Source organism: Lytechinus pictus, chromosome 15, assembly GCF_037042905.1.
Source record: "Lytechinus pictus isolate F3 Inbred chromosome 15, Lp3.0, whole genome shotgun sequence".
NCBI classification, from domain to species: Eukaryota; Metazoa; Echinodermata; class Echinoidea; order Temnopleuroida; family Toxopneustidae; genus Lytechinus; species Lytechinus pictus.
Window position 1 is genome coordinate 273,715 of NC_087259.1, and position 63,338 is coordinate 337,052.

General features: G+C 38.0%; 3 protein-coding genes and 1 long non-coding RNA gene across 4 annotated transcripts; all 4 read left to right on the top strand.

Moving 5' to 3' along the window:
• Positions 1–19,453: 19,453 nt before the first annotated feature.
• Positions 19,454–21,613, top strand: LOC135156862 (uncharacterized). The gene has a single exon (XM_064110604.1). The coding sequence runs from the start codon at positions 19,454–19,456 to the stop codon at positions 21,611–21,613; it is 2,160 nt and encodes a 719-aa protein (XP_063966674.1).
• A 1,354-nt stretch (positions 21,614–22,967) lies between these two features.
• Positions 22,968–28,175, top strand: LOC129267762 (uncharacterized). The gene has a single exon (XM_054905389.2). The coding sequence runs from the start codon at positions 22,968–22,970 to the stop codon at positions 28,173–28,175; it is 5,208 nt and encodes a 1,735-aa protein (XP_054761364.2).
• Positions 28,176–35,202: 7,027 nt separating this feature from the next.
• Positions 35,203–39,343, top strand: LOC129278117 (centriolin-like). Its single transcript, XM_054914335.2, has 3 exons — positions 35,203–35,214; positions 35,297–35,569; positions 38,865–39,343. The coding sequence occupies exons 1-3, from the start codon at positions 35,203–35,205 to the stop codon at positions 39,069–39,071; spliced, it is 492 nt and encodes a 163-aa protein (XP_054770310.1). The 3' UTR covers positions 39,072–39,343.
• An 11,638-nt stretch (positions 39,344–50,981) lies between these two features.
• Positions 50,982–60,110, top strand: LOC129270027 (uncharacterized). The gene is made up of 3 exons (XR_010295871.1): positions 50,982–51,150; positions 56,772–56,884; positions 58,580–60,110. It is a non-coding gene; the product is annotated as an uncharacterized LOC129270027 (long non-coding RNA).
• The last annotated feature ends 3,228 nt before the right edge of the window (positions 60,111–63,338 follow it).

The following is a 63,338-nucleotide window of genomic DNA, read 5'->3' on the forward strand; positions in this document are numbered from 1 at the left end:
TATCCCTTCAAAGAAAGAGAGTCCACATTACTCCAATTCTGCGTGACCTACATTGGCTGCCTGTCAACCAGAGAATATCCTATAAACTTGGGGTCCTCGTATTTAAAGCGCTTAACGATAAATCTCCACCCTACATATCAGAGCTCTTATCTCAGCATAGACCAACACGCAGTCTCAGATCAGCAGATCAAGCATTGCTGACAGAATCTCTCAGCCACACAACTTGGGGTGACAGAGCCTTCTACATCTCTGGACCAAAGCTGTGGAATAGCCTTCCTCAATTTATCAGGAGAGCAGAGACCCAATCAACTTTTGAGTCTTACCTGAAGACTTTTCTGTTCCCCACTCCAACATTATTGCAAGAATAACTCAATTGTAGCATTACTAGGACAGTACTTGAACTGAATGATGATCCTAAGCACTGTTTAAAGACATTGAAATTTGTGAGATATTTCCTATTTTTGAGCAAGCGCCATGAGCGCCCAGCTGAGGCGGATACCGGCGCTATACAAGAACCCATCATCATCATCATTGAATGTTACTATCATTACCAAAGTTTCCATGAAAAAAAATATGATGATAACCTGTTTGTGTTACTGTAGAGTATAATATAAGCAAGTCGTTTACATTGCACCTACGTTACATGGACAAGAAGTCCATGTAACGTAATTACAAATATTATTCCACATCATAGAAGAAAGTACATGTACATGAGGATTATAAGTTTTTCCATCCTGTCCAGAGATGCCAACCGTTACGGATTCGCCGTATTTGTTCCGATTTTATTCCTCCAATTACGGTGTTACGGCAACAACAAGAAAACAGGCGTGCATAAACGTATTTTTTACGTACATCGCAAACAGCCGCACATGAAATGCATTGACATCACCTTGCAGATCCGTATATCTACGGCAAAAGAGCAGTTGAAATGCGGAAAAACGTTAAAAATGCATCTTTTTCGGACAGTATTGCTGTCGATGGTAGCGCTTACCTTCGGTCAGAAGTTGATTTTCATTTGGGCATAAAATTCTACAGGATTGATGAAATTTAACGGGATTTTTTTATGGTCAGACGACAATCGCACATTATAGACAGCCTAAAATAATGAACTGAAAAACCGGATATGAATTGCGCATTGCATTCTAGGTAATGTAGGGACTTTCCCTATTGGCAATCGGGGCTAAAACATGACCGTCTTTGGTCGAAAGAGGGCCAGTGATCGATCGGTGACGATCAATGGCCGAAAGGAGCTTGTGTAAACAATCGCCCCGGGCGGTCGTCGTAAAAACCGCGTAAAGAGAAAGTTAAGGGTTAGACAGCAATTTTGACAGCTGGAAACAGGTGGTGGTCATAAATGCTCTCGTTGAATGTCCATTCGTAATAGGTCCATGATGATATGTAGACATACTGTCAGACTAGGTGTAATCAAGTGTCACTGACAAGTCTTAGGTCACATGATCAAGGTAAAATGTAATTTATGGTCAATGAACGTAGTATTGTATCATTATATGAATGGTGTTTTTGTGAATGATTATTTTATAGTAGTTTTCAAAGTCAGCCCCGCCCCCTAATAAAATCGTGTAAATGCAGGCAAGACTGCCAGAGGCGCCCCACTTGTCATTTGATTTAAGTATTATTTTCATCCTTACAGAAATATAGAAATCACATTTTCTGTTTGACACTTATTATATTGAAAATTGAAATGGAGAATAATTGTGAAGAATTTATTAGTCAATTCGGAAGTAATGTCCCTATATTAAAGAGGAAAAATCCTTTTTCTTTTTTTATAGTGTTTTTGACCTTGCATTTTATATTTACATGTTAATGACATTTCCAAGCTTATATTTCAATCATTAGACAGTATAAAAGAAGCATGTACATGTACTAGTTTCATTTGATACCAAATAAATTGGAGGTCAAGTTTTGACAAAATATCAATGTTTTACCCCAAATTGACTTTGTACAGGTGGCACCACTTCATGCACCACCCCTGGTACTCTGTCTTGGAGGGCGCAACTCAAGTTCTATTAGTATTGACCCTACACCCAAAAGCCATGAAACTTCCTTGATCAAATCAAATAATAAAGTCACCTTTAAAATAATATTAAAACTGTTGGAAAAGCCCCAATGGTTTTGAAAATAATCAAGAATTAATAACATGAACAAACAAAAATTTGTCACACACCACCCTTTTTTCTGGTGTGTGACCTCATGGCACACTGCCATGTTTAAAATAAAATAATTCTGAAAGTTAGTATGTATTTTTTTGCCAATCAAGTATTTATTGTAAAGAATAAGGATTGGAGTGTTTTCCTTCAATATATATACATGAACTAGATTGGGATAAAAATGCATTAAATTTTTAAATTATTAATTTTTATATGAAATTATCAACATGGCTGTGAATCCGTGATCATTGTAGCCTTATCTGATAAAAAACAATGGGGAAATAGTTCGGAAACAGTATTTGTTGTAAAACTACATTCATACCATTCATGGAGGGGGACGGGGGGGGGGGGGGGGGGTTAGATGTCAAAGAAAAAAGTCTGCCAAAAAAAATGTTGCAAAGATTTAAAAAATAGAAATGAGGGCAGCATCAGGTCAGGATTGTGGTAGGGTTTTAGGTTCAGAATAAAGTGACAATTGGGGTTAGGATCAAGTTTTTTTTTCCCATCAGAGTAGTTGTCGTAACAGCAGATATGATTTGGTTCTAATTATGTAACATTAACCATATTTTACATTCAACTGTAGCATCCTCATCAAAATGCCCAGTTCGCTACATCACAGAAGGTCTGATAAAGAAGACTACAGGGAAGGAGAGTCTGTCTGATGTGCTTTCTCTTCGCCTCTCAGTTAGGAAAGATGATGGCAAGAAAATTAGGGTGAGAAATTATTTTTTTCCTACCAATTTGGATTATTCCACAAAATGTTTTCAACCATATTAAGATCCCAATCATCTAAATAATGTCTCGCCTGCATAACAGAGCAAGACTGGGGTTCCCAGTCCATCAGGGAAATCAGGGAAAATTATTTTACTTTTTTCCACTCAGGAAAAAATAAGGGAATTTGATGAAAAATACCTCAAATCAGTGAAAATTGACGCAAATGAGGGAAAAATCAGGAAATTTTGATCGGTCCCAAAATCGAAAGCACGGTAGTCAGTCAGACTCTGTTATATATGAAAACAATCATGGCAATATCCATTGTCATTGAATGACTGGTTATGGTGTTTTTTGTGTAGCTTATTTGACTGCAGTACAGTTTTTATACTGAAAATAGATCTACATGTGATTCACTGCAACAACTGAGAAAATGTGCGAAACTGTGAATGGGTTCAAATAACTATCAGGGAATTTTTGAACTTCATCAGGGAGAAAGCAGGGATTTTTGTTTCCTTGAAAATGAAAAGCTGGGAACCCTGAAGACTATACAGTCAGTAGGCAGGTCCTCAAAAAGTAGCATCTTTCATCCAAGTGATATTCATGACTAGAGAGGTTTTGCATATTTAAATGAGCTTGATGCAGACCAAAAAACCTCTTTTAATTTGGGTATTGCTGCTCAAAATATAAATCATATTTGAATTGACGCCTACAGGCGACAATGCTCTGTTGTTGTTCCGTATTCCTATTCCGTCTTCTTCTGTCTTCCACAAAATCCCATTTGTTTAACATGTGGTTCTTGTTAGCTCTACCCAGGCTCCGTCCCTCATCCAAACTTGGTAGACATGTTATCCAGCATCCCTAGTTGTGCACCTCCTATTTCATTGTCCAAAAATCACTCATGCATGACCATCCAGGCGCCATTTTGTAAATTTGAAGTCCATTTGCATACCATTCCTCATCCAGTCCTAACTCTCCTATCCTGCATGCTACAGACTTCTAACAAATTGCTGTAAATTGTTTAGGAGTTAGGAGTTGCTCTTTCATATAAAAATAACGACTTGCCCTAAATTCAAATCCGAAATAGTCTACATTAAAAAACTTCATGTTTATTGAAATGCAAAGTAGGAAAATTGTAAAATAGCCATAACTTCCTTGTTTTTATTCATTTCCGTCTCATATTTTCATGGTTTACTAATGTCATCCTTCACAATTCAACATTTTTTCACGCATCAGTGACCAGTAAGTTTAGAAATAGCGCGCTTTATTGCAAAGTCAACAAATAGTAAAATGACAATAACTTTGTTGTTATCATTCATTTCGGTCTTACATTTTCAGGGCTAGCTTATGATATCATCCCTCATAATTCATATGCTTTTTACGCATCAGTGATTGTACAACGCCTACTTGTACGCGAGCAAATGGGAGGCTGAATGTCAAACATTCGTAACTTTGCACAAAAGATGTACCATCCAAAATGTACCGTTGCACGGCTTTAGGAGGTGACGTCACAATACAATTCAATTCATTTCGCTCAGTAAAAATGAACATTACGCGTATAAGCCAGCTGGCTAAATGCGCAAGGCTGCACAGGTCATGTGCGCTTGTGGGATTTTGCTTTCTGCTTTCGGTATTTTTGCTCCCTTTTAATAGATTACTATAGGGATAAACTCTTTGTTTTTTCATATTTTCGCTAAATTCCGAGGCGTCGTACAACACAAATAGCGAATATTCTTATTCGTGCAATAGTGCGAGATTTCGCATGAGGTGAAAGAAACGCTCTATTCAACTCGGCTAACGCCTCGTTGAATAGAGCATCTTTAATTTAAAAAAATTCGCGCGAAAGCAGTAACAAAACGCTTGCCTATTAACGGCAGGGCTCTTATAAAAGAACAAATATTTGATGAATTCGAAAACTTGCCTGGTAAGTAAGGAGAAATCAAAAAGCTCTGAGTAAAGCAGTAAATATTTTAGAAAAGGGAGAAAAAAAACTTCAGTGGATTTTATTTTGACAATCATTGGCAAATACTCTATCATGAGCATGATGAGTGAAGTCTGTGAAGAACATTTTCAAACAAAAGAAACTGATGAAAAGTGGGATTGCATTTTCTTTTGGTATACAGAATTCCATCGTAATATCATGATAGGCTAATTTTCTTGATCTTTTTAAAGCTTATTCGATATCTTTTTTAATTTAAATTAGTAATATATATTTACTACTTGCTGTCAATTCATGTTTAAAATGTAATAATAAGGAAATTTTTGTAGGCCTATATAATAATGAATTACATTCCTTTACCCTTTCCTAGACAAGATTTTAAACTTGTAGGATGTGCAAATAATCATAACTAATTCTTAAGTTAAATCTAGATCACTACGCACAAATTATAGATTTTGCCTGACTCAAATCCCCAAACAACACTCACAGTTCTTTCTGCGCCTTCTGTGCGATCATTCCACCCATTTTGTTAGTAGCTGATTTGTTAAAGAATAATGATATACAGATAGTGATGTCAAGCATTGATCCCAGATAAATAATGCATTAATAGCTCCATGCTTTGACATTAGCCATCGCGGCGAGATTACCGGTTGTAACAGGTCTCTTTGTTAGCGCAGTGTTAGCGCAATGATAAGCTAACAGCCTTTCTGTGCGGCCGATAGAGAGCTCTGATTGGCTGAATAATGTTATGTAATTTGAAAAGATTACCACATGGTGAGTGTGACCTTGGAGATGCCTCGTGTGGAAACTGTTGGAATTTGAGTGGATGTGTGGTCTCTATAACCAATCAGAGCTCAGTATTCTTGTTTTTTAAACTGGTAAATGTACTTAGACTATGAAAGGCTGGATGCTGACCCATCTAAACCTGTATCATATGAAAGCTTAGATCTTCAGCCTTATCTAAAAATCATTTGGGCTCAAACAGAAATTGTGTGTAAAAGCAACAACTTTTGTCACATGAAAATAATTTTTTGTATCATGTTTTAGATCAAAAGATTCACTTATATTACAAAGTCTTTTTAAAAATCCAGAAACGTGACCTGAAAGAATGAGTTTTCTTCCTTATAAAGATACCAAAATCATGAAATTTGGTCAATATTTATAGCAGCAATGGCCGAATAAAAAGAGGTGTTTTCATCCGCACCAAGTTCATAAAATATGCAAAATCCTTTTCGTCATGAACATCACTTGAATAAAAAAGATACTTTTTGAGGACCTGCCGACTGACTGGGTGGGAAAAGTGTGATCTTGATTCAATTCAAAGGTGCCACACATCAAGTGTGACATTGTGAGAAAGTACAGGAATTATGCTTTGTGGTGATATAGGTATTATTGAGGCTCAATATAAAAAGTTTTGCACAATTTGCAATAGAAAACAGAGGAGGGAAATTCAGTTTTTAGGCATTTTTTCAGTTCAGAAATTCAATTATAATTTATCAAAATATTTAATACAAAATAAATGACCAATATGATAGAGAAACATTTAGTCAGGCAGCATATGTAATTTACTTTGACAAATTCATACCTGCCAACCATTCCGATTTTGGCGGAATTATACCGATTTTTCGACCTCCATTCCGATTTCTGAATTTTAAAACCAAAATTCCGATTTTTGGGTTAATCAATGTAGTGTTGAAATTATTGAAACGGCTGTATAATGCGACTAACGCATGCACGGCTGTAAGATGCGACTAACGCATAAACGACTGGAGCGCACGGCTACGCAAATGCGCTAGCTACACGATATACACAGAGAGCGACTTTAAACGGCGCGCGAACACTGCTAAGTGCGCAGTTCCATTGCAAATACATGTGAAAATTAACGAGCATACACGCAACGGCAGCACTTAGGGCGCTACATTTTGAGGTGTTGTCGTTAGCGTTGACTTCCGGAAAAAAATGGTGGCTGACATTGGCTAGCGAAAGAGCCAGTTTTTAGTGAGGACATGTTTTCATAATCCACGAACATCGGAAAAACCGTGAAAGAGTAACCTTTTTTAGACCCCTTGTTTCCTAACTACGATGTTAAGAATCACCGATGGTGATATTTTTGACGCGAAACAAGGTGATTTAGGTAAGAAAATTTCACTTTTTATTTGAGGTTTTTGCCCATGTCGCTGGATGATTTTGTAGTGTGGGAGTGAGTTAGTGATGTATCGTACATATCTAGAGTGTGTTGGTGATTACAGTGGTATATCGCTGAGTCTGCTGATGATATGAACGGCAGGTCGTTGAACACCGGCCCCCGCCCGGCCGCGTACCGACGCAATTAAGTTAGATCTATCCCTACGCAATTTTAACATTGATCTGTACTTTATTTTTCGAATAATTGTCAATTTTTTGAGGAAGAAAGATGATCAACTTTCGATCTCGGGTTGAGCCTTCGGAGCCGAACGCCAAATCTACTTTACTTGCTTCGCTTGCCTAAACCATGCCTGAACTCCCGGCGCCCGCCCAGTGGCTGCGCCTCAGCCTCCCCGTCTTTTACCGGCGCACCGCAAGTGCAGTGGTGGGTGCGGGTCGGGCGCATGCAGCCGTTAGTTTCGGCTCCGTTTTTGTCATGGTTGAAAATCTGCTTTCTTCTACCAACAAGCACTCATCAAATGTAGGTTATGATATAACCTGTCCTCAGTCAGTAACCCCTGTGTGGTGAAATAACATGAATAAGACAATGTCAATGTTTGGCTTATTTTCTCTTGATGCATGATTGATAGGCTGGATAATAAATGTTTGATTTTTTGGCTTGTCAGTTTTTAAAACAGTAGGGATAACTTAAATCTAACTTCATCATAAAATCTTGAATTTTTTTTTTGGTCTAATTGAAAATAGAATGTGTGGAGATGAAGATCTGTATCAATCTCACTTTCCACCAATAGAGGGCCTCACAAAATATGCTCAAAATGAAAGTTTTTAGAGAGCTCTGATGAACAAGAAAAATTATCCCTAAGTCTATATAGATATATCACACCTGAATGAAACTGGGTGGTTTATGTCACCAAAGTGATATTTTAAAGACCTTTTTTTTAATTTTTAATTGATAAATAAAGGTAGACTCTACATGTAGGTCATCCTCTGGTGTGGTAATGAGGGTAAATTTGCTTTTAAAAGTGTAGGGAAATGCTACTTTTACATGCTGAAAATGCAAAGAGTCCCTATTAGACAGGTCAATATATGGTTTGACCCGGAACAAATTGCAACAAATGATTTTTCAGCTGTATTTTGTACTATTTGACCTCAGGAATAACATACTAAAAATCTACCAAAATCCGCATCCGGGAAAGTGGTTATTTTCAAGATGGCGTCCAAGATGGCCGCCATTCACTAATAATGGATATAACTCACTCATTATCCACCCTAGAATCCTATTTGGGTTTATATTCCATGGTCCAATGGGTAAAATAATTTATTTATACAAGTTAGAGTGAATATTAGCACTCCAGGGTACCAGGAAAATCCAAGATGGCGCCCAAAATGGCTGCCGTAATCTAAAAAATCTTCAATTCATCTATCACTTAAGTGGCTTTAATTTGGTTTCCATTCGATTGTTTTAATGATGAAGTAGAACGTCGGGACAAGTTACAAGGACAGCCAGTGGTCTGGTGTGTCCAAAAATTGAGTTTAAAATGGCTGTTAATCCTTAAAATGGACATAGCTCATATCAAATCCACCTGAGAGATATGATTTTGGTGTCTAGTCCATGGTTTCAATGGTCAAATAATACATTGAGACAAGTTACAAGGACAGTCAGTGGTCCGGTATGTTCAAAAATCCAAGATGGCTTCAAAAAATGGAGTAAAAAATGCTGTTGCTACTTAAAAAAAACCCAACATAGTTTGTTCAATATCCGCGGGAATATGATTTTTTGTCTCTATACCATGGTTAAATGGGTCAAATAATAAATTGGGATAAATTACAAGGACGATTGGTGGTCAAGTATGTCCAAAAGTCCACGGTGGCTTAAAAAATAGTATCAATTAGCCGCGATGGTATTTAAAAATGGACATAGTTCATGTTTTATTCGTCAAGGGCATATTATTTTTTTGCCTATATCATGGTTTCAAAAGCAGAAAATTAGTTACAAGGACAGTCAGTGGTCCAGTATGTCGAACATCTAAGAAAGCTTCCAAAAATCGGAGTCTAAAATGACTGCTGTTACTTTAAAAATGGACATAGTTCATTTAAAATCCACCTAGGAGATATGATTTCGGTGTCCACACTATGGTTTCATGGTTAAAGTAATACGTTTGGACTGGTTACATTGATATGCAGTTGTTCAATTCGCCTTAAACACAAGAGGGTTTTTAAAAAAGGAATTTAAAACGATTCATATCATTCAATAGTGGTCAGAGTTCTACAATATTCATCTGCAAGAAATAATGTTGGTGTCCAAATTGTGGTATGAAGGGTCAAATAATACATTCGGACAAGTAACAAGGACGGTTAGTACTCCATTTTGTCAAAGAATCCATGATGGATTCTAAAATTTCATCAAAATGGGTGCTGTTACCAACTCATGAAACAATATGATTACTTGTCCCCATGCATTTAAGTGTAGGCACCAAGATTATTTCTAACAGGTATATATTTTATGTAACAGTAGTCACTTTAGAACCCATTTTTAAGCCAACTTGGATTTTAAGGCAAAATGGATAGCTGCATATCATGTTAACCAGTCCCGAAGTATTGTTTGGCCCTTGAAACCCTAGTGTAGACACCAAAATAATATCCTCAAGGTGTATTCATAATGTTCTACATCCACTTTTAAGTAACAGCAGTCATTTAAGACCCCATTCTTAAAGCCATCTTTGATTTTTGGACATACCTGACACCTTACTGTCCTTTCAATTTAACCCAATGTATTACTTGACCCTGTCAACTCTAGTATAGACAGCAAAATCATACCTCCAAGGTGTATTTATAATAAACTATGCATACTTTTAAGTAGCAACAGTCAATTTACACCCCAATTTTTTGAAGTAATCTTGGATTTTTTTTAACATACAGACAACTGACTGGTCTTGTAACTTACCCTAGTGTATTACTTGACCCTTTTAAACCATGCTTTTAACACATCAGACATTTTTTTACTCCATTTTTGGAAGCCATCTTGTAATTTTGGACATACTAGACCACTGACTGCCATTGTCTTGTCCTAATATATAATTTGACCATTGAAACCATAGTTAAGACACCGAAATCATATCTCACAGGCGGATTTAAATGAGCTATGCCACTTTTATGTATCAACAGCCATTTTAGAATCAAGTTTTGGAAGACATATTAGATTTTTGGTCATACCAGACCACTGACTGGCCTTAAAACCTGTCCTAATGTATTATTTTGGCCCTTAAACCAGTAGTTTAGACACCAAAATCGCATCTCCCATGCTGATATGAAATAAGCTATGTCCGCTTTAAGTAGCAGCAGTCAATTTAGAATCAATTTTTGGGAGCCAACTTAGATTTTTTGACCGACCAGGCCACTGACTGTCCTTATAACTTGCCCAAATGTATTAATTGATCCTTGAAACTAGTGGTTTAGACACCAAAATCACATTTCCAGGCCGATATGAAAGGAGCTTTGTCCGCTTTAAGTATCAGCAGCATATTCTAAGACCAATTTATGGACGACATCTTCGATTTTTGGACATACCAGACAACTGACTTTCCTTGTAACTTGTCCCAATGTATTATTTGAACCATTTAACCATGGTATATACACAAAAATCATATTTCTGGACATTGAGCAAACTATGGGTTTTTTTAAAGGAGCAACAGCAATTTTTGACTCCATTTTTGGAAGCCATCTTGGATTTTTGAACATACTGGACCACTGACTGTCCTTGTAACTTGTCCCAATGTCTTATTTGACCATTGAAATCATGGTCTAGACACCAAAATCATTATGTCCCAGGCGGATATGAAATGAACTATGTCCATTTTAATTATCAACAGCCATTTTAAACTCCATTTTTGGAAGCTATCTTGGATTTTTGGACACACCAGACCACTGGCTGTCCTTGTAACTTGTTTCAATGTACTATTTCACCCTCAAAACCATTGAATAAAAAAACAAATTTAGATGAATTGTGGATTTTCAGCCTACGGCAGCCATTTTGGGCGCCATCTTGGATTTGCCTGGTACACTGGAGGACTTATAATGCATTCTAGCCTAAATTAATTTTTGGACCCCCAGACCATGGAATATGAACCGAAATAGGATTCTAGGGTGGATAATGTGTCAGTTGTATCCATTTTCAGTGAATGGCGGCCATCTTGGACGCCATCTTAAAAATAACCACTTTCCCGGATGCGGATTTTGGTAGATTTTTAGTATGTGATTCCTGAGGTCAAATAGTACAAAATACCGTTGAAAAATCATTTGTTGCAATTTGTTCCGGGTAAGGCTATTTTTGGTCGTATATTGACCCGTCTATATACCGTTGGAGCGGACCGGACACCCGCTCGGCGCCCTCGGAACTTTGATACTGATTTTTTATTATCAAAGGTTGGCAGGTATGCAAATTGGCTAAGTCTGATTTTTTCACTTTTATGTGATTGGTGACATCACAAGGAACAACTTTCAACTTGGTGACAAAATTCTAATGGTCATCTTGACCATGTTAGTGGTAAAAAAGGGGTCAATTTTTTTAATTGCCCCGATTCTGTCGAAAGATACATCAAATTGTTTGTCTTGTTATACTGAACAAAAAAGTGTACACAAGCATATACTCTTGACCTCCCGTTAAAAAGTTATGACCGGAAATGTCAAAAGGTCAACGAACTTTCGTTATATGGCAAATTACACTGAAGGTGTGAAGAAAGCTCATTTTTCTGTGTATTTATGCATGTGTGTACATTTTTATTTTCGATTTTGACAAGTTCATCGTCAGAAGTCCTTATCCAGAAGATATAAAGGGTCAAGACAAGGTCAGGGAAAGGTCAAAAGGTCAACAAACTTTCATTGGAAGCCAAAATACACGTCTAAAAGCGGTAAGAAGTTTAGAAGTCTTATTTTTCGTGGGTTCCTTATTTTGAAAAGTATATCTAAGAAGAAATTATATACAGTGCATCCCAATAAAAACGAAACTGAGATTTATCGATGATTTATCATAACTTAATCACCAAATCAATAGACAAATGACCTACCATTGTAAAGCTTAGAATCTCCTCTTTCATCAGAAATTACTTAGATTATTTCCCATTCACGCATGAGTGAGCAAAAACAATTTGAAGAGGGGATGCCAAAAAGTCATTTGGCGGGCTGTATCTGGGTTTAAAAAAAAAACCACATTTTTAAAAAGTTCAATATCTGCTCTTTAATTTGATACCTCAATTTTAGAAAATGGTCTAGAAATAACAAAGTTCTGGTTGTTTGAAATAAGGCTTGAATTTCAATAATTTCATAAAAATTAAAATGAAGAGGTTTTACAGGCTAGCGTTCAAACTCACTCGCCACTCCGTTTTGTTGATGATCATCCATGCATGAAGTCTTTTGTTAACCGTGCGATAGCATCTGTGGGAAACCGGTGAAAACACATTTATTTAATGAAATTATGGAAATACAAGTATTGTTTCGAGGGACCATATTTTTCTTACTTCTTGACCATTTTTTGTGATTAAGGTATCAAATAAAAGAGCAGATATTGAACTTTTTAGGCATGTGATTTTCTTTTTGAAATTCAGATACCCCCCGCCAAATTTTCGGTATCCTATCTTCAAATTGTTTTTGCTCACTCATGCGTGAATAAGGAATAATCTAAGTAATATCAGATAAAAGAGGAGATTCTAAGCTTTACATTGGTAGGTCATTTGTCTATTGTATTTATGATTAAGTTATGATAAATCATCGCTAAATCTCGGTTTCGTTTTTTGTGGGATGCACTGTACAAAGGGGTCAAATGTGCTTATTTAGGAACAAAATAGATAAACAGTGATTGACGTCGAATACATTCAGTGTGGTATCATGGTATTGCAGGAATGCCTTGAAACGACTTGACAAACCCTAATGCCCTTAAAAGTCGTATATTATAAGTGCAACCAGCTCTTTTCGAGTCTCTTGATTTAGAAATTCAATTCAAGTTCAATTCATTTTCAATTTACTAGTCTTTGATTTGTAAAGATACATTTCATCCATTTGCTTTGTACATAATATTTCAATCAACAGAAAGTATTGTAATGTATTGGGGTATATATGTGCACTATGTTACCAGAATAAACACAACGATTGATCAGTGCTCCCAGCTCCTAAGAAAGATGCCTAACATCTTATTTGGATTAACTCGATCTATGGAGCCAAGAAGGACTACACATTCCTGATTATGTGCTGACATTAACACGGCTTGTACTATTTTATCCAGAGCATACAATGTGAAACTAAACTTAATACCAGTTCTCACGATAGTGATGTGCATAGATGCTAGATGCAGATTTGGTTTTTGTTCTTTTGTCGTTCTTGTTTTTTTCCTTCTTGCTGAACTACCTGGATGTTACTAGAAAGAATAATCACATATGTCATTGAAGTAACCACGGCCATACCGCAGCGGGAAGGGGGGGCGGGCAGCTGCCCCCAGAAATTGTGAAGACTTGCATTTTTACTGAAAAATTAATAAAATTGACCAAAATTATGCACGAAATCCTTAAATTTCACTTTACAAAATGCAAAAGGGCCCCAATGGTAAGCTCAGAACAGCACATGCACCAGAAATGTGTAGTCCTTCTTGGCTCCAGAGATCGAGCATCTTGTTCGCAAGATAATCCAAATAAGCTGTTAGGCAACTTTCTTAGGAGCTGGGAGCACTGATCAATCGATGTGTTTATTCTGGTAACATATTGTACTTATACCCCAATACATTACAATAATTTTTGTTAATTAGAATAGTCTGTTCAAAGCAAATGAAGGAAATACTTCTTTACATATCAAAGACTAGTAAATTGAAAATGAATTGAACTTGAATTCCTAAACAAAAAAAAAACTCCCTGGTTGCGCTTAATTATCACACCCACACCATGAAGATGATAAGATTTTAAGGGCATAAGGGTTTGTCAAGTCGTTTCAAGGTATTCCTGCAATACCATGATACCACACTGAATGTATTCGACGTCTATCTCTGTTTATCTATTTTGTTCCTAAATAAGCACATTTGACCCCTTTATATATAATGTCTTCTTAGATATAGACTTTTCAAAATAAAGAACCCACGAAAAATAAGACTTCTAAACTTTTAACCGCTTTCAGAGGTGTATTTTGGCTTCCGATGAAAGTTTGTTGACCTTTTGACCTTTCCCTGACCTTGTCTTGACCCTTTATATCTTCTGGATAAGGACTTTTGACAATGGACTTATCGAAATCGAAAATAAAGAAGTACACACATGCATAAAAATACGGAAAAATGAGCTTTCTTAACACCTTCAGTGTACTAGTAATTTGCCATTTAACGAAAGTTTGTTGACCTTTGACATTTCCGGTCATAACTTTTTAACGGGAGGTCAAGAGTATATGCTTTACACTTTTTTGTTCAGTATAACAAGACAAATGATGTGTCACTCGACAAAATTTAAAAAATTGACCCCTATTGACCTTATATTGACCTCTAACATGGTCAAGATGACCATTAGAAATTTGTCACCAAGTTGAAAGTTGTTCCTTGTGATGTCACCAATCACATAAAAGTGAAAAATCAGACTTAACCAATTTGTCGAAGTAGCCGGTAAATCATGACATATGCTGCCTGACTATTTACTCTGTCCAATGGTGCAAAGGTATTTAATTTGACTTCAGGATAAAATAGGTAAAATCTCTTGATTCACAAGATTTTTACAGCTGGAGGAGGATTCAGCCTCGAGAGGATTTGGATGAATCTGGCCTATTTGCTCATTAGCATAGGGACCTGCAGTCTGACTGTATAGACACCGCTTTTCTGACGGCGGTTTTGTCAACATTGAAGTTTGAAATGTCATCATAGCTTAGAAAGCATATTGACCTAGTTCATGAAACTTCGACGTAATGGTAATCAAGTGTTACTGAACATTCTGCATTAGATTGGGATCACTGGACCGAGGTCAAAGGTCATTTTGGCTCAATGACCTTTAATAGACAATGTTAGGGGAAATCAACATCAATATCTTAACCAAGGTTTAGTTTTTGAGATGTTATCATAATTTTGAAAGTGCATGTATATGGATCTAGTTCATGAAACATGGGCACAAGGGTAATGGTGTATCACTGAACATCTTGCCTGATTTTCAGGTCACATGATCAAGGTCAAAGGTCATTTAATGATCTTAGGCCATGTTTGGGATATTTCTTGAATTGCCATCATAACTGAAAGTTTATGGATCTAGTTCATGAAACATGGACATAGGGCTAACCAATTCACTGATTGTCTTGCACTAGTCTTTGGTCACATGATCAAGGTCAAAGGTCATTTAGGCTTAATGAGCATATTTTAATGTATGAATTGTGTTTTTGACAATAATTATTCAATAGTTGTTTTTAAAGTCAGCACTGCTGCTATATTGAATCTTGTAATGCAGGCAAGACTGCGCCCAAGGCATTCCACTTGTTCAAAATCTTTGTAGCCTTTTAGTCTGTCTTTATTCAAGTATTTTAAATGTTCAATGTTTATTGGAATTTTATTCTAACATGCAAATCTTTGCTGGCAACCATCCGATCATCGGATTACTTTCTTACTTGCGATCAATGTACAGTGTAGAAAAGTTTGTTGACAACAAAATTTGCATATCAAATGTGGGCATGCAGTCGTACAATTTTGCAATGTACAGGAGGCCTAATGGGGGAAAGTTTAGGATGTTTAGTGTTATTGCCTTGCAAACATTTCAAAACTTCTGAGAGTAAACAAATCACAATGCACAACAATAAAACAATTTCACTTTGATTTTCTGGAAAGTCTAGACTTGATTCTCCCCGGCTGAAATACTATGCTGATTGGCAAACTGGCTGAAATGTTCTGTTTATTGCCGGTGTTTGTGATCCTATAATGATTGGACCAATATTATGTAAACAAATCAGGGATAGAATAATAAAAAGGAGAGGAAGAAGGGGGAGAAGGAGAGGAGAAGAAAAGGGGCGGGAGTAGGATATATAATTTGTATTATACTATAAAGAATATTATTACTACTGCAAGAGTGTATAAAACCAATTGATAATAATATCATGAAAGAGATAAATGCAAACTTAATAAACTTATCAAAATTATGAAAAATGTTGCAAAATTGTGAGTACTAAACCCAAACATAATTATGAAACAATAATATTGCAAAACTGACAAATACTTGGAATAAGATATTACAAATTGTCCGCTGTGGAGTGATCATCCTAATTTAATCTCAAGTTTGATACCTGCCTTGAAATTGTGTTATTTAACCTTGTCTGTGTCCCTTGAAAAAATTGACTTTATGGCAAATATTTTTAAACACTGGCACCGGCCTATACATAATTATAAACAGAATAAACACACGTTTTGCATATCCAGTTTTTTTTTTCATTTTAGAAGTATAAACTGAATTTGATTTTCTAGTGTTCTTCGTTTAATGTCATTGGCTGGCCTATGGACCTGAGTTTGATTATTTCTAGGGGATTATTCTTTTTTTTAATAAGATTTCCATGGATGAGCAACATTATTATATCATGTTATACAGGGTCGCGGAATGATTTTGAAAGTGGTGGGGTGCATAAAATCACAATCATTTATTATATGTAATGTTTATTTTTATTTCAGGGAGGGGTCCGCTCGCTCCCCCTGTATTTTATTTTGATCAGTTTGTTAAAGTGAATTTGCTTTCGTGCGTATATGTAACTTTAATTACACCCACGGCCCCCTAAAAAGCGAATAAAAAAAATTCTAACTTAAAGTGAAGGGAATTAGAAAGTGAAAAGTTGGAACAATAAAAAGTTATCCTCAACATTTTTAAATCAATATTTCATTATCGGGCCATATAGGCCTGCAGATTTTGGGGAATTTATTATGTTCCTATGAGAACAAAATCAGCACGCTCACCAAATAACACAAATTTCAACATTGATGGTGTAACGGGAGGCTCACCAAAAACAATAATGAGATGCCCTTTATACTTGCTAATAAAATTATATAATAGCGCATATATAGTAATCAAAGATCAGAACATTAACTTTAAATTATTGTACAACTTATATAAAAATGATAGGCCTATATTTCATACAAATTAAAGCAAGTTACATATTGTAGGCCTATATAGAAATTACAAAATTATATCCAACAAACATATTGGTCACAAGAACATAGAATCAAAGGACATGAATGAAGGAAATGTGGGAAGGAGGACGATGCAGTTAAAGGTAGGGAAATCCAGAGAAGAAGGGCTAATTCACTGTCTTTTGAATGAATTGTCAATCTTTCTATTAATATCTGTTGTATGTTTTTATTTTTATCTAATTATTTATATATTATCAACATTAATTGTTATCTATTATTATCTACATATATTATAGGCCTATAAACGGACAGGTAAATGAAAAATATTTAGGAGAATTTCATCCCGAGAAATCAGGTTAAAAAATGCCAAATTAATAACATAATCCCTATGTAATCACTCTAATACTTTATTGAGATGCAATTTGTCATTCATATTTTCGATTGTAATGAAGTTCGATTCTTTTCTTCAAGATAAAGGCCGGCATCCCTTTTTCACAGCGTTACAACCCACAAGCTATGTGTACATCCGGGTACTTTTGCAAATCGAGACCTATCGAGCAATGGACGACCATGCTCCGCGCAATCACAAACTTTAAGTATGCGCGCCTATTGCGAGTCCGCACTCTAGCAAATTAGTAATATATCTCTATGCATGGATCCCAGGAAGCCTATTGATGTAGAGGTCAAAAGGTCAAGGTCACAGTGACACATCTTACCCTTTTGCAGTCCTTATAAACGCAATAACTTCAGTGTCACAGCTGCCAACTGGTACGATTTCGTTGTATTCCGTACGATTTTTCACTTAAATTACGACACTAGGATTTTTATAAATAAAATACGATTTTACGAAAATATAGCTACGGCAAGGCTCGACATTACAGAAATCCACCTCGGGCAACCATTATTGAAAAATGTTAAGTTTTGGTGGCCCAATCATTTCATATTTACAATGATAGAACAATTTATATTTTACCACAAATCAATTAGCAAAGTAAAATAACAGCAAACATTTCATACAATGATAGAAAAATTTATATTTTACCACAAATCAATTAGCAAAGTAAAATAACAGCAAACAAGATTTACATACAAGATGTACAAAGTGAAAGTGACTTAGTGGTAGTGGCTGCAGAATTTATATTTCAGAAGTTTGTTATATTCATTTTTAATTAGTGTTTTTCTTTATATTTTTGGGGCCACCAAACTTTAATATCAGGCCATCCGCGTACTCGCACTCTCCTTGCTCAAAGAACTATCGCATTTGAAGGGCCCAGGTTTTGGAACGATCTTCCCGATGATATGGTACATAGTGCCTCACTTAATATATTCAAACGTAAATTGAAAGCGATGCTTATCAATTCTTATAATTTCCCTTTGTAAACTTTTATATTCATGCACTTTGTTAATACGCTCTGGTCGAGTAATGAGTAATAAATAATTGTCATAGAGTGGCGGACTCTTTTTTATTTTTTTTTTTGTATTCCTTACACAATCGTCACATTTTTGGCATTACTTTGTTATAATCAATTTACTTACCTGTCCTCTCCTCATTAAGACCAATTTTTTTTCTGGATCCTGCAGACTTAACAAGCCTTGCTTTTTTATGCAGGTTCCCTCATATTTTACTCTTTTAAATTGTCTTTAATTCCAAATCGCTATTTTCTTTAATTTGAATTAATTGTTATGCCTTGTCTGATTTGTATTCTCATAAGTTTTCTGATATTGTTTCATAATTTTGTTTGTACTTGTGAAATATGTGAAATAAAATAAAATCAAAAATCAAAACCAAAAAAAATAATTTGAACGGGCCACCACCAAAAAAAGTTAATGTGGAGCCTTGCCTGTCGTATACATTATATATATGTAAAAATTACAGTGAGCACAACAAAATAATGAGATGTATAGTAGGAAAGTACACGACGGGTATGAATATGATTTTTGTCTGAAAATAAGATTTTGGGGTGAAATAATATGATGTTTGGTTGAAGTGTGGTTGGCAGCTCTGGTTTAACTTAACCTAGGCTCAAATAATTTGGTTTGTATGATACTATCATGGATCCCAGGAAGCCTATGGATTTTGAGGTCAAAAGGTCAAAATTCAAGGTCACACTGACATGTTTTCATCTTACCCTTCTGAAGTCCTTGGAAACACAATATAACTTTAGTTTTACTTAACCAAGGCTCATATAATTTGGTGTGTATGATACTAGTGTAGGAGCTGTATTTTATATTTTATTAGCTCTAAGTATACGCGGGTTCTTCCAACACAGAACAAGAACAGATGAAGAGGTAGATGTTACTGGTTTGAAGGTCTGTGCTCAACTGCCTGAGCTTGGCAGGGCATAATTTGCTGCCCCAGTGATTGTTAGAGCCAAGATAGGGATGCAGAAATTGTGGCAAAGAGGCTACAACTGGGACGACCCTCTTACTGAAAAGGAAGATGCGGACTGGAGGCTTCTGTTCGAGGAAATGAAAGGATTGAATGAAGTATCTCTCGAAAGATGTCTAACACCTCCTGAAGCTCAAGGTAAACCAGTGTTGTGCATTTTCTCTGATGCATACGGTGCATGTGCATATCTAAGGTGGCAAACCGGAGATGGCAAGTTCGAGACTCGCTTTGTTGCATCCAAGTCAAAGGTAGCACCATTAAAGACATTGACAATACCCAGATTGGAGCTACAAGCCGCCGTATTAGCTGCCAGACTGTACAAGTCGATCACTGAAGAGATGAGATTAGAGGTTGAGAAAGTGATGCTCTTCACCGACAGCATGATAACTCTACAGTGGATCAAGTCTTCGGCCAGGATATATAAGCCTTTTGTGTCAAGCAGAATAGGGGAGATTCAGACTCTCACTGATCCCTCAAGCTGGAAACATATACCTGGTGAAGATAACCCAGCAGACAAAGTGTCAAGAGGAATTGCAGTAAACGACCTTATGAATGAATGGAAGTGCGGTCCTAGATTCCTGCATCTTGACGAAACAGAGTGGCCAGTAGACAAGGTGAATATTGATCAGAGTCTTGAGAATCTAGAGAGACGAAAGACGAATCAGAAGGTATTAGTTGTCAACATGTCAGTTGCCCCCATCGAATCTGAACGTTTCTCAAGTTGGCGAAAGTTAGTAAGAGTGACTGCCTACGTTTTCAGATTTGTGCGGATTCTTAAGTCAAAGCTCAAGAAAGAATCCATGCCAGATGCTGATGTGACGTTAGCCCCAGCAGAGTTGAAGAAAGCTGAGCTATATTGGACAAAGGAAGCGCAAAAGGGTCTGAAAAGCAGATTTGAGAGAGGAGAGTTCAGAACCCTTACCCCTTTCGTTGACAACGAAGGAGTAATCAGAGTAGGAGGAAGAGTTGAGAACTTAGTAACATCATATGAATCTAAACATCCAGCTCTGCTCCCAGGTTCCCATCACATAGCTCTACTTTTCACACGTCACATTCATGAGATTGGACACCCAGGTATTGAGACGACAACCGCCAAGGCGAGACGCAAGTTTTGGATCTTACAAGGACATCGTTTGGCGAAAACCGTCAAGCATCGCTGTGTTAAATGCAGGTCAACAGAATGTAAGCGTGAGACCCAGAAGATGGCTGATTTACCCAGTAGTCGTGTCGCACCTCACACTCCACCATTTCATTACACCTCCTGTGACTATTTTGGCCCCTTTCAAGTAAAGGTTGGTCGTAATAAGAGGGCCAAACATTATGGTGTAATCTTTACATGTCTAAATACGCGTGCCGTTCATCTGGAAATCGCAACAGATTGTTCAACAATGGAATTTCTCCAAGTCCTAAGGAGATTCTTAGCAGTGAGGGGACGACCAGCTCAGATCCTTAGCGACAATGGAACTCAATTTGTGGGAGCTCAACGCGAACTTCGCGAGATGATATCGGGATGGAGTGAAGATGAGCTCAAAGATTTCTGTGCAGATAAGGGGATACAGTGGAAGTTCATCACCCCTAATGCACCCCACCAAAATGGGTGCGCTGAATCTCTTGTTAAAAGTGCCAAAATATCAATCAAGAAAGCAATTGGTGAGCAAGTGCTCACACCATTTGAGTTGTATACATGCTTTCTTGAAGTAGCTAATCTTATGAATGAGAGACCGATAGGACGGAAATGCAATGACCCAGATGATGGAAATTATTTGTGTCCAAATGATATGTTGTTAGGTAGGTCTTCTAGAAATGTTCCCCAGGGTCCATTTAAGCAAACAAAGAATCCTCGCGATCGCGTAGAATTTGTCCAGCAAATAGTGGATTCATTTTGGAAGCAGTGGTCTCAAAACGTCCTACCACTTCTAGTACCATGTAGAAAGTGGAACACGGATCGAAGGAACGTTAGAGTTGGTGACGTCGTAATGACTGCAGAGAGCAATGCAATTCGTGGAAAGTGGACTATAGCAAGAATTATTCAGGTTTATCCGGGACCTGATGGTAAAGTTCGAAATGTGAAGCTAAAAACTGTTTCCGGAGAGTATCGTAGACCCATTACAAAACTAGCGGTTATCTACCCAACAGAAGGTTATATTGACTAAATTAAAGACTTTGAGACTGAACGTTCATTTCAGCTGAATTCGTTGAAAATTATTGATATGTTATACATGTATTTAGCCAATTTGCATGTCATATGATATATTTGTTTGAGAAATTTCAAGTTTTCAAAAGGTCTCCTCTTCCGGAGGGGCGGGAGGATGTTTCGATGATCGAAACTATTTATTTGTTGCAGATACCATAATATATGTTTATAGGTAAAAATCGGTTTCAGCCTAAAATTTCAGCTTCGAAACATGTCATAAAACATCGAGCAACAAGTTTCGACCGAATGCTTGAAATTTCTCCAAAGTAGCAGATTCCGTCTAGGATGAAGCTTGTCCAACAAGTATTATGTAAAACAAAGTTCGTAGTTCCTGCCAAAGAAGTAAGTGTGCTTAAATATTGTTTTAAAAAGGTTTTCTGAGCCAATTATCTAAAATGTAAAAATGAAAATGAAGAAAACCTTCACGTGGTTAAATGTTCATTTGCATAAATTTTGCATACTGTGAGGTCGCCGTATAGATAACAGAATGCGACATGTCTTGTATGAAAAAAAGGTATAAAATTCATTGTTTTATACTTGTCAAGGAAAAGGAGAACGGAAAGAAATAATTGAGTTGAGGAGAAATTATTTTGATGATAATTATTTTAGAAATCACATTAGTTTCTTTGGATATGTAAGCTACGTAGATTTGGGACATGAAACCAAAACTGAAGTTAGCACTAAATTTGCATTGTTTATATAAAGCAATGAGTAGTAATGTCCAGGGTTTATGAAAGCTTATATATCTATGGAATATTATTGACAGAGATATTATAGAAGCATTTCAGATTGATAAAATAACTGTGTATTATGAATCAAACTAGACCAAAGCAATTTAATGTGGCTAGTTTAAGCAAACTTTTAAAGAGTTGTTTTGAGTAGGATTTACAATTTGTCAAGTGAAATATTTATACTTAAATTCAAGTTGAATTTATTGTATTTTCCTGGAGATTTATTTTCCAGTGCAAACACCAAAAGGATTACTGATGTAGCTTTTTCTTGAATATTTGCTAGGAAAATAATGCAGATATTTCATGAAGATAATTATGATTACTACTGATAATTTTATGGTCCTTTTGCAAGTTAAGATAGAGCTGTCAAAAGTCAATAATCACACATAGAGACATGGTTTGATGTTTTATTCAGGTTCATCATTTATTTTGAGAAAGTACTATTGAAAGTGTGATTTAATCTAGACAAAATAGTCTAATTTCCGGTTCAATTGTTTGTTCTTTACAGATTGAATTTTTTGTTCTTCATAAACCATAAACCATATTCAATTTCTGGTGGAATTTCGCTGAGTTGTTACTACGATGGCGGAGGACAAGAAGTCGCTGAAACTCAAGAGAAGGGGAGCGAAAGCCAGGCTCACCAGACACAGTAACGGTCTTCAGATTTTGCTTAATAATAACAGAGAAGTGCCAGAAATTCAGTCTGCATATAGCAAGTTTGAGCAAGCATATGGAGACCTACAAGAAACCCATGAGAACTTTACTATGACTATTGATGATGATGCTGAGTTTGAGATAGAGGAACAGTGGATGGGTGATTGCCAGAAAGAATTCCTGAAATTGCAGATAGAGGTTACAGATTACTGTTCTCAAACCAGCTCAGGAGTCAAGACGCCAACAGAACAAGTACTACCACAGTCAGAGATGCCGCCAATGCAGGGAGGGTCTCCTATACCTCCAGAATCGACAATCTTGTATCCCCCTCCACTGCAAAACCCAGACACTTCTCCAGGTATGTCAGATGCTAGATGCAGTTTTAAAGTGGAGAAGCCGAAGTTACCCAAGTTTGCTGGAGATGTTCGGGACTATGAGATATTCAGATCAGACTTCGTTCACATGGTTGATTCGCGTTATGGAAAACGTGATGCAATGACAATCCTGAGAAGCTGTCTCGTTGGCCGTGCACACGACTTAATCCAAGGCATAGGTCAGGATTATGATGCTGCCTGGGATCTATTAGATTCCATGTATGGAGATGCTAGAATTGTTGCTGATACAATAATCAATGACCTGAGCAAATTCAAACCACTGAAAGAGAACGAAGACAACAAATTTTGTGAGTTTGTCAACCTTGTGAGAAGAAGCTATAACATCCTTAAGCTAGTTGGAAAGAAGGGTGACATGGACAACAGTCACATGTTAGCAACCATAGAGAGAAAATTGTGCGCAGTTGATAGGAAGAATTGGTTTAGATACCAAGAATCAGAGAAGCAAGCTGCAAGCTTTGAAACTTTGTTGACATGGCTGAACCTGGAAATGAAAGCTAGGATGAGAGCTTCAGCACCATTGAGATCACAGATGCAAAGTGAAGGAAAGTCTGCAAATGTTCATCATTTGTCATACAAAGAAAAGAGCAAACCAGACCATAGTGATAGATACCATGCAGAGCAGCCACGAGACAGAGCTCAGAGACAACATCGCTGCTGGCATTGCAAGACTGATGAGCACTGGGTAGATCAGTGTAAGCGTATAATCTCCATGGCTGCCCCAGAAAGACTGAAGTTCTTCAAGGAAAATAGATGCTGCTTTAGCTGCCTAAAGAAAGCAGGGAAAAACCACTACATGGCAAACTGTAGGAGAGGGCAGAAATGTTCAGAGCAAGGGTGCACTTACTATCACCATCCTTTGTTGCACTTTGAAGCGAGTCAACAGATGGAAAATGAGAGCAGTAAAAATGACATTAACGTTGCGACTACAGTTGGAGCATCGTTGCTGCCAATCTTATCCATAGACATTGACAGTGATACCAGAGCAAATGTCCTGTTAGATAGCGGCTCACAAGTTAGTTTGATGAAAAATTCACTCGCCGAGAGACTCCAGTTGAAAGGCACCAAAACGAGCATCACAATAAAAAAGCTTGGCGAAGATGAAGAAGAGTTAGAGACTTTCAGATATAGAGTGCCGATTAGAGAAGCAAACACAACCAAGAAACACCAGATTATTGAAGTTGTCGGCGTACCTTCAATAACAGAGGAAGAAGCTGTTAGTCTGAAAGACCTCAAAGATCAATTTGATATCCCTAACCTGAACAGAGATAGTGGACCAGTGGAGATCTTGATTGGAATAGATCATCCAAGATACATAGTAGGTGGTAAACTAAAGAAGAGAGGTAACTGCATAGCAAGAAAAACTCCATTAGGATGGGTAATCTTTGGTGCCACAGAGAAGCGAACCATGTGTGTCAATGTCCTTCACGTAGCAGTTCAGAGTCCAGATTTGTCAGAATTTTGGCAAATGGAATCTCAAGGTGTAAGTTGTCAGTGCCAAGAGACTAAGTTAACCCTTGATGAACAGAAAGAGGAAGAGATCATCAGAGCTTCTTCACAGAAGAAAGGAAAGCAGTGGGAAATAGGTTATCCATGGCAAAGGGATCCTAATGAACTCCCAGATAATAAGAGTCAAGCAGTGAAAATCCTTGAGTCAACTGAAAAAAGACTTTCTAGAAACCCAGAGCACGCAGAAGCTTACAACAAGCAAATCCATGAACTGGAAGAAATGGGGTTTGCTAAGAAACTCACAGCAGCAGACATCGAGAAGTATGAAGGACCAGTTCATTACATATCACATCATGCTATTGTAAGACCAGAAAAAAAGAGCACCCCTATCAGAATTGTTTTTAATTCTTCTGCATCTTACCAAGGTCATCGGTTAAATGAATACTGGATGAAAGGTCCTGATCTCTTGAACAGTTTGGTCGGAGTGCTCCTGAGATTCAGGGAAAATGAAGTGGCCTTATGTGGGGATATCTCTAAGATGTACCATCGTGTGTCAATCCCAGAGATAGATCAACATGTCCATAGGTTCTTATGGAGAGACCTGGATGGGAACAGAGAACCTGATGTCTACATGATGAAGGTTGTCACTTTCGGTGACAAACCAGCCCCAGCAATCGCCCAGACTGCTCTGAAGCTTACAGCAGAACAAGGAGAGTGTACACATCCTCATGCTGCTTCTGTTTTGAAAAGGAATGTGTATATGGATGACATTTGCGACTCTGTACAGACTGTAGATGAAGCCAGGAAACTAAGTGCAGAGATAGATGAAGTGTTAAATGACGGAGGCTTCAAAGTTAAAGGGTGGATTTCCAATGAATCTGATGTGGGAGACCTCATCCAAGGAAAGATGAAATTACTAGATGACATAGCTGAGGAGAAGGTCCTAGGAGTAGTTTGGGACAGAGAAAATGACACCTTCTCATACAAAGTAAAGCTGAGAGACAGTGTACTGAATTCAAGAATAGATGGAGAGTGTCAAGAAAGATTAACTAAGAGGAAAATCCTCTGTCAAATCGCCCACATATTTGATCCCATAGGATTTGCTGCCCCAGTGATTGTTAGAGCCAAGATAGGGATGCAGAAATTGTGGCAAAGAGGCTACAACTGGGACGACCCTCTTACTGAAAAGGAAGATGCGGACTGGAGGCTTCTGTTCGAGGAAATGAAAGGATTGAATGAAGTATCTCTCGAAAGATGTCTAACACCTCCTGAAGCTCAAGGTAAACCAGTGTTGTGCATTTTCTCTGATGCATACGGTGCATGTGCATATCTAAGGTGGCAAACCGGAGATGGCAAGTTCGAGACTCGCTTTGTTGCATCCAAGTCAAAGGTAGCACCATTAAAGACATTGACAATACCCAGATTGGAGCTACAAGCCGCCGTATTAGCTGCCAGACTGTACAAGTCGATCACTGAAGAGATGAGATTAGAGGTTGAGAAAGTGATGCTCTTCACCGACAGCATGATAACTCTACAGTGGATCAAGTCTTCGGCCAGGATATATAAGCCTTTTGTGTCAAGCAGAATAGGGGAGATTCAGACTCTCACTGATCCCTCAAGCTGGAAACATATACCTGGTGAAGATAACCCAGCAGACAAAGTGTCAAGAGGAATTGCAGTAAACGACCTTATGAATGAATGGAAGTGCGGTCCTAGATTCCTGCATCTTGACGAAACAGAGTGGCCAGTAGACAAGGTGAATATTGATCAGAGTCTTGAGAATCTAGAGAGACGAAAGACGAATCAGAAGGTATTAGTTGTCAACATGTCAGTTGCCCCCATCGAATCTGAACGTTTCTCAAGTTGGCGAAAGTTAGTAAGAGTGACTGCCTACGTTTTCAGATTTGTGCGGATTCTTAAGTCAAAGCTCAAGAAAGAATCCATGCCAGATGCTGATGTGACGTTAGCCCCAGCAGAGTTGAAGAAAGCTGAGCTATATTGGACAAAGGAAGCGCAAAAGGGTCTGAAAAGCAGATTTGAGAGAGGAGAGTTCAGAACCCTTACCCCTTTCGTTGACAACGAAGGAGTAATCAGAGTAGGAGGAAGAGTTGAGAACTTAGTAACATCATATGAATCTAAACATCCAGCTCTGCTCCCAGGTTCCCATCACATAGCTCTACTTTTCACACGTCACATTCATGAGATTGGACACCCAGGTATTGAGACGACAACCGCCAAGGCGAGACGCAAGTTTTGGATCTTACAAGGACATCGTTTGGCGAAAACCGTCAAGCATCGCTGTGTTAAATGCAGGTCAACAGAATGTAAGCGTGAGACCCAGAAGATGGCTGATTTACCCAGTAGTCGTGTCGCACCTCACACTCCACCATTTCATTACACCTCCTGTGACTATTTTGGCCCCTTTCAAGTAAAGGTTGGTCGTAATAAGAGGGCCAAACATTATGGTGTAATCTTTACATGTCTAAATACGCGTGCCGTTCATCTGGAAATCGCAACAGATTGTTCAACAATGGAATTTCTCCAAGTCCTAAGGAGATTCTTAGCAGTGAGGGGACGACCAGCTCAGATCCTTAGCGACAATGGAACTCAATTTGTGGGAGCTCAACGCGAACTTCGCGAGATGATATCGGGATGGAGTGAAGATGAGCTCAAAGATTTCTGTGCAGATAAGGGGATACAGTGGAAGTTCATCACCCCTAATGCACCCCACCAAAATGGGTGCGCTGAATCTCTTGTTAAAAGTGCCAAAATATCAATCAAGAAAGCAATTGGTGAGCAAGTGCTCACACCATTTGAGTTGTATACATGCTTTCTTGAAGTAGCTAATCTTATGAATGAGAGACCGATAGGACGGAAATGCAATGACCCAGATGATGGAAATTATTTGTGTCCAAATGATATGTTGTTAGGTAGGTCTTCTAGAAATGTTCCCCAGGGTCCATTTAAGCAAACAAAGAATCCTCGCGATCGCGTAGAATTTGTCCAGCAAATAGTGGATTCATTTTGGAAGCAGTGGTCTCAAAACGTCCTACCACTTCTAGTACCATGTAGAAAGTGGAACACGGATCGAAGGAACGTTAGAGTTGGTGACGTCGTAATGACTGCAGAGAGCAATGCAATTCGTGGAAAGTGGACTATAGCAAGAATCATTCAGGTTTATCCGGGACCTGATGGTAAAGTTCGAAATGTGAAGCTAAAAACTGTTTCCGGAGAGTATCGTAGACCCATTACAAAACTAGCGGTTATCTACCCAACAGAAGGTTATATTGACTAAATTAAAGACTTTGAGACTGAACGTTCATTTCAGCTGAATTCGTTGAAAATTATTGATATGTTATACATGTATTTAGCCAATTTGCATGTCATATGATATATTTGTTTGAGAAATTTCAAGTTTTCAAAAGGTCTCCTCTTCCGGAGGGGCGGGAGGATGTTTCGATGATCGAAACTATTTATTTGTTGCAGATACCATAATATATGTTTATAGGTAAAAATCGGTTTCAGCCTAAAATTTCAGCTTCGAAACATGTCATAAAACATCGAGCAACAAGTTTCGACCGAATGCTTGAAATTTCTCCAAAGTAGCAGATTCCGTCTAGGATGAAGCTTGTCCAACAAGTATTATGTAAAACAAAGTTCGTAGTTCCTGCCAAAGAAGTAAGTGTGCTTAAATATTGTTTTAAAAAGGTTTTCTGAGCCAATTATCTAAAATGTAAAAATGAAAATGAAGAAAACCTTCACGTGGTTAAATGTTCATTTGCATAAATTTTGCATACTGTGAGGTCGCCGTATAGATAACAGAATGCGACATGTCTTGTATGAAAAAAAGGTATAAAATTCATTGTTTTATACTTGTCAAGGAAAAGGAGAACGGAAAGAAATAATTGAGTTGAGGAGAAATTATTTTGATGATAATTATTTTAGAAATCACATTAGTTTCTTTGGATATGTAAGCTACGTAGATTTGGGACATGAAACCAAAACTGAAGTTAGCACTAAATTTGCATTGTTTATATAAAGCAATGAGTAGTAATGTCCAGGGTTTATGAAAGCTTATATATCTATGGAATATTATTGACAGAGATATTATAGAAGCATTTCAGATTGATAAAATAACTGTGTATTATGAATCAAACTAGACCAAAGCAATTTAATGTGGCTAGTTTAAGCAAACTTTTAAAGAGTTGTTTTGAGTAGGATTTACAATTTGTCAAGTGAAATATTTATACTTAAATTCAAGTTGAATTTATTGTATTTTCCTGGAGATTTATTTTCCAGTGCAAACACCAAAAGGATTACTGATGTAGCTTTTTCTTGAATATTTGCTAGGAAAATAATGCAGATATTTCATGAAGATAATTATGATTACTACTGATAATTTTATGGTCCTTTTGCAAGTTAAGATAGAGCTGTCAAAAGTCAATAATCACACATAGAGACATGGTTTGATGTTTTATTCAGGTTCATCATTTATTTTGAGAAAGTACTATTGAAAGTGTGATTTAATCTAGACAAAATAGTCTAATTTCCGGTTCAATTGTTTGTTCTTTACAGATTGAATTTTTTGTTCTTCATAAACCATAAACCACCTTCGTAGAAAATAATAGAGGTAATAGAAGAGGAGGAGGGGTAGGTCTCTATATCAATGAAAAGTTAGAATATTTAATACATAGTGATCTTAATTGTATGAATGATTTTGCTGAATCTATCGTTATTGAAATTCAAATCCAAAAATATAAAAACATTATTATCGCGGTATTTTATAGACCTCCCAACTCCAACACACATAATTTTTTAGAATACTTACAGGATTTTCTACAAAATCCAGTTTTTATCAATAAAGATTGTTATATAGCAGGAGATTTCAATATCTAATTCTAACCATAATGCCTCACAAGAATTTCTGGACATAATGATATCCTCATCTTTTTTACCATTAATTACAAAACCAACCCGGGTTACTAACCAATCTGCAACCCTTATTGATAATATTTTCTGTAATGTCACTCCTTTACCCGAGTCGGGCATTATTTTATCTGATATCTCAGACCATTTTCCGATATTTTCAAGAGTCCCGTTTAGGTTAACAAAAAATTATTCCCCGCAGCAAAAGTTCCGAAAAGTAACGCCAAATAATATAGCGAGGTTGAAAGAAGGTCGAGAAGACGCCGACTGGTCTGAGGTGTTCAGTTTGCAAGATACCAATACTGCATATAATATATTCATTAAAAATTTAACCACACACTTAGATAGACACTTACCATTAGTCAATAAATGTTATAATTATAAAAAGAGTCCAAGACTTCCTTGGATATCGAAATCAATATTACGGTCAATAAATCGTAAAAACAATTTATACTATGCCGACAAAATAAATCGTTCAGAGAAGTCGCATCGCAAATACACTATGTATAAAAATAACCTCACAAAAATTTTGCGCAGCGAAAAACGAAAATACTTCACAAACCAATTAATTCGTTTCAAGCATGATATAAGAAAAACATGGAAAACTATTAACAATGCCTTAAATAAGTATAGCGTAAAATCGAACATAAAAACAATAAAACACAACGATATCGAAATTCATGATTCTTTTCGGATAGCTGACATATTCAATCAATATTTTTCACAGATCGGAAAAAATCTTGCTGACAATATACCATTAACACAAAAGAAATTTACCGATTTTACTCACCGACCAAATCCTAATTCTCTTTTTCTATTACCAGTACATAGGAATGAAATAATAGATACAGTGAATAACTTAAAGAACAAAAAGAGTTGTGGTCATGATGGTATTGATAATATTTTATTAAAGAATGTCATAGAATATATTGTTGATCCATTAGTACACATATTTAATCTTTCCTTAATTAATGGCGTCGTGCCTGACAATATGAAAATATCTAAGGTAATACCAGTGTATAAAAAAGGAGATAAGAATAATGTATGTAACTATAGACCGATATCTTTATTGCCTACTCTATCAAAGGTTCTAGAAAGAGTGATGTATACAAGACTATTAGACTTTTTGAATAAATATAATATAATTTCTGACTTTCAATTTGGATTCCGCCAAAAGCATAGTACATCTCATGCTACTCTTTCATTTGTTGAAAAAATCACAAAAGCTATTGACAACTTTGAACATACAGTAGGTGTTTTTTTGGACCTCTCCAAGGCCTTTGACACTATAAATCATGAAATACTACTATACAAACTTGAAAATTACGGAATCCGTGGAAAGGCCTTGGAGTGGTTCAGGAATTACCTAATAAACCGTAAACAGTTTGTTAACATAAATGAACGAAATTCTTCTCTACTAAAGGTCAACTGGGGTGTTCCTCAAGGTAGCATACTGGGCCCACTTTTATTTACGATCTACATAAATGACATCCACAATTCTTCGACAATATTATCTTATATTCTTTTTGCAGATGATTCAAATGTACTTTATTCTCATCCTAATCCCGATATTTTATTCAATATATTGAATATTGAACTGGAGAAGCTAGTACAATGGATAAGATCTAATAAATTGTCAATCAATGTACAAAAAACGAAATGTATGCTTTTCAGCAATTCTTTAGATAAATTACCTTACGATATTAAATTGGACAACGCTGACATTTAAGTGGTCGCTTCAACAAAATTTTTAGGCCTGATAGTAGACAACAATTTATCTTGGAAAACACACATTGATTCTATATGCCGTACAATTTCACGTAATATTGGTGTTATAAATAAGGTCAAGTTTTTTCTTCCAACTTCCTCCCTAAAAATGCTTTATTCAACATTAATTTTACCTTATCTAAACTACGGGATAATTGCCTGGGGAAATACACATACATCATATCTAGAAAGAATATTACTTTTACAGAAAAAGGCATTGCGCGTTATTTTTAATATGTCCTGGAGATCCCATACAGACCAATTGTTTATTGACAATAAAATCTTAAAAGTAAAAACATTATATCAATATAACTTGGGTCAATTTATGTAATAATATGCTACCATCAACCTTCGATTCTTCATTTAACAAAAACAAAACTATCCATAAATACCCTACACATCAATCCGACGAATTTCATTTTCCTTTACCACGGACAATTCTTGCCAAATCTATCTTTACTTTCGAAGGCCCTCGACTTTGGGGCACTCTTAATAATACTATCAAAGATTCCCCAAGTCTAAATTCTTTTAAATTTAAGTTAAAAAAGTTTCTCCAAGATACTTGTTAGTTTGTTTAACTCTTCATCACTCATACATTATATTTTTCATATAATTAGCACTACTAAGTGTGAAATATGATAATTTTCGTTTTCCTGTTGATCCGTAATATTCGCTGCGAGTGCCGGGGCAAGAATCTGGAGACCATTGATCTCGTTTTTTCTCTCATTTTCTATTTCTTTCTTTTCTTTTTTTTCTTTTAAACTATTTATTTAAATAGATTTAAGCTCAACTTCTACATGTTGTATTTGTGTTTTGTGTACATTGTTCATACAAATATGTAATAGGAGGCTGCATTCTACAAGCTTCGCTTTTTTAGCAGCCTCCTCCGTTTCCGACCTGTTATCTTAATTATTACATATAATAAGTTTGTTTGTTTTATTGATTATATCAAGATGTATGTAACAAAACTTATTGTAAATGATTGTAAATGATTGTTGGAAATGGAAAAATAAATGAAATGAAATGAATGAAAAGGTCAAGGTCACACTGACATGTTTTCATCTTGCCCTTCTGAAGTCCTTGTAAACGCGATAACTTCAGTTTAACTTAATCTAGGCTCATATAATTTGGTGTGTATGATATTGGCATGAATCCCAGGAAACCAATTGATTTTAAGGTCAAAGGCCAAGGTCACAGTGACATATTTTCATCTTACCCTTCTGCAGTCCTTTTAAACGCTATAACTTCAGTTTAACTTAACCTAGGCTCATATAATTTGGTGTGTAGGATACTAGCATGAATCCCAGGAAGCCTATGGATGTTAAGGTCAAAAGGTCAAGGTCACACTGACATGTTTTCATCTTGCCCTTCTGAAGTCCTTGTAAACGCGATAACTTCAGTTTAACTTAACCTAGGCTCATATAATTTGGTGTGTATGATACTGGCATGATTCCCAGGAAGCCTATTGATTTTGAGGTCAAAAGCTCAAAGGTCAAGGTCACACTGACATGTTTTCATCTTACCCTGCTGCAGTCCTTGTAAACGCAATAACTTTAGTTTTACTTAACCTAGGCTCATATAATTTGGTGTGTATGATACTAGCATGAATCCCAGGAAGCCTTTTGATGTTAAGGTCAAAAGGTCAAAGTCACACTGACATGTTTTTAACTTGCCCTTCTGAAGTCCTTGTTAATGCGATAACCAGTTTAACGTAACCTAGGCTCATATAATTTTGTGTGTATGATACTAGCATGGATCCCAGGAAGCCTATTGATTTTGAGGTCAAAAGGTCAAAGGTCAAGATTACAGTTACATGTTTTCATCTTACCCTTCTGAAGTCCTTGTTAACGTGATAACTTTAGTTGAACTTAACCTGTGGCTGTGTGAGTGATCCTGAAACTTTGAAAGAAGAGATAAAGAGAGGTTACTATACAACTGTAAGATAATACATGAAAGGCTAGTATTTATGTTTTGTACAGTATCCAATAGAATAGAGTACGCTTCTCATGGATTTTGATTAGTAAATAAGCATAATTTGGTGTGCAGTTTCCTTAGGAACAAATGCTTAATGCTCATAATAAATGAGGAACGTGGTATGCCTCATAGCTGAATGCTTTTCACGTAACTAGAGCCTGAAATGAACGATCACCAAAGCTCACAACTACCCCTCTCCGATGGGGACCGGAGCGAGCAGCATACGCATGACAGGCCTGGCAGTAGACCAAAAGCTTCAGTCTCTGTATTTTGGTTGTTCTGCTGAACTGCGTTGGCTCACTCACCAATACATAGACTGAAGACCTTGGAGGCCCGTACGTACAGACAACGTATTAGCAGTAACGTTAGATCTAATATTCGGAAACCCGATTTTCCGATCGTTTTTTTGTAATAAAATGTCACATTATGAAAAAGAAATTACATCCATATTTACGAAAAAAATGTGTAAGATTCAGAAGTATCGTACCTTAGACCGCAGTTACCGCTAATTCCTTTCAAATGATATCGAAACATCATCATCTTCGATCCTTTCGTTGGTCAACGAAAGTTGCCATCTTGGATGACGTCATCATCCTTACAGACGTATTTACCAGCGCAGCCGCTATAGCATACCTCATTGAACGTAGAGGGCAGCAACACACGGCTGCCATTTTTTCATCTACCGTATTTATTTGTCTATGTACCGTACGTACCGTACTAGTGCCCTCACTGCGCTGAGCTTTGTGAATGTGAATGGTACATTACTTCACGTTATAACCACTGGAGAGATCAGTGGGAAGACAGCGGACGTACGGCCGAGCTAGTTACTGTACACAAGATCACGGGAGCGATTTTTTTTTTCACGATCGCTCTCTCTATTGGGTTTGCAAGTGTGATTTCAAAGCTTACGAGAGCGAAATCACTCAGCGTTCCCGTGTATTTTTTTCGCTGCTTACAGTACTAGGGCCAAGGGGGATATACGTTTACCTTTATTGAAATTGAAGTTCTCAAGAACCACTATTATATTCATGGGTACTAAATGCTGGAACAGCATCCCACTTGAGCTACAATTATGTCCTACTTTGTCATCATTTAACAGAAAGTACAAATACTATATACTGCAAAAGGATAAATTTATTTTTAAGAAACATGCTACATGTCAATCTCTCCTGTCTACTATCCTATCTCATTTTCATTTCCTTTACAGTCTTTTCTCCTTCTCTATCTTCTCTTTCTATCTTGGTGTGTGTGTGTGTGTATTTGAGTGTTTGTCAGACGTGTATCAATCAGATTTGATTATTTACGTCTGGGACTGACCTTTAACGTCACCATCCGAAAGACGTGACCAGGGCTCGACCCTCTGCATCAATTTGTAACTTCCCCACATAGCTTGGATTACAGGCGCACGCCACAACGCCCAGTTAGACATCTTGGCTTTGACATCTCTTCATTAAAATAGTTTAATTTGTTTTCTCAATTATATGGAAATACCCTCAATAAGCCCTCGTGGCTTTTGGTGTTTCCACCATATTTCAATTTGTTATGTAGTTTTAAAAAAATTTCTGTATGTGATATATATATTTATATTCTTGTTTGTGATTTGATGATCATGTTTGTTTTTAATTGAATATGGAAATAAATGAAATGAATGAAACATGCTCTTTTCGGTAAGTGGAAGAGTTGATATCTTTAAACACCTGAGCAGTAAGTCAATGAACTTTCGAATTTCTATCCCTTTTCTTTGTTTAGTACATAGAGAACCTTGATGGCCTGAAGTGGCTCCAAGTACTGAACTTGTCCTTCAACCAGATCCAGAAGATGGAGCACCTGGCCCACCTGACCCGTCTGAGGGAGCTAGACCTGAGTTGTAATTGCATCATTAAAATCGAGGGTATTGAGACCCTGCTACACCTTCAAATCCTCAACCTCTCCCACAACTTGATAGAGACCATACCAGCTTCGCTTGGCAAGAAGCTCAAAGCCATGAGGGAGTTCCACATGGAAGGCAATATGCTCTTTTCGGTAAGTGGAAGAGTTTATATCTTAAACACCATATTGATAATTTGATATGAAATAAGAATGTATTCCATCTCTCAACTGCCAAACTAAAACCTAACACATCCATATTTTTTTTTCCTGTCACCTGGATTACTGTAATTCAATATTTTTCAACCTTATTATACGTGTACATTCCTTGTTCCACTTCAGTGGGTTCAAAACTCCGCTGATGCATGTAGACTAGTGTCAGGAAAGCGGAGCACATAACCCCAATTCTGTGTTCTCTTTATTGGCTCCCCATTCACTACCATATCTCTTTCAAAGTTCTCCTTTGCTACAAAATCCTCAATGGCCAATCCCCAAAATCTTACAGATCACATTTCTTTGTGCTCAAGTACCTCTTCAAGACATCTCCGTTCATCGTGAACAATGCAGATAACTCCCGGACCTCGAATCTCTACAAAATATGGTGACCGCGCTTTTTTGTCTCGCCCACCTGAGGTGAAGGCGAGACTTAGGGATCAAAATGTTGTCCGTCCTACTTCCGTCCGTCACAAACATTATGACACATAACTCCGCAACCGTACTTTACTTTTCATTCAAACTTGGATGGTAGATGTACTTAGGGGACCTACATGTTATGCTGCAGTCAGAGGTCACATGTTAAGGTCAAAGGTTATTTTTAGGTGAACATTAAAGTTTACATGCAAGACTCTCTTATGACACAACTCTGCAACCGTAAGTCACTTTTCAACCAAACTTGGATGGTAGATGTACTTAGGGGATCTGCATGTTATGATTCAGACAGAGGTCACATGGTAAGGTCAAAGGTCATTTTCAGGTCAACTTTAAAGTTTACGCAGAAGACTCTCTTATGACACATAACTCCGCAGCTGTAAGTCACTTTCCACCCAAACTTGGGTTGTAGATTTACTTAGGAGACCTGCATGTCATGGCGCAATCAGAGGTCACATGGTAAGGTCAAAGGTCATTTTGAGGTTAATGTTATGACACATAACTCTGCAACCGTAAGTCACTTTTATACCAAACTTGGGTTGGAGGTGAACTTAGGAGACCTGCATGTTATTGTGTTCGGAGGTCACATGGTAAGGTCAAAGTTAATTTTGAGGTCAACATTAAAGTTTACTTGCAAGACTCTTATGACAAATGTTATTCCATCCGAGTTATAATAATGAAGTTTTGGTACAATTCTGTTGCGTGCCCTCGCAAATCACGATATTTCTGGTTCTTTTCATAAGTGGGCGAGACACAAAATGGCTTATGCCTTGTCTACAATCACCCCTTCTCTTTGGAATAAGCCTTCTTAAACTTTCTTACATTTATAATGCCAAGTCTGTTAGTCAGTTTCAGACCCTACTCAAAACCTACCTGTTTAATATAGTTCCATAGAAACCTTCGATACTTAGGAAAGTTGTGAAGTACAGGGTTTTTTGGTTGATTTGTGTTCAAGGTTGGTTTTGAAGTAAATCTAGCTTGGTTGCCACCTTGGCAACACTGGGCAATTTTTTTAGCCAAATTATCATAATCATGTAATTAGTAAATGTCCAAGGCTCCACATTAATATTTTTTGGTGGTGCCCCATTTGGGCCACCAAAACCTTCATACGATAATTTTTGGTGGTCTGATATCAAAGTTTGGTGGCCTGAGAAATGTAAAGAAAAACCTTAAAATTGAATAAAACACACTTGTAAAATATTAATTCTGCAGCGACGTCCACTAGATTACATTTACTTTATACATCTTGTATGTAAACCTTGTTTGCTGTTATTATATTTTGCAAATTGATTTGTGGTAAATACAAATTGTTCTATCATTGTGAATATGAAATGATCGAAAGAGAATAAATGAATTTTATTGTTCCCAGGTTGTCCGTTTTTTCTTCTTTGCTCTATATGTTTATCTATATAATGTATATACATGTAATTGTAAACACACACTCATAATGGTGAGGTAAATAAATTATGCATAATAAACTCAGATACAAAACAATAATTCCTTTCTTCCTCTTTGAATCCCAAAACATAGAGTATGCAGGCCCCAAATCCAGTTTATTGTTGTTTTCTCTGTTGTAGCATTTTATAGCAGGAGAAAGTCACAGAAAAATATGCTGGAAAATTAGAACAATGCAAAAAAAGGGAAACAAACAAAAATAATTTTCAAAAAATAAAGTAAAAAAAGAAACAAAAATAATTAAAGAAAGAAGTGGAACGAAACAAATGAAGAAAGGAAAAACAAATGACATGACAAAATAAAAAGAAAAAAAACCTAGAGAAAAGAAAGAGAACAAGAATTCAAGAAAAATGAATAAAACCAAATGAAAATAAAAATGGGGAAAGGGGGAAAAGAAAGGGAAAAAAATTAAGAAGCCATTACAAATATTTTTATATGCCCGTCCTAGACTTATTATGGTATCATGCTTGGTGTCCATCCATCCGTTAACTCTTCCTTGTAATCGTGATAAGTTCAGTTTGACTAAACCTAGGCTCATATGACTTGGTGTGTATGATACTAGCATGGATCCCGGGAAGCCTATTGAATTTGAGGTCAAAAGGTCAAAGGTCAAGGTCACAGTGACATATTTTCATCTTACCCTTCTGCAGTCCTTGTAAACGCGATAACTTCAGTTTAACTTAAGGTAGGCTCATATAATTTGGTGTGTATGATACTAGCATCAATCCCAGGAAGCCTATCGATTTTGAGGTCAAAAGGTCAAAGTTCAAGGTCACAGTTACATGTTTTCATCTTACCCTTCTGAAGTCCTTTTTTAACGCGGTTCTTCAGTTTAGCTGAATCTAGGCTCATATATTTTGGTGGTATGATACTAGCATGGATCCCAGGAAGCCTATTCATTTTGAGGTCAAAAGGTCAAAGTTCAAGGTCACACTGACATGTTTTCATCTTGCCCTTCTGAAGTCCTTGCAAATGCAATAACTTTAGTTTAACGTAACCTAGGCTCATATAATTTGGTATGTATGATACTAGTATAGATCCTTGCAATTCTAATGATTTTGAGGTCAGAAGGTCAAAGGTGAAGTTGCTATCTTCCACTTTTCTTGCTTGACCAATAGCTTCATTTTATGTGCTTGCCTTAGCGACGCTCTTGTTTAGGATTATTTCAAAAGTGTAAACCTTTTTTGATACATGCTGTATTAGTATACTCACCCCCTTACATGCATGTCATGATATTCATCTTCTATGGCAAATTCAATATAACTACCATGTTTTTTTTATTGGGTGTCAATGTAATAAAGCATACAATATAGAATTGGTCCTATCATGTATATCATATTATTTACAGCTCAGCGATGTAGCTAGACTACGACCCCTGAAAGATCTGGTGAGTCTGTCCCTTTCAAACAATCCTCTGTGTGACCTTGCCCATTACCGACTGTATGCAGTCTTTCATCTTAGGACTGTGGGGCTTCTGGATGGGCAGCCAGTCATTGAGAAAGAGAGAGTGGAGGCAGAGGAGAGGTTTGCTCAAGGTATGTCTGGGAGGGATTAGTGGAGGTGATGATGATGATAATGGAGATAGTGGAGGTGATGATGATGGTAATGTCTACGGTAGTCAGGGCCCTTAAGGCCACAATTTGAAGTTTTGGGGACAGAGTTTACAAAAGCACTTAACTTTCACTATGTCACTATAAGGTCAATAGCTTTTTTTTTTTTCCACAGAACATGGTGTTGAAAATTGCACCTTCATGCAAAAATATGCTAATTTATGTAAATTTGCAGTAATTTATGTGAGAAGCTATATACCAATAGGAAATATAAAGTAAAATGGAATAAAAAGAAAAGAAACTTTAGGAAAGTCTCTATTAGACTGTTGGCTTTAATTTTCCCTCTTGAATATGCCATTGAAAATCCTGTCTTCGTTCAAAATATGCTAACTTATGTAACATAGCAATAATTTATGTATTAGTCGCATTTCAATGTGTAAGTTAATTGAACAGTGCAAAAAGGACCAAACTTTTGGAATACCTCTATCAGCTCAACATCTTCAATTTTTCAACAAAAACATGCTATTGAAAATCCTGTTTCCATAAAAAATATGCTAATCTATGTGAATTACATGTAGCAATAAGTTACATGTATGTATGTTCAGCTGTATTCCAATGACTAAGCAAATAATAGCACAGTGAAAAGCATCCGAAATTTTGAAGAAAGCCTGCATCTTTCCCACAAAATATGTATGCTATTGATGACAAATTCATTAAAAAATATGCTAATTAATTTTGCTTATTATCATATATTTATTATTTCTGCTAATGGAAATAATTCTGCATAAATATTAAAGCAAATTTGATGCAAATTTTTCTTGGGAGGGGGAACAGAACCTTCGTTGAACAACTATCCATTTTAAATCCTGTCCTCCCATTCTCACTCGATACAAACACATACACTGGCATAAATCTGGTCCGAGTCAGGGGGGGGGGGGGTGATAGCAATATATTGACCTAAAAATTCAAAATTTTGGGGACACCCCTACTCGAAGGGCTATGTATACGGAGGTATATAGCCATGTACACAATACCACCATCTGTCAATTAAAGGCTTATAAATTTCTCAATGGCTTTTAAATAACAAATTAAAGTTAATATCAATATTTGAGCAAAGCTAACAAGCTAATTTTCAGAAGTTGGGAGACAAAATGGTGTCCAAAAACCTCTTTCTGTTTGTGCAAAAATCACATCATGGGCAATTTATAATAATAATAATAGCGGTATATTTAACCAGGATGGCCACTTCAGTTCCAAAAACCGTTCTCCCAGCGGGCCCTGCTATTATTACCCCGGCTTTAGCTGGGCTGCCTAGGCGCTCAAGCATTCAAGGAATTAATCCTGCCGGGTAACCATTCACCTCACCTGGGTTGAGTGCAGCACAGTGTGGATAAATTTCTTGCTGAAAGAAAACATGCCATGGCTAGGATTCCAACCCACGACCCTCTGTTTGAAAAGGCAAGAGTCAGAACCACTAGACCACGACGCGCCCATTTATACGTATAATTTACTGTTAATGTGTACATACATGTATTACTATCTCCTTTCAGTTAAAGGCCTATCATGATTTTTATGGCTAAATTGTAATGGATTTGTTTGGATGTAAAGTAACAAATTACAGTTAATATCAATATCAGCAGCTTCACCGTGAGGAGGGATTGCAGACCCAGAAATCATTCAAGCAGCAACTTGATCAAGACTATACTTAAAGCTAACCCTGTAACCGATCATCGGGTCGGCAGCCGATAACGATCTAATCACGGCTGATCGGTTGTTTCACACCAATTGCCGATCATACAAATTGTATTTACTACACTGCGCTATACTTACCTATACCATCTCATCAAATTGCTATTCGTTACCCTGACTCGAATAGCCACCGGTAAAAACTCCCCGAAAAAGGCTAACTGTAATCAGGTAGCCCGGGAAACCCGTCACGGAACGAGACCCATAAAACCCGCTCACCGCATATAAGCCTCCTCTTTCGTTACCGCGACGTCGATGAGTACACTCGAAACGTTTAGCCACCACGCGTGCCTTTCTTTATGAATCACGATGTCTGAAGAAATAACTGACATAAACATTGATAATTCCCAAGCCTCCCCCAACCCAAGAGATCTCAATAAAGGGGAGAAAGACTCGGTCAAGACAAAGCCGAGGGCCAATATCTCGGCCAAGACAAAGCCGTGAAATAATAATAGCAAAGATGATAAGGCGGCCAAGACAAAGCCGAAGAACAAGAACCCTAACACTAATCACCCGGCCAAGACAACGCCGGCTGATGACACTACACAATCAAACACCCAGTCCCATAGGCGGGAGGTAGACAAGGGTACGGATAAATCGGAAGAGACTGTTTACACTCCTTCCGATCGGGGTAGCTCCTCATCTAAGAGTAAGGCGGGCAAGAAGAGGCCTCGCGATGACCACTCGTGATCTAATGACAATCAGGCTCGAATTAACGACCCACTACAACCCCCTGTAATTCATAAGAAGAGCCAATTGGCCCGGGATTGTGACCGGTCAGTCCATTCATTGCCAGACCCCGCCGAGGCGGGTAGTTGGATCTTGGAAGCCTTGCAGTCGATCCTCCCCCAGCGGGCGCCACCATTGACCCATCCCGACCCCGACCCACTGGACTTGCTTACCGCCAGCCCAGCAAGTAGTAGACAAAGCCACCCGAGACAACGGGCTAATGAAAACTTTCATTCTAAACGTAGAGAGAGGTCTAGATCACCTCGTACCGGTCGCGGAGTGGGGGATAATGATGACTCGCCTCGTACTAGCCGTAGAGAAAAAGCTAGCGAATTCTCGCCTCGCAGAGAAAGGAAGGGACGGAATAGAAACGAGGAGATTTCCATTGTGGAAGAATCTGATTCGGAATTCGATTACCACCATCCTGTTACATCTCGCAGAAGAGACTGGGGCGATTGCTCCCCATCATATTCTAATAGCAGCCCCGTGCATTCCCTGCAAACTGCCCAGCAAATGGGATTCGAACGAGGAGAATCACCATTAGGGGTACGAGAGAGTTCTGGCTTACACGAACGCGATACTCCGGCTAGTGGGAACAGGTATCAGTCAGCCCTGATCTTGACTAAATACTGCCCTCAACTTCGGGCCGAAGACAGTACCAGTAGCGAAACTGAGCGAGAGAAGTCAATCTTCCGCCTGAACTCGTCCCTTAGTCGTTCGGAGAAAGTCAGTCCTGCGATCAAGATGGACGCTCCGTATAAATCCTGCTTTCGGGGCCTAGATAAGCAACACTCTCGACTTAAACCGATCAGTAAAGAAGTCTCGAAGGATTATCGGTTTGCCGCTCAAGACTTTGAGGATTTTTGTGCACTCCTTCGGTCCCGGACGTTGCTTTCCGTGTCGGGGATGCGGGAGCGAGGAAGTCTACATCGGGCCGTAACCCTCTCCGCGGCACTGGTTACCGCTCAGCCGACTATCAGCTAGCAGCGCTGGACGCGGCCGCCCGGACTGGTATGAGACTCGCGATGTACCAGGGGTGCCTGTTAACCGCTCTTGGTGAGGCTGAGCGGCTTGGAGTCTCTACCAATGACAAGAACTTTTTGTTAGAGTCACTCTCAAAGATCGCTGATCTCCAGTATGAGCAAGCAGCAAGATCAACACTGCTATGCACGAGGGCAAGGAGGGCTAAAGTTCTAGATGCTCTCAGGATCGAGAAAGGGGCAGCCAGACTTCTCAATAAGCTTCCTTGCGAAGGTAAGGACTTGTTTCATGGACACTTTCAAGAAGTATTGAAAGAGTCTATTTCAGCCAGCACCACAGCTGACAAGACATTTTATAAGCTCTCCTCGAATAGACCTAGTCCGCCGGGCCCTAGACCGGCCCAGGGCCAGGCCCAGAGACCCCCTTATGCTAGCTCTAGCTCCAGACCCCAGCCCCAGACCTACAATGAACATAAGGGGCCATCCCTCTCCTTCTTCCCTCGCTCTGGTGGCGACGCCAGGAATGAAAGGGGCCGCGGGGATAGTCATAGGAAACCTCGGGGTGGGGGACGGGGCCGCCAGGCCCACTTTCAGCGCACCGAATTCAGGGCCCCCACTCATAACCGGTACCTTTGACAATCAAACACTAGTCCTTCCCCACCTTCAGCAAGTCCCAGTAGGGGGAAGACTACTTCTTTGCTTACAGAACTGGGCAAAGATAACCAAAGACAAATTTGTTCTAGAGATAATAAGGTCGGGATACAATCCAAATTTCCCAAGAGTAATTCATCCTTCCCGTTTTCGACAACAGACCCCCATACCAAGGGATCCTTCACGCCGAGAGGCTCTCCGGTCAGAAATACAGTCCCTACTCCAGAAAGGAGCTATCGTAACAGTCCCAGACCACAAGTCCCTCATCCTCTCCCCCGTTTTCCTGGTAAAGAAACGCTCCGGGGGGTTTCCGCATGATAATCAACCTAAAGAAGGTAAACAAACTCCTTCCAGATCAGACATTCAGAATGGAATCCCTTACAACCATCCTACCTCTGATAAAACCCAACCAGTGGGCAGTCACCATAGACCTCAGAGACGCTTACTATCATGTTCCCATAGCCCCTAAAGGCCTGCAAGTTTCTGGACTTCAAAGTAGGAGATGTTTGCTACCAGTTCATAGCCCTTCCGTTCGGCCTAAAGCCTGCCCCAAGGATATTTTCCCGACTGGTGAGAGTCATCGCCGCAGAGTTCAGAAGACGAGGCATTACTATCTTCTGTTACCTGGACGACTGGCTCCTCCTCGGCCCTTCCAGGACCACTCTTACCTACAACGTAAGCATTGTCCAAAAGCTGACTTCGGATCTAGGATTTCTGATCAACGAAGAAAAATCAAGGTTCTCACCAACAAGATTACCAGAGTTTCTAGGGGCGATAATATCCATCCCAAACTTAATAGTTCGCCCTTCCCCTCACAGAATAAAGAGGATTCAGTCAGTAGGTGCAGAGCTCTACTTAAACTCATACTCGCCAGCCAGAACTTGGCAAATTTTCCTAGGCCTATTAGCAAGCCTAGTGGATCTAATCCCTCAGTGCAGACGACATATGAGGCCCCTCCAACTGCACTTCCTGAGGCACTTCAGGCCCAGAATTCACCCCAGGGACCATCTTGTTCCCATGACAGATCATTCATCTGTGGTCAGCATGTCGATTTCTGAACCAAGGGAAGCAAACTCAGAACCCGAAACCAACTCTCACCCTAACGACCGATGCTTCAAAGCTGGGTTGGGGAGCACACATGGGGAAATTCAAAGCCTCCGGCCAATGGCAAGAAAGAGATTCAGCACTAGAAATGAAGGCGGTTCAACTGGCTCTACTTGCCTTCCTCCCCCAAGTTGCCAACCAGTGCATTCTGGTGAAATCAGACAACAGCACAGTGGTCTCCTACATAAACAGGGAAGGAGGGACAAGGTCACCTACTCTCTGCTTCCTGACATTGGAAATTCTAGCATGGTGCCAGAACAATCGCATAACCCTAAAGGCTTGCCACATCCCAGGGAAAGAGAACTACATAGCAGACTTCCTCTCTCAGGGAAGTTATCTCCCGTCAGAATGGCAACTCAATCACACCATCGTGGAGAGAATCTTCAGTCAGGGTGACCAGCCTCAGATAGATTTATTTGCATCAGCCCTGAACAAGCAGCTCCCGATTTATTGCACGAAGCATCAAGATCCCTTAGCCTTTGCGACAGACTCCCTAACAATCCCATGGAAGGGGATCCTGGGTTACGCCTTTCCGCCCTTTCCCATAATACCTCAAGTGCTGGAGAAAGTGAGCAAGGAAGAAGCTTACGTTCTCCTCATCGCACCTTGGTGGCCGAGGAGACCATGGTTCACAATACTTACAGATCTCCTGGTGGGGACTCCAAAATTGCTACCCCCACTGGTGGACCTCCTGAAACAACCCGGGACGGACACTTATTACCCGAACCCGGAAAGGCTTTGCCTAACACTCTGGCCCATCTCAGGAAATCAGCAACTAAAGCGGGCCTTTCGGGGAGAGCTGCAGACATGGCCTCTAGATTCCTGCGAGCCTCCACCAGGAACACTTATGATTCTAGACTCCAGAGATACTTCCAGTGGTGTGGCAGTTTACAAATTGATCCATCCTCTGCCTCTTTAGGTAAGATAGCAGATTTCTTACTTCTATTATTTGACGAAGGTTTATCAATCTCCTCCATAAGGGGTTACAGGTCAGCCATAGCAGCTATTCATTCAGGCTTCTCTAATGGGGAGACTATCTCAAATTCAGTTGTCCTTGCCAGACTAACAAGATCCTTTTTCTTACAGAATCCTCCTAGCCGAAGACTCTTCCCCAAATGGGACCTTCCACGGGTCCTTCGGGCCCTAGCTAAATCCCCCTTTGAACCCATGCATAAATGCTCCCTCCTTGATCTGTCCTTTAAGACAGCCTTCTTGTTGGCTATAGCTTCAGGTCAAAGACGTAGTTTGCTTCATGCACTCACGGTTAGGCCGGGTCATATCCGTTGGGAGAAAGACAGAGTCCGCTTAATCTCTAGACCAGGTTTCCTAACTAAGAATAAAAAAGAAACCTCTAAACCCTGTGAAATTGTTCTTCCAGCCATTAGCAATCTCTCGTCAGTTTCCGAAGATAGGTTATGGTGTCCCGTACGTGCCTTAAAGTGGTACATTGATAGGACTAAGTGTATTCGCACTTCCCACCAACTGTTCATTAGTTCAATAGAACCTCACGGCCCTGTTAGTCCAATTACTATATCTCGATGGTTAGTGCAGGGGATCAGGTCGGGTGGAGAGGACGCCATATTATCAGGGTCCATTAGAGCCCACGATACACGGGGCATAGCAGCATCTTGGGCGCTCTTTCAGGGTACCTCTATGGAGGAGATCCTCCAGGCAGCCTATTGGACCAATTCCAATACCTTTGTATCTTATTACTTATCCGATGTAATTAGCCGAGACACAGGTTTTGCCTCGGCGGTTCTGTCTTGTCCTAATCGTTCTTAGGCTATTTCCAGTTGACATGTTTCTTTAACGAGGTCGGTGATTTTTATATCCCTTTATTCCTAGAGTAGCTTCTCCAGTTGGGAGACTACTCCATTTTATAGTCAATCGGTATCTTTATCATTGTTATGCTAACATGTCTTGTAAGGGTCTCAATTCTGCCCCTCCTCCAGTTTTTCTGTGCTATTCTAGCAATTTGATGAGATGGTATAGGTAAGTATAGCGCAGTGTAGTAAATCAGAATGCTCAGTAGTGAGCATGTTATTTACTAACAAGCTATACTTACCTATAACTCCCCACCCGTCCTCCCCAGCAGACTTCGGCCCTCCTTGGCTACGAAAGAGGAGGCTTATATGCGGTGAGCGGGTTTTATGGGTCTCGTTCCGTGACAGTTTTCCGGGCTACTTGATTACAGTTAACCTTTTTTCAGGGAGTTTTTACCGGTGGCTATTCGGGTAACGAATAGCAATTTGATGAGATGGTATAGGTAAGTATAGCTTGTTAGTAAATAACATGCTCACTACTGAGCATTTTGATCGGTATGATCTGTGGCCATATGAAATACCTTTTGGAGCAATATTCAAACAGTTTCGAAGTCAAAGCAATTTTAAAACACTTCCTGATAGATTGTGCAATTAGTTTGAGACTGCCGTGACATCTTAATTTTTATTTTCCTTTCCGACGATGTCGAGAAAATGCGTCCTTTATATTTATTCTTTGAGAATGGGAGGTCATAACGAAATGTATATAAAACTGAATCTTAGCCGTTAGTACCCTAAAACAATTTAAAAACATTCCCAATCGATCGTACATTAATCCGAGATGTTTGTGACTTCTGTTCTATTTGATTTTCCTTTTTGCCGTTGTCACAATAATGCGTCATTTATATTTATTTTTGGAGGATGGGAGTTCATAACGGAAGGTATATAAAATATGTTTTAAATGGTTAGCACCTCAAAACAATTTTTCAATGTTCCTGATCATACGTTTAGTAATCTGAGATATCTACGACTTCTGTTTTATTTTCCTTTCTGCTGTTGTCTGAATAATACATTGTTTATATTTCTTTTAGGAGAATGGAGGTTCATAACGTAAAGTTTATAAAATTGTGTCTGGCCGTTAGTACCTAAAAACAATTTTGAAACACATCCCGATCAACGGTTTATTGATATGTGATGTTGTGGACTTTTATTTAGATCTAGATTTGCCTTTCCGACTTTCTAGGAAAATGCGTCTTCTACAGATACATCTGTATTTCTTTTTTCGGAAAACAAGAGTTCTTTCCTTTAATATATAAATCAACAGCACCTTAAAACACTTTAAAACATGTCCCGACAAAAAAATATCCCCAAACTTTGAGATAAACAACAATTTAAAATTCTGATATTTTTAGCCGATATTAATTTAAATTATTGGCGTGCGTCGCCGATCTTCTGATATGATCACAGCTTTGACTTACAGCATTACTTAAAGCCTGGGTTACATCGGAACCGAATCAGCTGCGAACCCATCCGAATACTAGGGTGGTTTTGGGGGTATTCTATTCTCCCTCTGCGAATGCAAGAAAATTCGGTAGGGATTCAGGAACATTCGCGGAGGAATTCGGCTCATTTTGAAATGTTCAAAACCAGTCAAACACCCTCCAAAATACTCCCGAATGTGACCAAGGTTTCATGCGGCGAACATGCCCCAACCACTTGAGCCGCCTTTGACTAAGGAGTGAGAATAAACTGGGGATGCCAGCACGTACATGTACGCCGAAGGGCCTCTGTATTTTTCCCTTTGTCTTGCCATTTAATGTGCATGATACGTCCGAGGCAGCTGACATGTCAGGGAATTTTTATTTTACAAATCGTCTTGAACGAGGTTCGCTGACTAATTAGGCCACGCACACTCCCAAAGTCGTGAAAAAGATGAAATGTTTGTTGATGTTTTCGCCGCGATGATTCGAAATGAAACGAAGAAATTAGTAGAAGCGAAGGTCCCCGGAGAGGTGAATGAGGATTTTACCGTAAGTAAAACCATTCAAAATGTGGTTCATATTGTATGTAAGGTGATTGAATTATTTGTGGTGCGTAATTATCAAATGAATTACAAGAAAAGAGGATCTTCTGGCAGGACCCTTGTCGATACGATCGATAAACTTGACAACACATAATCCAGTCTAGTCCCATACCCGAGTTTCTGTGTCTGTATAACTATCTCAGGTCCAGACTAACGTTAGTCTGTCCATACACGTTTTTATGATCTGCACATGGCTGCAATTTTATAAATTTTGCAAAGAAAATTCTTTATATTGTTTTACCTTTATGTTAATCTATGTTACAAATCATAATTTTTCATTTCCTTTGGTTTTGTACTAATTTTGTTGCTCGGTGTGGTCGGAGATCTCCTCGATCACCAGGCAAACCAGCGTGTGCAATTGTTAATGTACACATATGGGGCATTCCCATTTCTGTGTTACAGATATTGGAATTGAACAGGAGCTAAATCACATGGTAATAGTGTGAGTGGTAAATTGGATGTTCTCAACTTATTTGGCATATAAGGCTTAGCAAGTCACAAGTCTCGAATGCAGTGAAGGCTCTCGACAGCAGGCGAGGATTTGGGGGGGATGATGTGGCGGAGGTGCGTTCACACCGGATAAAAATTAAAATCTAGTTCTAGATTTAAAAAAATTATAGATCTAACTAGTTTTAAATGGTGAACCCGTGGGCGTGGCCGTAGACGTAGTATAGCCTAGGGCATAGATCTAGGCCTAACTTTACTACCTTACTAGAATAGGCCTAGATCTATCTTAAATTATCTTTGACTTTGCGCACCCATTTGAAATGAGGCATTGCATAGCTCCCTTTAAAAAAAAAGATTGATTGTCCAATTTGGGGAGATAATGCTCTTTATTTTTGTGCGATTATGAAATTTGTTTTGCTTTTTTTTTCTTAGTCAATATTTTAGACAAATTACTAATTAGCACCCTATAAATTTTGACTTTCGATCTGCAATAGCATCGGTGTTGTTGGGGTAAATAAATTAAATTATTGTTGATAATGGCTCAAAATATAATCGTACTACATGAAGTTAGAGTAGTCATACTCAGGGGCAGATCCAGGATTTTCCACAGGGGGAGGGCAAATTTTTTGGAGGAAAATTTTGACAAATTAAGGAAATTTCTTACCCGAAAAAATTTGACAAGCAAAAAAAAGTGTTTTCAACCACAAATTAAAGGTATTTCTTACCTGAAAAAATTTGACAAGTCTTCACTTTTTAATTTTGCTTCTCAAAGGGGGGGGGGGGCACTTACCCCCTGTGCCACCCCCCCCCCCCGATCAGCGCCTGGTCATACCTAACCTTAGTCCCCAGGGAAGATGAGTGGATTGGCGCTGATTAGAGATTGGGAGACATGTGCCCTCTATGTTAGCTTTGGGAAAAAGCACTTCCAAACAACAAGGTCCAATCTGGACTAACCTAACCTTAAATAGAATGTAAAGGTTAAAGGTCCCTTCATTAGAAAAAATATAGGAGAATATGCAATGGATCTCATCAAGCCCAAGTATTTTTTTGCCTTGAATCTTATATTAAAGTTCCATTGAACAAAGGTCAAAGTCCAGAAATTGTTGACAGTTTGATGGGGATGTATTTCATTTTTGTCTCACCTGCATAGCAGTGTGAGACTATAGGCACCGCTTTTCCGACGGCGGCGGCGTTTGAAATGACAGCATTTTGAAATGACAGCATAACTTAGAAAATGTATGGACCTAGTTCATGAAACTTGGACATAAGGTTAATCAAGTATCACTGAACATCCTGCATGAGTTTCACGTCACATGACCAAGGTCAAAGGTCATTTAGGGTCAATGAACTTTGGCCGAATTGGGGGTATTTGTTGAATTACCATCATAACTTTGAAAGTTCATGGATCTGATTCATGAAACTTGGACATAATAGTAATCAAGTATCACTGAACATCCTGTGTAAGTTTCAGGTCACATGATTAAGGTCAAAGGTCATTTAGGGTCAATGAACTTTGGCGGAATTGGGGGTATCTGTTGAATTACCATCATAACTTTGAAAGTTTATGGATCTGATTGATGAAACTTGGACATAATAGTAATCAAGTATCACTGAACATCCAGTGCGCATTTCAGGTCACATGACGAAGGTCAAAGGTCAATGAACTTTGGCCGAATGGGGGTATCTGTTGAATTACCATCATAACTTTGAAAGTTTATGGATCTGATTCATGAAACTTGGACATAAGAGTAATCAAGCATCACTGCACATCCTGTGTGAGTTTCAGGTCACATGATCAAGGTCAAAGGTCATATAAGGTCAATGAACTTTGGCCAAATTGGGGGTATTTGTTGAATTACCATCATATCTCTGTATTAGTGTATTGGTCTAGTTCATAAAACGTGGAAATAAGAGTAACCAAGTATCACTGAACATCTTTTGCGAGTTATAGTAGGTTTCAAAGTCAGCACTGCTGCTATATTGAATCGTGTGATGCAGGTGAAACCGCCAGAGGCATTCCACTTGTTTATTAATTTGATCGTGGCTTTTAACCGGCAAGGTATCCAAGCGCTATTGGGTTAGAAAAAAACTTTTCTTTTCTTTGAATTATAAAAAATATTATTGAAAAAACTGTTTTATTATTTGTATGGGTAATGTGTTAATGACTATCTTGTTTATAATTAAGTGAAAATAATATGAATTAACAAGGATAAATTGTTGACCGATTGTTGATAAATTCTAGAAATTTCAGGATGATAAAAAAAGAAAAATGATTGGTACAGTATATTTGATCATTCCCCTTTATGAAATGTCAACAATATTCATTGAAAGTGCATTATTTTTCCATGATCACTGTGTAAATCTACCTATTTCTTTGCTACATGTATATCAATGTGACATTAATATTTTGATTTCAGACTACAGACATTTGAACAATATGCGGAAGAAGATGGGTCTGGAACTAGAAAGCTAGGCTCTGACTTGTCTACTACAGCAAGGAATGTGCCAGCGGCCAATCTGATGAACATGTGGCAGAAGATTTGGCAATGGATGAAGAAACACTGAGATTGAAGTGCAACCACAGGTAACATGTAGACTAGTAAAATACGATAATGATTTCAAAATAATGAAGGATATTGTTTGGGTTGCAGAATGTTAAATCATTAAAACCCACATCAATGACAATGAAATCGGACTGACCAGTCAGTTTGTAATGCAAACATCGCATAAACATGAAAGACACATAATAGATTAAATATATTTTGCATGTTAGCTGCAAAGTCAGCGGAATGGTTTTGAAAGTGAGGGGGCTGAGCCGAAAGTGGGGGGGGGGGGGGCTGACCATGCAAAAAATCATAAGCAGATGGTCATTTTTACATTTTTGTACATGGTTTTGGAAAATAATGCGGGGGCTGAAAAACATAAAATGACCATCTGGTTATGATTTTTTGCATGGTCAGCCCACTCACTTTAAAAACCTTTCCGCTGACCCTGCAGCTTACATGCACACCTCCCCCCCACGTTTCTGCAGCCCCTGCTCTCACCCCTCATAAACAAGACCAATATGGGGAGAACTTGAGTTCAAGGAGCATTTTGGGGTAAAAGTTGGGAACCGGTCTATTTCACCTAATTTGAATTTGCTGAATCTGATAAGACCGGTTCCCAAGCCAATTTTTCATGTTTTGACCACCTAATTTGCATAAACAAAATGGCTGCCGAATTGACAATTTATAATCTTATTTCTACAATATTCTTTTATAATATTCGCTTTCACCGATATGGATACTGCAAAATCCTGCATACTTAACATGTACCATTTGGGAAAATTTGTTATTTCTGTTTGCGGCTAATTAATTATGCAAATTTATGCATATTTTGCAATATTATGCTATAATTTGATAATTACACCTAAAATGTTTATTATTTTCGGTACAAATAGCATTTGTATCATTATAATTGTTTGGCCCTTAAATATAATACTCAAGTCAATTTTTGTATGTATTTTATTGTTCTTTGATATTTCTTTTGTGTTCTTGTATTTTCTGCCATTTGCTTTGTATATGTTTGATATGAGATCTTTAAAAAACCAATATCAATGGCAGACAAATATTAAGCTTCAATGATTGAATCATTTGATAAACTTCTTTTGCCACAACTGTTAATTGTACTCAGGAACAAATACACACACATGCTCCCACACCCACACCTGTATATAGAAAGTAATATACTTGCAAGGTATAGTAGACATGCCCATTATAAAACATTGATGCTGATCCTATAATCATGACAATTACCAAATTCAATGAACCCGTAAGAAAAGAAGAGTTTAGAAGTTGGAAAACCTGTTATCATGCTGAACTTAAATTTCTTGAAATAGATATATTAAAATAATCAATTAAACGTATGATTTACGCAGTGTAGTTTATCAATCGGATATAAGTATCAGTACATTGTTCCTTGTAGCAAAATTATATCTTTGATTCAGCTCCATCAGAACTGCAATCATGCCAGTTAACCAAAGAACAATTTTTTGTAATAAATGCAAAGGGTCTGTATTACTGGATCACTTACTAGTTTTTTGGTCATTACCGATTTATTTATTTATTTGGCAACGATACATTTTCCCCAAGTCAACCATCAAAGTGATAACTGAAAACCACAGCTTTTATCCTTGGAAGATTCTTTGACGAACGATACTGAATAGAGAAGAGGAAATGATAAAAACATGGGGCTAAACACAGATAAGCTCCATGGTTAAAACATGGGCAAAACAAGGTTTCCAGCCCAGTCACTGCCCAATGCAGAACAAATTTTCACAGTGTGTCCTATGGTTAAAAGCTGCTAGAGATGCCTGTTGAAGGTAAACCAGCATGGAGACAGTTGCAGAAGTCCAGTCTAGAGGTTATCCGGTCATGGATGATATTTTCTACACCACCTCATGTACAGTAGGACAATGTCTGATCTCAGCAATTCTGTGGAGCAGGTAATGTGCAGATTGGCAGACATGTGATGTGTGTTTCTTTATGCTCATTGTTATATCAAAGACTACGCCAAGAGATCTAGCCTTGCATACTGGAGATATACATGTATAGCTTCCTCACCTATTAAGACTGGAGTTGTAGTCATAATAATTACGCATATATGGAGATGACAGAACAAGATACTTCGCTTTTTATTGTTAAGCTCCAGGAAGTTGACCTTCATCCAACATCCAATCCTCAATGGCAGCACCAACAACAGCAGCTGCACGAACCTCTGTATATTTACCTATTTGATCAAAAGTGAGGTATACAGCTGGATGTCATCAGCATAGAAGTGTATACCAAGACCATGTTGCCACAATACAGAGCCAAGAGGAGTGATGTACAGTTTGAAGAACAAGGGACAAGGACAGACTCCCAAGGAACTCCATATCAAAGGGTAGTCACAGGAGACTGCATGCCAGTGATGAATACAGCTTCATACAGCTCTGTTGGCAAGGTAAGAGGAAACCTGCCATTGGAGTGCAGAATCATCAATTCCACAGACTGTCAGTCTCCCAAGAAGAATGACATGTTCACTGGTATCAAAACCGGTTGACAAGTTAAACATAACTTAGGCAACTGCTTTCCTCATAGAAAGAGATATCCTGGCTCTACAATCGAAGAAATTCTCGACCTAGACTTTGATTGTGATATCTCAGACTTGCATGTAGCCTATCAGAGCTGGGTAAGCTATTGGATGCTGTTGGGTTAAATACCTATCAAAAGAAGTGGATTAATAATCACCTACAGGAACGCCAAACATGCCAGGAACCCACCATCCTCTGAAAGATATCTTCGTTATCAATTTGAAATAGTCTATCTTATGAAGATATGAAGATGTGTGAATATTAGAAGTTCGATAAATGGCCTAGAAGACATTAAACAATTCCTGCGGTATTGAAAAGGTGCACTCCGAGCATTTTAACACCTGAAACAAGATCTGGTTAGACAGCAGATTCTCTCTCAAGACAAAAGTTTAGGTTTTCTCTATGGATCTGTGACATGAGAATCGGACATATCTCAAGAACACAAACACGATGACTTCGATACGAACTGCCTCGCAGAATACTTGTACTAAATTGGTTTGATTTCAACAATTAGAGATGACTTTTATAATATGAGGCTGCCCTATCAATCAAGCCATCCAATGGAACACCAAATCGATGATAACTGACATTGATCATTCAACACCCCGAAGGTAAAGGTGTATATCAAGCTGGGGGAAGTTGGATGAAGCGGCAATCCTTGATAGGACAGGTGCAGCACTGCATTGGAAAAGATATATTATGGAGATGCACATGTTATCCGTTAATGAAGTCCAATGATAAAAAAATTGTTATTAAAAGGATATGCAGTGACTTATTCGTTGTGGAACTTTAAAACATCACAGTCTGGCTTTTAAAACACGGAAAACGGTCTAATTGATAGGCAAAATGAGAAATTAGATGGATTATATGTGGGTTCAGTTCTGAGAATTTTTGTTCAATATTGGGACAATTTGAGGAGCGTAATGGAGAAAAACACAGGACATCTCATTTTCAGCAGACGGTTTTCACTTCATTTTGCTAAAGAAAAACACACTAAATGTATATACATGTATGTGTGATCAGATTCTGTTGGTCGGGAACATAAATACTCCAAAGGATATTAAATGCAAGTGATTGACTATTAGGAGTTGAGAATTACAGTACTGTTATGATTCAAATTTAATAATTCATCATCTAAAATTGTAAATATGAATGAATTGATTGATATCATAATTCAAGATACCATTTTATAATAAAAATATAAGCAATTAATAATGACATTCGCTTGAATACAGATAGGTTCATGAAATTTGTTGGATCTCCACCAGTGTGCTTTTAAATGGGAAGGCCCTCCGTGCAGGAGTTTACCTTTGTATGCAGATGTGGGTGCATCTGTTTATGCCCATGGATATATGCAAATAAAAAAGTGATAACATAATTAAATCATTGAAGCTAATTATTTTCTGCCATTGATAATCAATAATTTTACAGATCCCATAACAAAACATGTACAAAACAAAAGTTACAAAATACAAAGAAATACATAAGAAATTCAAAAAAACAATAAAATACATTATTATTCACTGTGATATTATATTCTAAGGGCCGTACAATTATTTATAATGATGTAAATGCTATTTGTACCAAAAATATAAACATTTGAGCTGAAATTATCAAATTATAGCATAATGATCCAAAATATGCATAAATTTGCATAATTAATTAGCCGCAAACAAAAATAACAAGTTTTCCAGAAAGGTACACGTATGTATGCAGGATTTTGCAGTATTCATGTCTGTGAAAGCGAATATAATTAAAGAACATTGTCAAAATAATATTCTGAATTGTCAATTTGGCAGCCATTTTGTTTATGCAAATTAGGTGGTCAAAACATGAGAAATTAGCTTGGGAACCGATCTTATCAGATTTTAGCATACTGTAGAAGCTGTTATTTTCGCGTACAGAATTTTTCGCGAATCGCGGGGTCCCGACATTTTTTCGCGGGTTGTTAAATTCGCGATCGGAAGATGTCGAAAATATTTCCACAGCACTTAAAAGAAGTATATCTAGTGCAAATCACGTGCATATCTCTACTCCTCAAAGTCCCATGCTGATGTGTGTTTTGTACATAAATATGTCCCTGTAAAAACAGTTACAAACTGTGGAAAAAAGTGGTTTAAATTTCAATTTTTTTACCTTTAAATCTGAAAATTCATCATGCCACAGTTTGATCTGTAATTTATAGGGTTAAGCAATCTTTAGAATTGGTGTTTTGTTCTATTAATTTTTCAAAAAGATGGTAAAAGTGCAAAAATTTGGAATTTTGTGAACAGAATCTTCACCTTTAAAAGCTCTGGTCATGTGACTTATGAATATTAATGAGTATGCAAATAGCTGCCAATACGTGTGTATAGAGTCAATCAGATGACAATAAAATCAAATTATTTCATGGAAAATACATTTTAATATTACAGTGAGTGTATAGATATTGATGAAATAATGTTAGAAAATACTTTAGGCTCTGATTTTGTTTGAGAAATTAAAAAAAGTGAAATTCTAGCTAACTTTTTGAATCACTAACTGTACTTTCTAAGCCTTATTTTTTGTACATATAGAGGTGCATATCTCCATTTTCTCACTACACAGTATGTTTTTAATAGCAAAGCTTTGCTGCTGGGGACATTGGCACTGACTAAGAAGTGTGTCAATATTTTCGCGTGTTGTTAAATTCGCGGCCGATCGGCAATTCGCGAAATCCCGCGAAAATTACAGCTTATACAGTATTTGAATTGTGTGAAATAGTCCGGTGTCCAACTTTTACCCCAAAATGCTTCTTAAAGTTTATATAGGCCTCTTTTTCCAGAAGGGGTCTAGTCTATCAATCCATTTATCACTACTTGCTCATGTGTATGTACATACAAGAGCTCTACATTGTGAGGAATAATTTCACTATTTAAGTTTCTCAGCCAGAGCATATGTCATTTACTATTGTTTGTATTTTTGATTAACATAATAAAAACTTGAACCCTTTATTAACCCCCTTCTATATGAAACCTGGTAATAAAAAGATGTTTTATTTTCCTGTTTTAGACATAAGAAATACAAGATTATGGCAAATATTTTAATTAGTTATTTCAATACTATTTTTTCTTCAGGTGGAGGCTTCACCCAAACTTTTCAGACGGACATGAGATACAAAGTTACCCAAGTATAAATGGTTGAAGGTTTAGGAGAGCCAGACAAGAAGGCAGGAAATGTGATGTCACTTGTAAGTTAAAACACACTTAAAGGACAATTCCACCCCAACAAAAAGTTGATCTGAAAAAAGGGAAAAAATGAAATCAATCATCCAATCATAACATATTCTAGATCCTTGTAAGAACGATGGGATCCGAGAAGAAGAAGGCGGCATTCAGAGATGTCGATGCCCAAAACATTATGCAGGGAAATACTGCCAATGTAAGGTATTTTAAAGGACAAGTCCACCCCAACAAAAACTTGATTTGAATAAATAGAGAAAAATTCAACCAGCACACCACTGAAAATTTAATCGAAATCGGATGTAAAATAAGAAAGTTATGACATTTTAAAGTTTCGCTTAATTTCACAAAACAGTTATATGCACATCATGGTCGGTATGCAAATTGGCAGACTGATGACGTCACCCACTCAGTATTTCTTTTTTATTTTATTATATGAAATATGAAATATTCTAATTTTCTCCTTGTCAAGTGGAACAAAGTTTTATTTCTCCCTGAACATGTGGAATTACAATTATTTTAACAGTTTATGGTTAAGTTAAATCGGTCCTTATTGTTAAATTTGTAAAAATTGAAATATTGTATTATTCAAACAATAAAAAAAAAAAAAAAGAAATAGTGAGTGATGGACATCATTGACTCTCTCATTTGCATATTGCTGAGTTGTGCATTTAACTGTTTTGTGAAAAACAAGCGAAACTTAAAAATGTCTTTCCTATTTTACATCCGATTTCGATGAAATTTGCAGCGTTATTTTTGTTTGATTTTTCTCTATCGATTCAAATCAACATTTTTTGGAGTGGACTTGACCTTTAATTATGACTGCCTCATTTTGGCAAAGAAAGTAAAGTCACATTTTACAAAAAATTGAAATGACCATTACTGTTCTCTTCTTTATTTGGTCTTCTACCAGTCAATATTTGAAAACAATGACATCTATAAAGTGCTTAGATGCTTAGTTGATAAATGGTGATATTTCTTGGACAGTTGTAAAACAACCAATATCAATCATTGCTAGATGGTGTGACTTGCTTTCTATTGCCGAAATAGTAAATGAATGTTCCATTGTTCTGCATTCCTATTAGACCCCCACACCATCATCTTCTGCTTTGTCAGGGAGGAACACCGGAAAGTTACCCCAAAAAGAACACATTTTTTTATATCTCTTGTAGGCCTGTATAAATCTTAAAAGCACTCATTAAACCTCACTAATTCAAATGATCTTGGTAGGGAGAGGGGGGGGGGGGGTGCCTCAGGATCTTGCCTGTTGATTGTGCACTCGCTTCAGAAACCAGCAGGTATGCTGCTGCTCCTGATGTTTTTTTTTATTTATGATAACATGACTCTTGCATGAAATCAGCATTTGGCTCTAAATCAAGAAATAAAGACCAAATGTGATAATTTTGACTCCCTTTCTTTGGTAAACCAATGAGAAAACCCAAGTCATTAACATCAATTGTATATACATGTACATTTTAATAATTTTCTTATGCATTTCTTTGTTATTGACTTCTTTGTTTTCTTTGTTTAATAAGGCTTTGGTGACAATATTTTAACCATTTGTGAAGTTATTATTTCAAACAATAAAAGTTAAAAAAATGTAAGTTTTAACAATAATTAAATTAGGAATAAATAACTTTGATATCAATAATGATGGAAATTAATATCTTTATTAATAAAATATAACATGCTCTATAAAATAGTTCCATTTCAGTTACTTCAATAAACATGGACAGCAGCCGGAGCAACAGCACCAGCAGCCAAAACCACAACTGCAGTAAGAGATGCAACAACCACACCAACAACATGAAGAGCAACAGCAAAAATAACAATTGCAGCAGAAATGCAACAACCACATTGGCAACATCAACAGCAGCAGGAGCTCCAATAACCATGCAGGGAACATTGGGCGCAACATAAATAACTTCATAAAGAGATGCAACAACCAAGTGTTAAACATCAACAGCAGTAGCAACAACGACAGTAGAAACAAAGCCAACAGCAAGGATTCTAACAAGCAATCATACAGGTAACAACACAAGCTGCAACATCAATAAATGCATCAGGAGATGCAACAGCCACACTCGTAAACAGCAGCAGTAGCAGCGATGACAACAGCAACCACACAGGCAACACCTTCAGCAACATCAGTAGCAACAACAACTAATTGCACCAGGAGATGCAACAATCACACCCACAACACCAAGAGCAGCAGCAAAAACAACAGCAATTCCAGCAACCACGATGACAACAGCAGCAGCAACACCAACAACACTAATCAATATTGAAAAACTTGTACGAAAGTCAATGAGGCCACAGTTTTCAAACATTATCGGACATTATTGATTAAAAAATGCACAATAATTTATTCGGGTTGAAGAAAATTATGTTTGAAAAAATGTGTACATTTGAAGATGTTTCCTATGTATTGATTAATATTTATGAAAATATAGTTTTAAAGATAAAAATATGATTCTTGAAATGTCTACTTTTTATTTGTCATTGACTAAAAATAAATACATTTTCTTTGAATTTTCTTAATGAAATGAAAAATAAGCAATTTTTTAAAATCTTATATTCAAAATCAACTGAAATTGATCGATTTTAGCTGCTAAGGTATACAAAAGGCTGATTAGTTGGTGAAAATGGGTTTTGTCGGTAGGTGAAGACCACCGACAAAATTAGTCGGTAGTTTCCAATGATTCGTCGGAGAAAATCACCGACAAATTTTCATGAAATGGAATTTAGTCGGTGATAGCAAAATTGTCGATGAAAATTAAATTAGTCGGTGAAAATCACAATTAGTCGGAGAAAACCACCGACTAATTGTTTGATGAAACGCCCCCCCCCCTAGAGGACAGTCAGTGTCTTTGAGTCGATCAGGATTTCTGTCTAACAGGCTGATGGGTGATCCAAACTCCTTACGTGCGCAGGACAGGCGGTTGTGTACTCCCCAGGGTAGGAATTAATAATTTATTTTTAGGGGCTACTTTTTTTTTTACGTTGGGGTTACCACTGAATATCTTGGGGCTATTTTCTAATTCATGGGGCTACTTTTTTTAATCGCATATCAGCAATTACCTTTTGACATTCCGAGACTCACTGTGACGCCTAATAGCTCAGAACATATTTAACTGTAATTACTGTATACATGTAAGTTTGCATTTTGGTTGAGGATTTGTTCAAATAGACTCAAAGATCACATATATGATATTAAAGAAAGGTGTTCACCATATATGAATGTTCAGGCTTGTTATTCTTTAGTTTTGTCTCAACTTTGAATAGTGATATCAGCCCTGAGTGATATAGTGATGAGCAGTTGAATGAGTGGCTACTGAGTAACATATCCAGCTGAGCAGATCAATGATGCTGTTAAAATGATGCCCGGCAGCTCCCGGTGGTGGGGGAATGCCCTACAGGCCTTACAATAAATAACATCCCACCAGAGTCGCCTTCAGCTTCACACACTTCAGATTCGAGCCAATCGAGGCCCCAAGACTTGATTGTCGATTGTCTCTGTACAGTCTGTTTCTTTTTCTGTTTCTTTTTTGGCTTATCCTTCTCAACAGTATCTCGATTTGGAGAGGCTTCTGGCGCTGGCTCTGGCCGTTTGGCAGAGCCAGGTTGAACTCGAATTAGAAACTTATCCATCTCGCACTCCGACTCGACGATGTGGATATTCAGCGCTGTCGCAATCATCAGCAGATCGCATACAATTCTGTGCATGCCTAGTACACATAATATACCGTACGATGCATATGGTCTCGTTACCAGCTGTGCAGTCTAATCGTGCACGCGTACATGTATATACTAGTAAGCCATGCGGCAAGTGCGTCTACAATTCTAAAAACCCCGTGCTAAAGACTAAGCGTACTCCGCATCCCATATTGCATTGCGCGTTTATTTACAATCGCGAAGCTTCCGGTGTTACGGAATGCTCGGATATTGCATCGACTGTTCAACTTAAAGCTGGCAAGGGCGATATAAAAGATGCGCTTGCTCTGCCGCCGGAGAACGTAATTATGTGAAGTATTTTTCCATTGTCGATGGTATTTTATTGGGCCGATTCTGAAATAAATAGTCGCCCCAAAGCATTGGGTTTTGACAATTTTTAGGGGCGATTTGGGCTGTCATGGGGGCGTAATATCCCGTCGGGCGACGGGCGATTTCGCCCCCGTGTAATTCCGACGCTGCTACTCCCGCTTCTTAAGAGGCAGGGGCGACATCATTTCCGTACAACATCTCACGAATGAGAACCATCCTGACCATTGTTTTAGCAAGTATAGTCGGTCGATGTTGAAGAGTTTCCCATCTGCTCTGGTACGGATACAGAAGCCTTCTGTGCATTCGCAAAATTCCTACTGGGGAAGCATGGAGGAGATCCTAAAGAGTGTCAGGTCAAGGCGCATCCTTGCTTCAAGCCGCTGCTCACAAGAGCTGAGGGAAGCTGCCAGATGTTCCAGCTTTACTAGCAAACTGTGCTCATGGGATGATATGACCATGGAACAGTCTTGGGGGAGCCTATCTTCTGCAGGATGCTAAATAGTGCACTCCTTCTGACCAAGTCAATGGCTCTTGTCAGGATGAAAAGTCCAATGATAATTATAAAGGAAGGTAATAAGTTAACTAATTTTCTGAAAATTACAGAGAAATCACTAATTCAAATAATACTTTGAAGTACTTTAACTAGGAAAGTATGGTTGGACATAAAGAAAGGATTAGAACTCCCGAAATAGATCATAGCCTAAACATTGAATGGTTTAATTCTAAAATGAGCCCTGAATAACGAAATCTATCAACCATCTGACCATCTTATACATGACTTGACCTCGAACTAAAAATGGAGTGATTAAAAGACATGAATCATTCTTACTGAAATCCCCTTCCATGAGCTCCTCCACATAATAGTAACCTCTTTAGGACAGCGTGTACGCTTTTAGGGAGAGTACTTCTTCACGGTTCAATAGTCTCAGGAAGTAGTTTTCTTTTTAAATATGGCATTTAGTGGTTATCTTGAACATGTTGGATTTGATCTGAAGATGATCCTAAATTGGAAAATTATTAACAAATGGAATCAACATACCAAATAACTCGCGAAAAGAGGTATTATTCATGATTCTGGGACAAAGGGTTCAGAAATTAATTTTTCAAAATGGCATCATCTTGGATTTGACCAGAAGATGACATTATATTGCAAAATAGATAGCAGAAAGAGATTCTACACACCCAAAAACCCCGAAACAAAGGTACAGTATTACTTGTCATTTTGGGGAAAGGGGTTCAAAAGTTAGGCTTTCAAGATGGCATCTGGTGGCCATTTTGGATTCATGCAAATTAGCAAAATTGCCCAAACGGCAACTTTGGGCAACCAAGCTGAATTTGTTCTAGGATCCCTGGGGAGTGTTTCATCAACATTTTCATCCGACAAGTTGTCAGATCTGACATCTTTCTCTGATGTTGATTGGCTGAGAGGTACTGTTACTATGGTAACTGTCGGATAAAATGGGACTTGTCGGATAAAACGTCCGACAAGTCCTTTCATGAAACGCTCCCCTGGTCTGTTAGTGGAATTATGTGGACACGGTGGACAAAAGCATGATTTTTTTCTCCAGACCTTTGTTTATGTATAAGAATTAAAAATAGGGTATGCTCCAAAAATCTGGCTGCAGGAACAGTGAAAAAATGAGTGAAAATGTCAGAATTTATGAGTTTAAAGTGGTCTGATATATAGACTAGTGCCAGTGCAAAACTCAAAGGCAGTGCATTATTTTGCATTCGCTTAGTTCTTGAATTCAGACCCTTTTTGAACAGATGGTCTGTTTGTCCTGACATCTCAATGCACCAAATAAATGAATCGCTGATGTGGTTTACGGTACACCATGTGGAGTATTATTGTATCCCCGAACAGAGTTCGGAGGATACTATGGATTTGGCCTCGTCGCGCCGCCGCGTCCGTCGCAGAGATTTCCTTGTGAGCACTCTATCAGCTACATTTCTTCTCCGATCATCTTCAAATTTGGCATGAAGGTTGAGTATGGTATAGCAAAGAAGCCTATTGATTTTGGTGTGGGCGGAGACATCGTTGCCATGGTAACAAGAGTTTTTGTGGAAATATAGCAGAGATGTCCTTGTGAGCGTTCTACCAGGTACATTTCTTCTCCGATCATCTTTTAATGTGGCATGAAGGTCCATTATGGTAAAGCAAAGCCGCCTATTGATTTTGGTGTGGGCAGAGACATTGTTGCCATGGTAACAAGAGTTTTTGTCTCGCCCACCAGAGTTGAAGGCGAGACTGAAGGATCCAAACGTCGTCCGTCCGTCACAAACCTTATGACACCTACATGTAACTCCGCAACCGTAGGTCACTTTTCAACCAAATTGGTTGTTAGATGGACTTGGGGGACCTGCATGTTATGCTGCAGTTGGAGGTCACATGGTAAGGTCAAAGGTCATTTTCAGGTC

Bases quoted from the DNA above. Each gene is read 5' to 3' on its own strand.
- LOC135156862 (XM_064110604.1), top strand. From the start codon at position 19,454: ATGCAGAAATTGTGGCAAAGAGGCTACAACTGGGACGACCCTCTTACT.
- LOC129267762 (XM_054905389.2), top strand. From the start codon at position 22,968: ATGGCGGAGGACAAGAAGTCGCTGAAACTCAAGAGAAGGGGAGCGAAA.
- LOC129278117 (XM_054914335.2), top strand. The intron at 35,570-38,864 runs GTAAGTGGAAGA...TATTATTTACAG, and splicing joins AAGGCAATATGCTCTTTTCG to CTCAGCGATGTAGCTAGACT.